General features: G+C 51.0%; 1 protein-coding gene across 2 annotated transcripts; it reads right to left on the reverse strand.

Moving 5' to 3' along the window:
- Positions 1–7865: 7865 nt before the first annotated feature.
- LOC132390018 (protein spinster homolog 1-like) lies at positions 7866–32919 on the reverse strand. 2 transcript variants are annotated; one of them, XM_059962597.1, is made up of 13 exons: positions 32705–32919; positions 30702–30767; positions 30123–30259; positions 27998–28149; positions 25831–25897; positions 24639–24781; positions 24339–24491; positions 23729–23918; positions 23407–23472; positions 21041–21139; positions 20632–20803; positions 20299–20353; positions 7866–8279 (listed from the first exon to the last, which is right to left on the reverse strand). In XM_059962597.1, the coding sequence occupies exons 1-12, from the start codon at positions 32883–32885 to the stop codon at positions 20340–20342; spliced, it is 1440 nt and encodes a 479-aa protein (XP_059818580.1). In that variant the 5' UTR covers positions 32886–32919; the 3' UTR covers positions 7866–8279; positions 20299–20339. The 2 variants fall into 2 exon arrangements, with proteins under 2 accessions (XP_059818580.1, XP_059818579.1); XM_059962596.1 differs by lacking the exon at positions 20299–20353 and having other exon boundaries at positions 32705–32916.
- Between the last annotated feature and the right edge of the window lie 36855 nt (positions 32920–69774).

Genomic DNA, 69774 nt, shown 5'->3' on the forward strand with positions numbered 1-69774 from the left:
CGGGTTGACAGGACAGAGGTTTATAAAGTCACAAGGAACATAGATAAGGAGTGTGGTCCTTATCACATGGTGCGAGCAGAATCATCTGCAGCTTGATGTGAAAAAGACTAAGGAGCTGGTGGTGGACCTGAGGAAGGCTAAGGCACCGGTGACCCCTGTTTCCATCCAAGGGGTCAGTGTGGACATGGTGGAGGATTACAGATACCTGGGGATACGAATAGACAATAAACTGGACTGGTCACTGAGGCTGTCTACAAGAAGGGTCAGAGCCATCTCTATTTCCTGAGGAGACTGAGGTCCTTTAACATCAGCCAGACGATGCTGAGGATGTTCTACGAGTCTGTGGTGGCCAGTGCTATCATGTTTGCTGTTGTGTGCTGGGGCAGCAGGCTGAGGGTAGCAGACACCAACAGAATCAACAAACTCATTCGTAAGGCCAGTGATGTTGTGGGGGGTGGAACTGGACTCTCTGACGGTGGTGTCTGAAAAGAGGATGCTGTCCAAGTTGCATGCCATCTTGGACAATATCTCCCATCCACTCCACAATGTACTGGTTAGGCACAGGAGTACATTCAGCCAGAGACTCATTCCACCGAGATGTAACACTGAGCGTCATAGGAAGTCATTCCTGCCTGTGGCCATCAAACTTTACAACTCCTCCCTCAGAGTGTCAGACCCCCTGAGCCAATAGGCTGGTCCTGGACTTATTTCCACTTGGCATGATTAACTTATTATTATTTAATTATTTATGATTTTATATTGCTATATTTCTTCACTATTCCTGGTTGGTGTGGCTGTAATGAAACCCAATTTCCCTCGGGATCAATAAAGTCTGTCTGTCTGTCTGTCACAGGCTCTCTCGCCCAGAGGAGGGGAGTCTAAAACTAGAGAGCATAGGGGAAAGGTTTAAAGGACTAGATACCACACACTTTCCCCATCCCTAATGCCTCCCCCTCCCCCTCCATGGGGATATGGAACAAGCTGCCAAAGGAAGAGGGAGAGGTACACTTGGATTGGTACACGTACAGGAAAGGTTTAGAGGGATACTAGCTAATCACAGACAAATGGGAGAAACTCAGGAAGGCACTTTGGAGGGGTTGGATGAGCTTGGCCTAACAGCCTGTTTCCGATACCAGAGCGCTTGGGGAAAAAATTATCTCTGTGAATACTTAAAGCCCCAAGAGTGTTTTGACAGTCAGCTGTGCGGCAGGGGTTCAAAGGATCCCAAAACTATTCTTGGTGGTTTCACACCAGTGCCTCACACCTCCAGCTGATGGGGAAATCAGAATAAATGTGTGGTCAAAGTCAAAGAACATTTATTATCAAAGTTAGTATACTACATGCAGTCTTGAAATTTGTCTTCTTACAGGCAGTCACAAAATAAAGAAGCCCACTTTGATGCTCAACACTGCTTCATCACAAACTTTGAGATGACAGGCCAGTTCCTCTCAAGTGCCACGTGCAAGATCTGCCAATTCATAACTTTCTACGCTATAAATTCACTGGTGACACACTGTGGTTGGCAGAATCTCAAAGAGGCATACAGAAGCAGATAGATCGGCTGGTTGAGTGGTGTCACAACAACAACCTTGCTCTCAACATCGGTAAGACCAAGGAAATGATCGTGGACTTCAGGAAGAGGTTGAGAGAAGCCTCATCACGGGGTCAGCATCGGAAAGGAGAGTGCTTGGATGTCAACATCTCAGAGGACCTATACCAGGCCCTAAACATTGATGGCATGCCAGCAACTATACCTCACTTGGAGCGTGTGGAGATTTGGTTTGTCACATTTCTACAAATGTACAGCAGGGAGCATTCTGACTGGTGGCATCACAGCCTATTATGGATGCTCCAATGCACAGGATTAAAAAAGTCTGCAGGTGTAGAATCATCCAGCTCCATTGTGGGCATTGGCCTCCCTACTATCAAGGGCACCTTTAAAAGGCAGAATCCTTCATTATGGAACCCCCCCTCCCCATTCTGGGATATGTCTGCTTCTCATTTCTCTTAATACAGAAGCCCCTCAGGCCTGTGTACTGAGTCCCCTCCTTTACTCCCTGTATACCCATGACTGTATCGCCACCCACAGCTCTAATCTGCTAATTAAATTTGTCGACAACACTACATTGATTGGCCTTATCTCAAACAATAATGAGGTGGCCGACAGGGAAGAAGTCATCTCTCTGACACAGTGGTGTCAAGGAAGCAACCTCTCCTTCAATGTTGCAAAAACAAAGGAGTTGGTTGTGGATTACTGGAGGAATGGAGACAGGCTAACCCCTATTAACATCAATGGATCTGAAGTTGAGAGTGTGAACAGCTTCAGGTTCCTCAGCATCCACATCACCAAGGACCTCACGTGGTCTGTACACACCATCTGTGTGGTGAAAAAAGCACAACAGTGTGTCTTTCATCTCAGACAGTTGAGGAAGTTTGGTATGGGCTCCCAAATCCTAAGAACTTTCTACACAATTGAGAGCATCCTGACTGGCTGCATCACTGCCTGGTATGGGAACTGTACCTCCCTTAATCGCAGGACTCTACAGAGAGTGGTGCAGACTGCCCAGCACATCTGTAGTTGTGAACTTCCCATGACTCATGACATCACGAGTCATGGACCAAAGCCATCCCAACCACAATCTATTCCAGCTGCTACTATCTGGGAAACAGTACCACAGATAAAAGTCAGGACCAACAGGCTCCGGGACAGCTTCTTCCACCAGGCCATCAGACTGATGAACTCACGCTGACCTGAATGTACTCTACATTATATTGACTGTTCTTTTTATTATAAATTATTATGATCGCACATTGCACATTTAAATGGAGGTGTGATGTAAAGATCATTACTCCTCATGTATGTGAAGGATGTAAGAAATAAAGTCAATTCAATTCAATTAGGAAGGAGGTACAGTAGCCCAAAGACACACAGTGTTTCAGGAACAGATTCTTCCCATCAGCAGATTTCTGAATGGTCCGTGAACGTGTGGTTATTGCTCTTGCATTGTACAAGCAAATCAGCAAATTTCGTGATGTATCAGTGATAATAAACCTGATTTTGAATCAACAGATGACGCAATAGCCACAGCTCTACACAACATCCTTACACATCTGAACAAGAAAGATGCTTGTGTGAGAACGCTGTTGGTGGACTACAGTTCAGGATTCAGCACCACAATTCCCTCTAGGCTCAACAAGAAGCTCAGAAACCTCAGCCTTCACACTTTACAGTGGCATGCAAAAGTTTGGGCACCCTGGTCCAAATTTCTGTTATTGTGAATAGCTAAGCGAGGAAAAGATGACCTGATTTCCAAAAGGCATAAAGTTAAAGATGACACATTTCTTTAATATTTTAAGCAAGATTACTTCTTTATTTCCATCTTTTACAGTTTCAAAATAACAAAATAGGAAAAGGGCCTGAAGCAAAAGTTTGGGCACCTTGCATAGTCAGTACTTAATAACACCTCCTTTGACAAGTGTCACAGCTTGTGAAAACTTTCTGTAGCCAGCTAAGAGTCTTTCATTTCCTGTTTGGTGAATTTTCACCCATTTTTCCTTGCAAAAGGCTTCTAGTTCTGTGAGATTCTTGGGCTGTCTTGCATGCACTGCTCATTTGAGGTCTATCCACAGATTTTCGATGTCAGGGACTGTGAGGGCCAAGGCAAAACCTTCAGCTTGCACCTCTCAAGGTAGTCCATTGTGGATTTTGAGGTGTTTGGGATCATTATCCTGTTGTAGAAGCCATCCTCTTTTCACCTTCAGCTTTTTTACAGACAGTGTGATGTTTCCTTCCAGAATTTGCTGGTATTTAATTGAATTCATTCTTCCCTCTACCGGTGTTCTTTTCATGAAATTCTGCACCCTTTTTTTCTCCAAACATACCTTTGCTCATTGCAGCCAAAACGTTCTATTTTAACTTCATCAGTCGACAAGACTTGTTTCCAAAATCCATCTGGCTTGTTTAGATGTTCCTTTGCAAACTCCTGATGCTGAATTTTGTGGTGAGGACGCAGGAAAGCTTTTCTTCTGATGACTCTTCCTCGAAAGTAACATTTGTGGCTTTCTCGCAATCTTTCTAGCAATCCTACAAGCAGTTCTCTTGGAAAGTTTTCTTGGTCTTCCAGACCTCAACTTGACCTCCACCATTCTTGTTAACTGTTTCTTAATTACATTACGAACTGAGGAAACAGCTACCTGAAAATGCTTTGCTATCTTCTTATAACCTTCTCCTGCTTTATGGGCATCATTTATTTTAATTTTCAGAGTGCTAGGCAGCTGATTGTTGGAACAAGGTTTGAAGAGTCAGGGTATTTACAAAACTTTGAAATTTGCATCACCTGGCCTTTCCTAACAATGACAAAGCCATAGCCTTAACAAGCTAATTAAGGTCTGAGACCTTGGTAAAAGTTATCTGAGAGCTCAAATCTTTTGGGGTGCCCAAACTTTTGCATGGCGCTCCTTTCCTTTTTTTCACTCTAAAATTGTACAAAACAAAAATAATACACTAATCTTGCTTAAAATGTTGTAAAGAATGTTTCATCTTTAACTTTATGACTTTTGGAGATCAGTTCATCTTCTACTCACTTAACTAGCCACAGTAACAGAAATTTTGACCAGGGGTGCCCAAACTTTTGCATGCCACTGTATATGTTAAAGATCAAAGGTAACAGTAGTACAATTCTATAGTTACAATGTACCTACAGTGCTTCCTTTGAATTATATATAGTTTTCAGATGCCTCCATCTTCACACCTACATTCCAACTGCCCAAAATGAATGTTAATTCCCACTGGCTGTGGGCTGTATTCATGCATATACAGGCAGCTGAGTTCAAATAGTGTTTATTTGTTTGCAGTCAATTCCAAACTGCAGCCCCAGGAATATCATTGTTCAGAGCTACACTTTAAATTCAATCTACAATCCACATTCAGGTCTGAAGCCTGGCTGCTGTTGAAATTAGTATTTGCAATATACCATAACTCCAGAAGCAGCTGGTACGTATCACAAGTCTTGGTTGACACCAGGCAGGCAATCCCTGAAGAGTATTGATGATGGCTGGTTACCCATCTTGTAAAGAACACTGCCCGGAAGAAAGCAATGGCACACGATTTCTGTAGAAAAATTTTCCCTAAACAATCACGGTCATAATTGCCCGTGTCATACAACATGGCGCATAATGATGATGTTGTAGGATTCCCTAAAGGTTATGGAAGACAGATGCAATGTTAACATTAATTTTGAGAGGACTAGAATACAAAAGTAAGATGAAACAGATTTTATAAAGCAATGGCCAGACTACATCTGGTGTACTGTGAGCACACGGCATAAAAACCTTTAGAAAACAAGCTCTGATTAAATTGATGATGAGAGGCATTGATTGTGTGGATAGTCAGAGGCTTTTTCCCAGGGCTGAAATGGCTAACACGAGAGGGAATCGTTTTAAGGTGTTTGGAAGTAGGTACAGAGATGTCAGGGGTAAGATTTTTACACAGTGATGAGTGAGTGGAATGGGCTGCCCGAGATGGTGGTGGAGGCAGATAGAGTCTTTAAGAGACTCCTGGATAGGTACGTGGAGCTTAGGAAAATAGAGGGCTATGGGTAATCTTAGGTAATTTCTAAGGTAAGGACATGTTCGGCACAGCTTTGTAGACTGAAGTGCCAGTATTGTGTGATAGGTTTCTCTATACCTTGTGTAGCTGGATCCTGGACTTCCTGTCAGATCACCAGCAGGTGGTAAGAGTGGGTTCTCTCACCTCTGCCCCTCTCTGTATACCTATGACTGTGTCAACACCCTCAGCTCCAATCTGCTAATTGAATTTGCTGAGACCACCACACTGATTGGCCTAATCTCATATAATAATGAGGCAGCCTACAGAGAGGAAGTCATCACCCTGACACAGTGGTGTCAAGAAAACAACCTCTCCATCAATGTCACAAAAACAAAGGAGCTGGTTGTGGATTACAGGAAAAATGGAGACTGGCTAACCCCTATTGACATCAATGGATCTGGGGTTGAGAGGGTGAACAGCTTCAAGTTCCTCGGCATCCACATCACTGAGGACCTCACGTGGTCTGTACACACCAGCTGTGTGGTGAGAAAAGCACAACAGCACCTCTTTCACCTCAGACAGTTGAGGAAATTTGGTACAGGCCCCAAATCCTAAGAACTTTCTACAGGGGCATAATTGAGAGCACCCTGACTGGCTGCATCACTGCCTGGTATGGGAAACTGTACTTCCCTCAATCACAGAACTCTGCAGAGAGTGGTGAGGACAGCCCAGCACATCTGTAGGTTGTGAAATTCCCACTACTCAAGATGTGTGTAAAAAGGGCCCAAAGGATCATTGGGGACCTGAGTCACCCCAACCACAAACTGTTCCAGCCGCTACAATCCGGGAAACGGTACCGCAGCAGAAAAGCCAGAACCAACAGGCTCCAGGACAGCTTCTTCCACCAGGCCATCACTGATTAATTCATGCTGACACAACTGTATTTCTATGTTATATTGACTGTCCTGTTGTACATACTGTTTATTATAAATTACACATAGCATATTTAGACAGAGATGTGGCGGAAGGAGTTGTACTCATGTCTATGTAGGACACAAGTAACAAAGTCAATTCAGTTAAACATAATTTTTTCTTGAACCCCAAGTGGGCTCTTGGCTGCAAGGGTGCCCTTGTAATCAAACAGAGGGTGGGTTGTGGCAGAGAACCTCTCTCAATGCCCAATGGCAAGGCATCTATCAGTGCTTGCAGTGTAGCTGCCCCAACATCAAGGACCCCTAATAGTTTATTTATTGAGATACAGCACAGACTAGGCCTTTCTGACAGTAGTATGGAGGGAGATTCATTCTGTGTCTGACCCCGGGAGTGTGTGATGGGATGGTGTGGAGTGAGCTTCACTCTGTCTCTGACCCCAGAAGTGTGCGATGGGACGGTGTGGAGGGAGATTCACTGTGTCTGACCCCGGGAGTGTGTGATGGGATGGTGTGGAGTGAGCTTCACTCTGTCTCTGACCCCAGAAGTGTGCGATGGGACGGTGTGGAGGGAGATTCACTCTGTGTCTGACCCCGGGAGTGTGTGATGGGACGGTGTGGAGGGAGCTTCACTCTGTGTCTGACCCCGGGAGTGTGTGATGGGACGGTGTGGAGGGAGATTCACTCTGTGTCTGACCCAGGGAGTGTGTGATGGGACGGTGTGGAGGGAGATTCACTCTGTGTTCGACCCCGGGAGTGTGTGATGGGACGGTGTGGAGGGAGATTCACTCTGTGTCTGACCCCGGGAGTGTGTGATGGGACGGTGTGGAGGGAGATTCACTCTGTTTCTGACCCTGGGAGTGTGTGATGGGACGGTGTGGAGGGAGATTCACTCTGTGTCTGACCCCGGGAGTGTGTGATGGGACGGTGTGGAGGGAGATTCACTCTGTGTCTGACCCCGGGAGTGTGTGATGGGACGGTGTGGAGGGAGCTTCACTCTGTGTCTGACCCCGGGAGTGTGTGATGGGACGGTGTGGAGGGAGATTCACTCTGTGTCTGACCCAGGGAGTGTGTGATGGGACGGTGTGGAGGGAGATTCACTCTGTGTTCGACCCCGGGAGTGTGTGATGGGACGGTGTGGAGGGAGATTCACTCTGTGTCTGACCCCGGGAGTGTGTGATGGGACGGTGTGGAGGGAGATTCACTCTGTGTCTGACCCCGGGAGTGTGTGATGGGACGGTGTGGGCGGGGGGAGTTTCATTCTGTGTCTGGCCCCAGAAGCGTGTGATGGCAGAGTGTGGAGGGAGATTCACTGTGTGTCAGACACCCAGGAGTGTGTTTTGAGATGGTGTGGGTGGAATGTTTCCTTTGGAGTTAACACACACAAGCCAGGAATAAGTAATTTATTATTCTTTGACAGAAAGTAGTCAAATTGTGCAAAGATCAATGAAAAAGTATCCGGGAGAGATTGTCACCCTCTCTCCGTTAACCACAATCATCACATGAACAATATCTGGGCCTCCCTCTGTAATCAAATCCATTTCTGCCTGCCCCAGCCGAGTCACAGACCCTGGGCCAAGAGGGCGAGATCCCCTTCTAGCTTGAGAAAGGAGGTGTGTTTGCCCCTTTCGCACATTCTCAACTCTCCCCGCACCAGTTCTCGCTCTTGCAGTGGGGAGGTGGAAGAGTCACCCAACCCCCTCTCCCTCTCCGATACTTTCAGATCAGGACACTGGCCACCGGCAGCTTGAGAGACCTTCCTTCCCTGGGCACCACGATCTCTTCCTCAGACTCAGGCGGAGCTGCATGGAGCAGGAAGGAGAGAGAAGAGTCAGTCCGTGCCATGGGAGTGATTTCTACCCCCACCTCCCCTGCTCCTATGGCTGAACTAGATTCCCCTTCCCCACATCTTCCAAAGACTAGTATATCCCAAATACTAACGAGCTGCTGAGTGACTCCAGGGAGAGGAAGGAGGTGAATGTGTGCCCGTCTACACTGGGGGGTCAGCGGTGCACAGAGTCAGCAGCTTTAAATCCCAGCTGAGCTGCCCTGGACCCAGCTCACTGATACAATCACACGGGAGATTTGCCAGTGTCTTTACTTCCTCAGGAGGTTCTGCCGGTCACCGAACACTCTGACAAACTGCTGCAGATGTACTGCTGGAAGTGTCCTGACTGGATGCACCACGGTCTGGTACGGCAATTCGAACGCACGGGAACACAGGAAGCTGCAGAGAGCAGTGGATACATCACAGACACATCTCCCCACCACCGGTGTATCTACGGGGGGTGGTGGGGGCTGCCTCAAGAAGGCAATGTCCATCAGCAAAGATCCCCACCATCCAGGCCGTGCCATCTTCTCACAGCTCCCACTGGGCTGGAGGTACAGAGACCTGAAGTCCCACACCACTGGGTTCAGGAACAGCGACTTCACTTCAATCGTTCAGTCCTTGTACCAACCAGCACAATCTGAATCACTACCACAGTACAGCACAACTGGGCACCACAGTGAAATTTGTTTATGGTCTAGTCAAGTTCTTTCTTATAAAAATTGTGTCTAATTTATGTTTAATTTCAATGCTGTTTCTTATCACTTAGGATCCTTTACCATCGAGGACATCCCTCTTCCTGTCACCAGGACACGGTCTCTTCTCATTACTGTCACCAGGACACGGTCTCTTCTCAGTACTGTCACCCAGGACACGGTCTCTTCTCATTATTGTCACCCAGGACACGGTCTCTTCTCATTACTGTCACCCAGGACACGGTCTCTTCTCATTACTGTCACCCAGGACACGGTCTCTTCTCATTACTGTCACCCAGGACACGGTCTCTTCTCATTATTGTCACCCAGGACACGGTCTCTTCTCATTATTGTCACCAGGACACGGTCTCTTCTCATTACTGTCACCCAGGACACGGTCTCTTCTCATTATTGTCACCCAGGACACGGTCTCTTCTCATTATTGTCACCCAGGACACGGTCTCTTCTCATTACTGTCACCCAGGACACGGTCTCTTCTCATTACTGTCACCCAGGACACGGTCTCTTCTCATTATTGTCACCCAGGACACGGTCTCTTCTCAGTATTGTCACCAGGACACGGTCTCTTCTCATTATTGTCACCAGGACACGGTCTCTTCTCAGTATTGTCACCCAGGACACGGTCTCTTCTCAGTATTGTCACCAGGACACGGTCTCTTCTCATTATTGTCACCAGGACACGGTCTCTTCTCAGTATTGTCACCCAGGACACGGTCTCTTCTCAGTATTGTCACCAGGACACGGTCTCTTCTCATTACTGTCACCCAGGACACGGTCTCTTCTCATTACTGTCACCCAGGACACGGTCTCTTCTCATTATTGTCACCCAGGACACGGTCTCTTCTCATTACTGTCACCCAGGACACGGTCTCTTCTCATTATTGTCACCAGGACACGGTCTCTTCTCATTACTGTCACCCAGGACACGGTCTCTTCTCATTACTGTCACCCAGGACACGGTCTCTTCTCATTATTGTCACCAGGACACGGTCTCTTCTCAGTATTGTCACCCAGGACACGGTCTCTTCTCATTACTGTCACCAGGACACGGTCTCTTCTCAGTATTGTCACCAGGACACGGTCTCTTCTCAGTATTGTCACCAGGACACGGTCTCTTCTCAGTATTGTCACCCAGGACACGGTCTCTTCTCATTACTGTCACCAGGACACGGTCTCTTCTCAGTATTGTCACCAGGACACGGTCTCTTCTCAGTATTGTCACCAGGACACGGTCTCTTCTCAGTATTGTCACCCAGGACACGGTCTCTTCTCATTATTGTCACCAGGACACGGTCTCTTCTCAGTATTGTCACCAGGACACGGTCTCTTCTCATTATTGTCACCCAGGACACGGTCTCTTCTCATTACTGTCACCCAGGACACGGTCTCTTCTCATTATTGTCACCCAGGACACGGTCTCTTCTCATTATTGTCACCCAGGACACGGTCTCTTCTCATTATTGTCACCCAGGACACGGTCTCTTCTCATTACTGTCACCCAGGACACGGTCTCTTCTCATTACTGTCACCCAGGACACGGTCTCTTCTCATTATTGTCACCAGGACACGGTCTCTTCTCAGTATTGTCACCAGGACACGGTCTCTTCTCATTATTGTCACCCAGGACACGGTCTCTTCTCATTACTGTCACCAGGACACGGTCTCTTCTCAGTATTGTCACCCAGGACACGGTCTCTTCTCATTACTGTCACCCAGGACACGGTCTCTTCTCATTACTGTCACCCAGGACACGGTCTCTTCTCATTACTGTCACCCAGGACACGGTCTCTTCTCATTATTGTCACCCAGGACACGGTCTCTTCTCATTATTGTCACCCAGGACACGGTCTCTTCTCATTACTGTCACCCAGGACACGGTCTCTTCTCATTACTGTCACCAGGACACGGTCTCTTCTCATTACTGTCACCCAGGACACGGTCTCTTCTCAGTATTGTCACCCAGGACACGGTCTCTTCTCATTACTGTCACCAGGACACGGTCTCTTCTCATTATTGTCACCAGGACACGGTCTCTTCTCATTACTGTCACCAGGACACGGTCTCTTCTCATTACTGTCACCAGGACACGGTCTCTTCTCAGTGTTGTCACCAGGACACGGTCTCTTCTCAGTATTGTCACCCAGGACACGGTCTCTTCTCATTATTGTCACCCAGGACACGGTCTCTTCTCATTATTGTCACCCAGGACACGGTCTCTTCTCAGTATTGTCACCCAGGACACGGTCTCTTCTCATTACTGTCACCAGGACACGGTCTCTTCTCATTACTGTCACCAGGACACGGTCTCTTCTCATTACTGTCACCCAGGACACGGTCTCTTCTCATTACTGTCACCCAGGACACGGTCTCTTCTCATTACTGTCACCCAGGACACGGTCTCTTCTCATTATTGTCACCAGGACACGGTCTCTTCTCATTATTGTCACCCAGGACACGGTCTCTTCTCAGTATTGTCACCAGGACACGGTCTCTTCTCATTATTGTCACCAGGACACGGTCTCTTCTCAGTATTGTCACCCAGGACACGGTCTCTTCTCATTATTGTCACCCAGGACACGGTCTCTTCTCATTATTGTCACCAGGACACGGTCTCTTCTCAGTATTGTCACCCAGGACACGGTCTCTTCTCAGTATTGTCACCCAGGACACGGTCTCTTCTCAGTATTGTCACCAGGACACGGTCTCTTCTCAGTATTGTCACCAGGACACGGTCTCTTCTCATTATTGTCACCCAGGACACGGTCTCTTCTCAGTATTGTCACCCAGGACACGGTCTCTTCTCATTATTGTCACCAGGACACGGTCTCTTCTCATTATTGTCACCCAGGACACGGTCTCTTCTCATTATTGTCACCAGGACACGGTCTCTTCTCATTATTGTCACCAGGACACGGTCTCTTCTCATTATTGTCACCAGGACACGGTCTCTTCTCATTATTGTCACCCAGGACACGGTCTCTTCTCAGTATTGTCACCCAGGACACGGTCTCTTCTCATTATTGTCACCAGGACACGGTCTCTTCTCATTATTGTCACCAGGACACGGTCTCTTCTCATTACTGTCACCCAGGACACGGTCTCTTCTCATTACTGTCACCAGGACACGGTCTCTTCTCATTATTGTCACCAGGACACGGTCTCTTCTCAGTATTGTCACCCAGGACACGGTCTCTTCTCATTATTGTCACCCAGGACACGGTCTCTTCTCATTATTGTCACCCAGGACACGGTCTCTTCTCAGTATTGTCACCAGGACACGGTCTCTTCTCATTACTGTCACCAGGACACGGTCTCTTCTCATTATTGTCACCCAGGACACGGTCTCTTCTCATTATTGTCACCAGGACACGGTCTCTTCTCATTATTGTCACCCAGGACACGGTCTCTTCTCATTATTGTCACCAGGACACGGTCTCTTCTCATTACTGTCACCCAGGACACGGTCTCTTCTCAGTATTGTCACCAGGACACGGTCTCTTCTCATTATTGTCACCAGGACACGGTCTCTTCTCATTACTGTCACCCAGGACACGGTCTCTTCTCATTATTGTCACCAGGACACGGTCTCTTCTCAGTATTGTCACCAGGACACGGTCTCTTCTCATTACTGTCACCAGGACACGGTCTCTTCTCAGTATTGTCACCCAGGACACGGTCTCTTCTCAGTATTGTCACCAGGACACGGTCTCTTCTCATTACTGTCACCAGGACACGGTCTCTTCTCAGTATTGTCACCAGGACACGGTCTCTTCTCATTACTGTCACCAGGACACGGTCTCTTCTCAGTATTGTCACCAGGACACGGTCTCTTCTCATTACTGTCACCCAGGACACGGTCTCTTCTCATTATTGTCACCAGGACACGGTCTCTTCTCATTATTGTCACCAGGACACGGTCTCTTCTCATTACTGTCACCCAGGACACGGTCTCTTCTCATTATTGTCACCCAGGACACGGTCTCTTCTCATTATTGTCACCCAGGACACGGTCTCTTCTCAGTATTGTCACCCAGGACACGGTCTCTTCTCATTATTGTCACCCAGGACACGGTCTCTTCTCATTATTGTCACCCAGGACACGGTCTCTTCTCAGTATTGTCACCAGGACACGGTCTCTTCTCATTACTGTCACCAGGACACGGTCTCTTCTCATTATTGTCACCCAGGACACGGTCTCTTCTCATTATTGTCACCAGGACACGGTCTCTTCTCATTATTGTCACCCAGGACACGGTCTCTTCTCATTATTGTCACCAGGACACGGTCTCTTCTCATTACTGTCACCCAGGACACGGTCTCTTCTCAGTATTGTCACCAGGACACGGTCTCTTCTCATTATTGTCACCAGGACACGGTCTCTTCTCATTACTGTCACCCAGGACACGGTCTCTTCTCATTATTGTCACCAGGACACGGTCTCTTCTCAGTATTGTCACCAGGACACGGTCTCTTCTCATTACTGTCACCAGGACACGGTCTCTTCTCAGTATTGTCACCCAGGACACGGTCTCTTCTCAGTATTGTCACCAGGACACGGTCTCTTCTCATTACTGTCACCAGGACACGGTCTCTTCTCAGTATTGTCACCAGGACACGGTCTCTTCTCATTACTGTCACCAGGACACGGTCTCTTCTCAGTATTGTCACCAGGACACGGTCTCTTCTCATTACTGTCACCCAGGACACGGTCTCTTCTCATTATTGTCACCAGGACACGGTCTCTTCTCATTACTGTCACCAGGACACGGTCTCTTCTCATTACTGTCACCCAGGACACGGTCTCTTCTCATTATTGTCACCAGGACACGGTCTCTTCTCATTATTGTCACCCAGGACACGGTCTCTTCTCATTACTGTCACCAGGACACGGTCTCTTCTCAGTATTGTCACCAGGACACGGTCTCTTCTCAGTATTGTCACCAGGACACGGTCTCTTCTCATTATTGTCACCAGGACACGGTCTCTTCTCAGTATTGTCACCCAGGACACGGTCTCTTCTCATTACTGTCAGCAGGACACGGTCTCTTCTCATTATTGTCACCCAGGACACGGTCTCTTCTCATTACTGTCACCCAGGACACGGTCTCTTCTCATTATTGTCACCCAGGACACGGTCTCTTCTCATTATTGTCACCCAGGACACGGTCTCTTCTCATTACTGTCACCAGGACACGGTCTCTTCTCATTATTGTCACCCAGGACACGGTCTCTTCTCATTACTGTCACCCAGGACACGGTCTCTTCTCATTACTGTCACCCAGGACACGGTCTCTTCTCATTATTGTCACCAGGACACGGTCTCTTCTCATTATTGTCACCAGGACACGGTCTCTTCTCATTACTGTCACCCAGGACACGGTCTCTTCTCATTATTGTCACCAGGACACGGTCTCTTCTCATTATTGTCACCCAGGACACGGTCTCTTCTCATTATTGTCACCAGGACACGGTCTCTTCTCATTATTGTCACCAGGACACGGTCTCTTCTCATTATTGTCACCAGGACACGGTCTCTTCTCATTATTGTCACCCAGGACACGGTCTCTTCTCATTACTGTCACCAGGACACGGTCTCTTCTCATTATTGTCACCCAGGACACGGTCTCTTCTCAGTATTGTCACCAGGACACGGTCTCTTCTCATTATTGTCACCAGGACACGGTCTCTTCTCATTATTGTCACCCAGGACACGGTCTCTTCTCATTATTGTCACCAGGACACGGTCTCTTCTCATTATTGTCACCCAGGACACGGTCTCTTCTCAGTATTGTCACCCAGGACACGGTCTCTTCTCATTATTGTCACCCAGGACACGGTCTCTTCTCATTATTGTCACCAGGACACGGTCTCTTCTCATTACTGTCACCCAGGACACGGTCTCTTCTCAGTATTGTCACCCAGGACACGGTCTCTTCTCATTACTGTCACCCAGGACACGGTCTCTTCTCATTACTGTCACCCAGGACACGGTCTCTTCTCAGTATTGTCACCCAGGACACGGTCTCTTCTCATTACTGTCACCCAGGACACGGTCTCTTCTCATTACTGTCACCAGGACACGGTCTCTTCTCAGTATTGTCACCCAGGACACGGTCTCTTCTCATTATTGTCACCAGGACACGGTCTCTTCTCATTACTGTCACCCAGGACACGGTCTCTTCTCAGTATTGTCACCCAGGACACGGTCTCTTCTCATTATTGTCACCAGGACACGGTCTCTTCTCAGTATTGTCACCCAGGACACGGTCTCTTCTCATTACTGTCACCAGGACACGGTCTCTTCTCATTACTGTCACCAGGACACGGTCTCTTCTCAGTATTGTCACCCAGGACACGGTCTCTTCTCAGTATTGTCACCCAGGACACGGTCTCTTCTCATTACTGTCACCCAGGACACGGTCTCTTCTCATTACTGTCACCCAGGACACGGTCTCTTCTCAGTATTGTCACCCAGGACACGGTCTCTTCTCATTACTGTCACCCAGGACACGGTCTCTTCTCAGTATTGTCACCCAGGACACGGTCTCTTCTCATTACTGTCACCCAGGACACGGTCTCTTCTCAGTATTGTCACCCAGGACACGGTCTCTTCTCATTACTGTCACCCAGGACACGGTCTCTTCTCATTATTGTCACCCAGGACACGGTCTCTTCTCAGTATTGTCACCCAGGACACGGTCTCTTCTCATTACTGTCACCCAGGACACGGTCTCTTCTCATTATTGTCACCCAGGACACGGTCTCTTCTCAGTATTGTCACCCAGGACACGGTCTCTTCTCATTATTGTCACCCAGGACACGGTCTCTTCTCAGTATTGTCACCCAGGACACGGTCTCTTCTCAGTATTGTCACCCAGGACACGGTCTCTTCTCAGTATTGTCACCCAGGACACGGTCTCTTCTCATTACTGTCACCAGGACACGGTCTCTTCTCAGTATTGTCACCCAGGACACGGTCTCTTCTCAGTATTGTCACCAGGACACGGTCTCTTCTCATTACTGTCACCAGGACACGGTCTCTTCTCAGTATTGTCACCCAGGACACGGTCTCTTCTCATTATTGTCACCCAGGACACGGTCTCTTCTCATTATTGTCACCCAGGACACGGTCTCTTCTCATTACTGTCACCCAGGACACGGTCTCTTCTCATTATTGTCACCCAGGACACGGTCTCTTCTCAGTATTGTCACCCAGGACACGGTCTCTTCTCAGTATTGTCACCAGGACACGGTCTCTTCTCATTACTGTCACCCAGGACACGGTCTCTTCTCATTATTGTCACCCAGGACACGGTCTCTTCTCAGTATTGTCACCCAGGACACGGTCTCTTCTCAGTATTGTCACCCAGGACACGGTCTCTTCTCAGTATTGTCACCCAGGACACGGTCTCTTCTCATTACTGTCACCAGGACACGGTCTCTTCTCAGTATTGTCACCCAGGACACGGTCTCTTCTCAGTATTGTCACCAGGACACGGTCTCTTCTCATTACTGTCACCAGGACACGGTCTCTTCTCATTACTGTCACCCAGGACACGGTCTCTTCTCATTATTGTCACCCAGGACACGGTCTCTTCTCAGTACCACTATTGTGGACAAGGTACAGAAGACTGGAGACCACAGTGAATGTTTCAGGAAAAGCTTCTTCCTGTCCACCATTGTATTTCTGGATGCTCCGTGAACGCTATACCTCATTGCCAGTACGTGTCTTTCCTTTCCAGGACATCAGAGATGCTCTTTCTTCAAAGAATGGGGTTTCCCTTCCTCCACCATTGATGCTGCCCTCACCTGCATCCCCTTTCCCCAGACATCTACGCTCATCCCATCTTCCCAGCACCTTAACAGTGATTGTTCCCCTCAACCTTACCCACCACCCCATCAGCCTCTGCATCCAAAGCATCTCCCTCCATAACCTGCACCATCTGCAAAGGGATCCTACCACTAGACACATCTTCATCTCCCGCCCTCTCTCCACATTCAGCTCCCTCCACCTTTCCCCTGTCCATTCGTCCCTCCCCACTCATCTCCCTCCTGCAAGCAGTCAAGGTGCCACCCTTGCCCTCACGCCTCCTCCTCCACCTCTATTCAGGGCCCCAAACAGACCTTCAGGCGAGGCAACGCTTCACCTGCGGATCTGCTGAGATTGTCCATTGCGTTCAGCTCCCTCCACGGCAACCTCCTGTACTTTGGTGAGACCCATTGTAAATTGGGGGAACTTCATGGAGCAACTCCACCCCATCTGCCAAAAGCAGAACTCACTGGTGGCCAAACATTAAATTTGATTCCCATTCCGACATGTCGGTCCATGGCCTCCTCTTTTGCCAAGAAATCAGGGTGGAGGAGCAATACCTCATATTCTGTATGCATAGCCTCCAACCTGATGGCATGAATATTGATATCTCCTTCGAATAAAAAAAATCCCTCCCCCTTCTTCTGTTCCCCACTCCAGCCTCCTAATCCTTCTCACCTGCCCATCACCTCCCCCGGGTCCCTCCCTCCTTCCCCTTCTACAAGTCTACCCTCTCCCCCAGAGCCCTTCTTCTCCAGCCCTTTACCATTTCCACCCAACACCTCCCAGCTTCGCACTTAATCACCTGGCCCTCCCACCTATCTGGTTTCACCTCTCTCCTTCTCACAATCCTCCTCCTACCCCTCCCACCATTTTATTCTGGCATCTTCCCTCTTCCTTTCCAGTCCTGAAGAGTCTCAGCCAGAAATGTTGACTTCATTTCCATCGCTGCTGCCTGACCCGCTGAGTTCCTCCAGTATTTTGTTTGTGTCACCTCTTCTTCACATTAGTTATTTTATTATTGTAGTGTACAATCATTTTATGCCTTGTACTGTACTGAACAACAAACTTCACAACACGTCAGCGATAATGAACGATTCTTACGCTCTGGAGGTCTCACTGCACCTGCTCACACACATACAGTGGCTTGTGGGTCAACCCCCGCAATTACTTTCACATTTTATAGTCTCATTCTCTAAACTTAAAATATTTAAAGTAGGAGTTAAATTTAAAAGTAAGATTCTGAGCTAATCTACAAAATATTGTACATCTTGTCAAATCAAAAGAAAACTTGCAAAATTTGTCAACAGTTTACTAAAAATTAAAAAGCAAAATTGTGAGGCTGAAGAAGTATTCATCCCCTTTGTAATTACAAAGTTTACTTCCCTCAGATGCCATACTGCTTATTACCTTACTAACACCCAAATTTATTCATGTAAAAAACTGGAGGATCACATTTTCAATCAATTCATAAGAATAAATACACCTTCTCTCTGCAAGGTCCAACAGTATGGTAGATTTTCAATAGACCAAATCAAAATGAAGAGTGCATTAATACAAGTCAGGAAAATGACAATAGGAAAGGACAAAGCTGGGAAGGGTACAAGACCATCTCAAAGGTAATGAACACATCCCGGAGCTTAGCGTAATTACCAAAAAGTGGAAAAAATCTGAAACCACAGCCACACTGCCCCGGTCAGGCCACCCCTCTAATGGCACTTGTAAGCAGGCACTCGGAGTGAGCTGCAGAAGCAGTGGGGGCAACTGGAGATGAAGTTCGTGGCTCTGCCATCTCTAAGGCCTTGCACAAAGAGAGTGTTTGTGGAAGAGTGGCAAGGAAGCAGCCCTGGCTTTTAAAAACAGCACAACCTTGTCCATAAAAACTTTGCAAAGTGTCAACACGCACAAAATGCTGAATGATCACATCAGGTAGCATCTATGGATGGGAATAAACAGTCGACGTTTCAGGCTGAGATTCTTCATCAGGACAGGAGAGGAAGGGGAAAGTCAGAAAAAAAGGTGGGGGAAAAGGAGCAAGTACAAGATGGGTGAAACTGAGAGTGGGGGACGGATGAAGTAAAAAGCTGGGAAATTGATTGGAGAAAGAGATAAAGGGCTGGAAGAGGTGGAAACTGTTAGGAGAGGACATAGAAGAATGGGAAGGAGCACCAGTGGAGGGTGATGGGCAGGTGAGAGGGAAACTGGAATGGTGAAGGAGAGAAGGGGGGCAATTACCAGAAGCTTGAGAAATCGAAGTTCATGCCATCAGGTTGGAGGCTACCCAGATGGAAAACCCTCTCTCACTGCTCCCCCTCTGTGATCTCTGCTGCTTCCTCCCCTACCCCCATTTACTTATTCTGACTTTCCCTTTCCTTTCCATTTCTGAAGAATTGTCTCGGCCAAGATGACAACTGTTTACTCTTTCCCTGACCTGCTGGGTTCCTCCAGCATTCTGAGAGTTGCTTTGTATTTCCAGTACTTGTTTGTCATTTGTAAAGCATCGCTTAGCAGGTCGCATAAAGATACGGAAGTAGGTCTCGAGTCGCATCAGACTAAAGTGGAACCTTTAGGCCTCAGGTGTGGTGTAAATCTGACACTGTGCATCAGCTGGGTGACCCATCCCCACTCTGTATTATGGTGGAGGTAGCATTGTGCTATGGGGATGCTTTTCAGCAAAAGGGACTGGAAATCTGGTCAGGATTGATGGGAAGATGAATGCTGCTAGATACAGAGAGATCCTGGATAAAAACCTGCTAGCCTCTGCCTGAAATCTTAAACTGAAGGAGAAATTAGACTTTCAGCAGGGCAGTGACAGGGCACACTGTCAGAGTGACAATGAAGAAAATTGATATCCTCGAGTGGCCCAGAGTCAGATCGAACCACTCTGGCAAGTCCGCAAGATTACCGCTGCTTCCCACCAACACTGCATAGTTTGAGCAATTTTAATTTTGCAAGAAGGAATGGGCAAATCTTGTTCCATCATGTTGTGCAAAGCTAATAAATATTTACCCAAAAAGTCTACTGGCTGTAATAGCAGCGAGAGTTGGTTCAACTAAGTACTGAGCAAAGGGGATGAATACTTTTCAACTGCTGACGTTTCAGCTTTTGAATTTTTAGTTCTCCATGCTTTACAATTTTTCCGTTCTTTGTGCTCTACTGTGAAAAAAAGGAGCATGTGATTCACAGATAAAAATTCTCAGTTAAATTGATCTGACTCCTGCTTGTAATACGCACTTATGTGAACAAGGTTAGGGACTGAAAACTTTTACAAGGAGAAAGGAGGAGGTGGGCAAGAGTTGGGGGGAAGGGGCAGGCAAGAGTGGGGAGAGGGGCGCCAAGAGCGGGGGTGGGGGGGGATGCGAGGGCAGGGGAAGGGGCAAGACGGTGAGAGGAGTATCCCAGGCTGTCTGCGTCCCCCCCCCCCGTTTGCCCTGCCTCCTGGCCCCCCCCCCCCCCCCCCCAGTCACCTGGGTTCTGGCTGAGCCTGACCGGCCCCTGTCTGGGGTCTTCACTCTGTCTCACCTACAGGAACAAATCAAATGCAGATGACTTCAGTGTGGGCACAGGGGGGCAGCCTCCCGCCCACAGTGGAAAGGGGAGGAAAGAGGTTAAATCTACGAAGAAATATTGGAGAGGGCCAGAAACGAGCCAAATCGGCAGGAAGCGCAGTGTGATTGTGCGTACGAATGTGGGAGGGGTGCAGGAATGATCCAACTTCGCAGGAGGGGCAGGGTAATGGTGTTGCAATGTTGGAGGGGCACGGGCAGGAACGAGACAAATTCAGCGCTGCAGTAACCCACCTTGTGTAAGCAGCTCAGCCTTACGCCGGTCCTGTTCGATGAAGATTGCAGTGGCAAGGAAGGCCGCTCCCCCCAGGACCCCGGCAAAACAGCAGAGCATCAACGAGTATTCCAGGCTGCGAAACTCCCAGAGGTACGAGTCCGGGTGATGGCGGCGGATGGCATCCGAGATCTGGGGGAGCAGGGGGGTCAGAGAGGGAGACAGTGAGAAGGGGCATGCCAAGAGAGGGGCGAGGGAGCTGGGTAAAGGGGGCAAGGGTGGGGTATAGGCCGGACAGGGGCTATAGTGGAGTTGGTAAGGCAGGGAGATGGGGGACGGTAGGAGACAGCAAGGAGTGGGGCTCATCGATCTGTCAGCGAGAGGCGGGGAGCGCAGATGCAGACCGTCTCTGCCACCCGACTGACTCACCACTCCAATGAGGTAAGGGCTGCTGGCGTCTCCTAGGAGGTGGGACATGGTGATCTGGAAAGCCTCAGCTGTTGATCGGCGCGTCGGTATCACCACGTACTGAGAGGGGAGACAAAGTGGCGGGAGGGAGAGAGGGGAAGGAGATTGTTAGACAGACTGCATCACTGCCCTTCCCTTGGCCTGTACCCCCGGACTGAGAAAACACCTGACAGCGTGCAGCACTGCAATATACCCTTCAACACACGATGATTCTGAAACTAAATCCCTTCTGCCAACACAATGTCCATACCCCTCCGTTCCCTGGACATTCACCTGTCTGTCTAAAAGCCTCTTAATGTGTATCTGCCAACCACATTCCAGGCACCCACCCACATCTCCGTCAAATTTACCCCCCTCATGCCCTCGGGTATCAGACATTTTGATCTTGGGGGGGTGGGGAGAGGTACCGGTGGCCTCTCACGATCTTGTAAACCTCTGTCAAGTCTCCCCTCACTCCACTGCTCCAGAGAAAACAACCCAAGATGTCCAGCCTCCCCTTACAGCTCATCCCTCAAGGGCAGACGGCATCCTGTGCTCTGTCTCCAAAGCCCCCACACCCCTCCCAGGACTGAATGAATTACTCCTGAGGTGGCCTGGCCAAATCTACAACACAAATACCTTTGGGAGAGAAGGGGGCAGGATCACAGTCCCCCACCCTCCCCTTTGGGACCATCTGGACTGACAGACGGGAGATATTACCTCCCGCCTCCTGTAATCAGTTCCCTGACTCACGGAGGCTAAGCGTTCAAAACACCTTCTTCACCACCCATCACTCCACTTCCAGGGAACCATGTACCTGAACCCCCCAGGCCCTTCTGCTCTACAACACTCCTCAGCGTCCTGCCGTTCACCATGAAAGTCCCATCCTCGGGTTAACAGTAGGTGAACGGCTACAATTTTAATAGTCTGGGAGCTAAATGCACCAATACAGGCCATTCAGCCCTACCAGTCCATGCCAACCAGTCCCCACTTCCCTTATCCCTCGAAACTGCACCCCCCCCCCCCCCCCCCATGTACCTGCCTGAACCACGTCCTCTGGCAGCTCATTTCATACATGGACCACGCTCTACCGAAGAAAGTTGCCTCTCTCTCCATACCCTTTCAAATCTTTCCCCTCTCACCTTCAAACTCATGGCCCTATCTTATGTTTTCCTCATCCCTGGTGAAAAGACCGTTTCATCCACTCATGTTGCGCCTCTCATGATCTTAAACCCTCGGCTGTCCCTCGATCTGTGTTCCAACAAATAAAGACTTTACCCGGGCAACCTCTCCCAATTTTTCACTTTATGAAGTGATTTTCTATTTTTCATTAACTTCTGTTCATTGCACGTGTGAAATCACTTTTCAGAAATGTCTGTGGTGTGTACAGACCAGCACATCGCCTGGAAATCATGTCAGCACTCAAACAAATTTCAGATTTTGGAGTTCTTCAGGTTTTCGGATAAAGAGTGCTCGTGCCCCTTGCCCCTTCTCATCGGCCTGCACTGCGCTGTCTCTGTAGCTGTTACACCTTATCTGCTTTTGCCTCGTTCTACCTCGATGCTCGCTAAATTTCCCGTTATGCTGCAGCAGTACCGTGCAAAGTATAATAGTAAAAACTGTAATCTACAATAAGTATGTAAAAAGAGCATAAAAAAAAGCAGTGAGGTGGTGTTCATGGGTTCAATGTCCATTCAGAAATCAGGTGGCAGAAGGGAAGCAGTTCCTGAATTGTTGAGAGTGTGCCTTAGGCTCCTGTACCTCCTCCCTGAGAAGAGGATGATGGGGGTCCTTAATGGTGGACGCCACCTCTTCCACTTTTTGAAGGTGCCCTGGATGCTGGGGAGGCTAGTACCCATGCCAAAGCTGGCTGAGTTTCCATGGACAAGCACAGCGTAATGATCTGCTCTGAATGAACAGCATGAAAGACCCATTTGTCATTGCACCTCGGAACATTTAGCAATAATCCGCCAATTACCAAATTTACAGAAGATGGTGAACGGGCTAGGAGCCTCTGGCACCACTCTGCCCACCTTACTGATTGATTGAACTGCACTTGGACAGCCGAGGGTAAATCAAAGACAATGAGCAGGAATTTCAAGTAAAGAAACATGAAGCAAATTGGAAACATGACACTGAAGGAACTGAGATCAAGAGCATAAAGACCCCTAGAGAGTTCCCCCCCCCATCCCGTTTCTTTCACTCTCCTGCCCTTCACCCCCACCCGCCTTCCTTAGTGATTCCACACTCCAGCCTCCCTCCCTGAGGCTCTTCCCACTTCCCCTACCCCCACTGCCTCTCCATCTACCACAATGAACGACCGGCAGACAGGGAGGGGAAACACTTACCAAGAGGATGTCAGCAACAATCGCCCAGTTCAAGGAGAGCAGCAACTCGCCGAAGAATATGAAGACCTGCAAAAGGGGGAAGAGGGTTGGGGAGGATTGGTGGGAGGGGGTGGGGGAGAGCGAAGTACGGAGGGATAGAGATAGCAAGGAGGAGGGGGGAGAGTTGTGAGAGTGGGGGTGAAGGGAGAGGGATGGGCCATGAGAAGGGGAGAGTCAGGTCTAGTTCTGAAGGGGTTGCCCAGCCACAGCCCACCAGTTGATGAGGTGAGCGCCCACACCCACCCATCACCCCCCCCTCCCTCCCCGTTCCTCCCACACTCACATAGGTGGCGACGGTGCTGGCCTCGGCCATAGCCACGGCCAAGAAGAGGAAGGGTGCCGAGGACAACATGCCGAAGGCACAGACGAGGGGGTCGGCCCGGGGATTCACCCGCCGGTAACGCCTGCTTACCTCCACCCCGGCTCCCACCCCAAGGAACCCCGTCACACAGGTGACCACCCCAAACAGCAGGCTGGGGGGGGGGGGGGCAGAAAACAGGAAAGAAGGGATGGAGTGAAGGCAAAGGGGAGGAAAGAGAGAGAGCGAGAGAAAGAGAAATCAGGCTAGCACATCTGACAGCGCTCCCCCCATCACGCTCCCTCCTCACTCCCATCGCACCCCTCCTTCCCATCATGCTCCCTCCCTCACTCCCATCATGCCCCCTTCCTCCCATCTCACTCCCCAAAACCACGCATTCTTCCTCACTTCAGCAGCCTCTCCACTATTGCTTCTCATTTTCAGCCCTTCTCTCCGATGGTGCTCTCTCCCACCTTGCCTCCCCCTGCCCCACTTCGGGCTGACTGCCTCGCTCCTCCCTCCCTGCCCTGCAAGCACTCCCATCCCTCCCCAGGGCTCATCCGCCTCCCTTGGACAGAGGCAGGGAGGTAGTTACCTGTCGGTGGAGTTGCAGGGTCTCTGGGTGCAGGGTTTCATGGTGCCCTGGACCACCTGAGCTCGGAACAGATAGGCCGGAGCCCAGAGGGCCAGACTCCCGGTTACAAATGCCACCGACGTGAAGCCGAGGGAGGACAGGATGAAGCTGTTACTGTGTGTGGGACAGAATGAGAGACAGTTGATCAGACACAATGTCCGCTTCGGCGCTTTGGAACTGAGAGTCAGACACACCGCTCTCCTCTCCCGCAATGACGTTGGACCCCCTCACCCACCCTGGTACTAAGCATCAGGAACTCACTTCGAAGACAGGGCTTTGATATCAGTGATCCATGAGGTGTTCACCAGCTCCCGATCTGACCGGCGTTCCACTGCTCCACGAGGAAGTTCCGGGATAACCAGAAGCAGCAGGACAACTGCCAAAAGCCCGAGGCCTGGGGTCACCTGTGGAATGTGAGTGAAACAAGTTACAGTCCCCCCCATACCCCCCATCTCTGTGACCACCCTCCTACATCCATCCTGTTACCCCTTCCCATCTCCTTGACCCTCTCCCTCCCCGTCTCTGTGACCCTCTCCCTCCACTATACCCCTCCCTCCCCTGCACCCCTCCATCTCCACGAACCCCTCCCTCTTCTACACCCCTCCGTGAACCTCTCCCCCATCTCCGTTCTCTCCCCCGCGTTCCTCTCCACCTGTATGTAAGGGGGTTTCTTATTGGTGTAAGGGGTTTCTTTGTTACAGCGTATGTTAATCAAAATGGCTTCTTTGTTTTGTTAAAAGTAGGAATGCTTCTTTGTTGTGACAAGTGCTTTCTCTCGCAGTTTGTTTGGGTTAAAATTACCGATAATGAGAATTGCATTCATTTGTTAACCAACTGGGAAGGATGTTATTCTCTCTTCTGGGTCTGTAAACTATTGTTGGCGGGCTTCTGGGGAGTTGGTGCGAGGGGGTAAGAGAGAGAGGATGCGATGCTGAAACTGGGCGACAGAACGGATCGCGTGCTGGGATCCGAGGCCAGGAGGTTCGGCGAGGAGATGAGGACAGATGTACTGGGCTGATCAGTTCGGGTGGTCCTGAGCAGCGAGTCCAGGAGTTCAGCGGGGATCGGATTCATTAATTGAGCCCCAAAGGTTGTGCACGAAGGGGTTTGGGCGCCTTTTCTCGATTTTCTTTTCCTTCATATATACTTTATCGTTATTAATCACTTAGTTCTAGTAAGATCTATAAAGAGTAATCATTTAATCCCACTGACTGTTATTTGGCGGGGTGGGATATCACACAGCATCAACACAAGCTGATTATCCAGTCTGGTGGGGCCGAAGGCTGACCCCCCCAGATGGAAGCAAGTTGAGCGAGCCAGGGGGCTATGTACCCTACGCACTCCTCTACACCCCTCCCAGACTGTTACCCTCTCCTGCCATTACCCACTCCCAGTACCCATTCTGGCCCATCCCATTATCTCCAGCCATCTCAAACTCTGGGACCCAGCTCACCCTGAGGGCCCAGTGCCAATCCCCTGCGGCGTCGTTCACCTTCGATCCCACAATGTAGCCCAAGCCACTGGGAAGAGGGGAGAAGGGATGAGGGGAACGAGAGAAACAGGTACAGTGTCAGACAGAGCGAAGTTCCTTCCACACGATCCCATCACACACTCCCGGGGTCAGACACAGAGTGAAACTCCCTCCACACCGTCCCATCACACACTCCCGGGGTCAGACACAGAGTGAATCTCCCTCCACACCGTCCCATCACACACTCCCTGGGTCAGACACAGAGTGAATCTCCCTCCACACCGTCCCATCACACACTCCCGGGGTCAGACACAGAGTGAATCTCCCTCCACATCGTTCCATCACACACTCCCGGGGTCAGACACAGAGTGAAACTCCCTCCACACCATCCCATCACACACTCCCGGGGTCAACCGCAGAGTGAATCTCCCTCCACACTGTCCCATCACACACTCTCAGGGTCAGACACAGAGTGAATCTCCCTCCACACTGTCCCATCACACACTCCTGGGGTCAGACACAGAGTGAGGCTCCCTCCACTCCGTCCCATCACACACTCCCGGGGTCAGACACAGAGTGAATCTCCCTCCACACCGTCCCATCACACACTCCCGGGGTCAGACACAGAGTGAATCTCCCTCCACACCGTCCCATCACACACTCCCCGGGTCAGACACAGAGTGAATCTCCCTCCACACTGTCCCATCACACACTCCCGGGGTCAGACACAGAGTGAATCAATCTCCACACCGTCCCATCACACACTCCCGGGGTCAGACACAGAGTGAAACTCCCTCCACACCATCCCATCACACACTCCCGGGGTCAACCGCAGAGTGAAGCTCCCTCCACACTGTCCCATCACACACTCCCAGGGTCAGACACAGAGTGAATCTCCCTTCACACCATCCCATCACACACTCCTGGGGTCAGACACAGAGTGAGGCTCCCTCCACTCCGTCCCATCACACACTCCCGGGGTCAGACACAGAGTGAATCTCCCTCCACACCGTCCCATCACACACTCCCGGGGTCAGACACAGAGTGAATCTCCCTCCACACCGTCCCATCACACACTCCCCGGGTCAGACACAGAGTGAATCTCCCTCCACACTGTCCCATCACAGATTCCTGGGGTCAGACACAGAGTGAATCTCCCTCCACACCGTCCCATCACACACTCCCGGGGTCAGACAAAGAGTGAATCTCCCTCCACACCGTCCCATCACATACTCCCAGGGTCAGACACAGTGAATCTCCCTCCACACCATCCCATCACACACTCCCGGGGTCAGACAAAGAGTGAATCTTCCTCCACACCATCCCATCACACACTCCCGGGATCAGACACAGAGTGAACCTCCCTCCACACCGTCCCATCACACACTCCCGGGGTCAGACACAGAGCCCTCCACACGGTCCCATCACACACTCCTGGGGTCAGACACAGAGTGAATCTCCCTCCACACCATCCCATCACATACTCCCGGGGTCAGACACAGAGTGAATCTCCCTCCACACCATCCCATCACACACTCCCGGGGTCAGACAAAGAGTGAATCTCCCTCCACACCATCCCATCACACACTCCCGGGATCAGACACAGTGTGAATCTCCCTCCACACGGTCCCATCACACACTCCTGGGGTCAGACACAGAGTGAATCTCCCTCCACATCGTCCCATCACACACTCCTGGGGTCAGACACAGAGTGAATCTATCTCCACACCATCCCATCACACACTCCCGGGGTCAGACAAAGAGTGAATCTCCCTCCACATCGTCCCATCACACACTCCTGGGGTCAGACACAGAGTGAATCTATCTCCACACCATCCCATCACACACTCCCGGGGTCAGACACAGAGTGAATCTCCCTCCACATCGTCCCATCACACACTCCCGGGGTCAGACACAGAGTGAATATCCCTCCACACCGTCCCATCACACACTCCCGGGGTCAGACACAGAGTGAATCTCCCTCCACTCCGTCCCATCACACACTCCCGGGGTCAGACACAGAGTGAATCTATCTCCACACCGTCCCATCACACACTCCTGGGGTCAGACACAGAGTGAATCTATCTCCACACCATCCCATCACACATTCCCAGGGTCAGACACAGAGTGAGGCTCTGTCCATACCCACCTGCCCACAGGGATGGCGAAGTAGAAGATGGAGAGCATGCGTGTACGTTTGTCTCCCACAAAGAGGTCGGCGATGACAGTGGGGGCAATGGTAGAGTAACTCGCCTCCCCCACTCCAACCAGTCCACGCGTCAGCAGCAGCGCCCAAAAGTACTGAGGGAGGGAAAAGGAGAGAGTCACCTTGGGATATCAGAGCTGATGTTAGAGGGCAGGAAATTGGAGGGGGAAGTGGCAGGGAATGGAAAAGGAGGGGGAGAGGGGCAAGGGGCTGGAGCAGGGGGTGAGCAGCTGCAGTGGGAGGATGCGGGTGTGATGGTGAGGGGCTGGAACCTGTGGTGGAAAGGGGAAAGTGGAGTATGGGGCCAAAGGCCTGGAGCAGGCAGAGGGGTTTGGAACTGAGAGGCTATCCCAGGGTTGGGGCCAAGGGTTTAGCCCTGGTGACTGGTGGGGATGAGGGGTTAGTGGTTGGGCTGTGAAGGCATGAAGGGTTAGCGGTCGGGCTGTGAAGGGGTGAGGGGTTGTGGAGGTGAGGGGTTGTGGAGGTGAGGGGTTGAGTTGAGCTGTGAAGGGGTGAAGGGTTAGCGGACGGGCTGTGAAGGGGTGAGGGGTTGTGGGGGTGAAGGGTTAGCAGTCGTGCTGTGAAGGGGTGAGAGGTTAGGGGTTGGGCTGTGAAGGGGTGAGGGGTTGTGGGGTGAGGGGTTAGGAGTTGGGCTATGAAGGGGTGAGATGTTAGCAGGGGCTATGAAGGGGTGAGGGGTTGAGTGGTTAGCAGTTGGGCTATGAAGGGGTGAGGGGTTGTGGGAGTGTGGGTTTAGGGGTTGGGCTGTGAAGGGGTGAGGGGTTAGGGGTTGGGCTGTGAAAGGGTATGGGGTTGTGGGGGTGAGGGGTTAGCAGTCAGGCTATGAAGGGGTGAGGGGTTGAGGGGTTAGCGGTTGGGCTGTGAAGGGGTGAGGGGTTGTGGGGGTGAGGGGTTAGCAGTCAGGCTATGAAGGGGTGAGGGGTTGTGGGGGTGAGGGGTTAGGGGTTGGGCTGTGAAGGGGTGAGGAGTTGTGGGGGTGAGGGGTTAGGGGTTGGGCTGTGAAGTGGTGAGGGGTTAGGGGTTAGGCTGTGAAGCGGTGAGGGGTTAGGGGTTAGTGGTTGGGCTGTGAAGGGGTGAGGGGTTGGGGATGGTCTGTGAAGGGTTGAGGGGTTGTGGGGGTGAGGGGTTAGCAGTCAGGCAATGAAGGGGTGAGGGGTTGAGGGGTTAGCGGTTGGGCTGTGAAGGGGTGAGGGGTTGTGGGGGTGAGGGGTTAGCAGTCAGGCTATGAAGGGGTGAGGGGTTGTGGGGGTGAGGGGTTAGGGGTTGGGCTGTGAAGGGGTGAGGAGTTGTGGGGGTGAGGGGTTAGGGGTTGGGCTGTGAAGTGGTGAGGGGTTAGGGGTTAGGCTGTGAAGCGGTGAGGGGTTAGGGGTTAGTGGTTGGGCTGTGAAGGGGTGAGGGGTTGGGGATGGTCTGTGAAGGGTTGAGGGGTTGTGGGGGTGAGGGGTTAGGGATTGGGCTGTGAAGTGGTGAGGGGTTAGGGGTTGGGCTGTGAAGGGGTGAGGGGTTGGGGATGGTCTGTGAAGGGTTGAGGGGTTGTGGGGGTGAGGGGTTAGGGATTGGGCTGTGAAGTGGTGAGGGGTTAGGGGTTGGGCTGTGAAGGGGTGAGGGGTTGGGGATGGTCTGTGAAGGGTTGAGGGGTTGTGGGGGTGAGGGGTTAGGGATTGGGCTGTGAAGTGGTGAGGGGTTAGGGGTTAGGCTGTGAAGCGGTGAGGGGTTAGTGGTTGGGCTGTGAAGGGGTGAGGGGTTGGGGATGGGCTGTGAAGTGGTGAGGGGTTAGGGGTTAGTGGTTGGGCTGTGAAGGGGTGAGGGGTTGGGGATGGTCTGTGAAGGGTTGAGGGGTTGTGGGGGTGAGGGGTTAGGGATTGGGCTGTGAAGCGGTGAGGGGTTAGTGGTTGGGCTGTGAAGGGGTGAGGGGTTGGGGATGGGCTGTGAAGGGGATGGGGGTTGGGCTGTGAAGAGGGGAGGGGTTGAGTGGGTGGTGGTGTGGGGGTGAAGGGTTAGGCGGGAGAGCAACGGGGAGTTGCGAATATTATTTTCCAGCACTCACCGCCCGAGGAACAAAGGAGCTGAGCAGTGTCACTGCCGACCAGAAGAAGATGCCACAGCTCATGATGATCTTTCGGTTGTAACGGTCACCCAGATAACCAAAGATGGGCGCGAAGATCATGTATGAGCAGATGAAAACTGTGGAAAAAGCCGGTCACACTCAGTGACCCAAATGGCTTCAGTCTGACAGTTTATATAAAGAGGGAGAGAGCAGGAGAGAAGGCAAGTCGACAGTGGGAGCGCGGCAGGAAAAATCCCCCCCAGAATGAGAGAGGAATGAGTGGCTTGGGGCATTTCTATGTAGGAAGCCTTGGAGTAGGTTAAAGACTGGGGTCTAATCCAGGGGTTCAGGGAGATTATATATGGAATGACAGATCCCCAGGAGTGGGTTACAGACTGGGATCTAATCCAGGGGTTTGAGAGGTTTATACATAGAGTATCAGATCCCCAGGAGTGGGTGGTAGATTCGGACCTAATCCAGGGGTTCAGGGAGTTTATAGAGCACCAGCCTCGTAGGAATGGTGAACAGGAGGGGTATGGGGAGGGGGTAGGTGGAGGGGTATGAGGAGGGGTATGTTACCTGTCTGCAGTAATCCTGAACTACCATCATTAATATGGAAATATTCCTCGATGTCAGGTAGAACTCCTGTGAAGAGATTGAGAGACACACGGAAGTAACATTTCTGTCTTTCCCCCAATCCCTTGGAAAAATCACAGCTGTCCCATGTACAACATTTTTCCAAATTAGCTAAACTAATCTCTTCTGAAAACTCTTCTCAGGCTTCCAGCCGGCTACAAGTATCAGTTTTAACCAACATTTCAATGACAAACTCGATCATCTTCAACAGGCACGACTAATCTGGTGGGATTTATAACTCCGTTGTCCCTCCCTCCCGATTGGTTAGTCCCCATCCACTCTCACTCCTTGTTTACAATTAAATTCCAGTTCTTACTTGGAGCAAGACCTTTCATCTTTGTTAAAATTCTTTTCCTCTAGTTTTATTTCAATTACTTCCTTCACCAGGCAGTCCCAAAAGGCACGGGCACAACACAGTATTTTTGTGTCAATCCTATGGCCATTACGAATGCAGTGTTCAGCTACCACCGATTTCTCTAGGTAACCCAAGTGGAAACACCTCCTGTGCTCCTTGATGCAAGTTTCAACCGTCTGGCCAATAGACTCTGCTTCCCATTCATAGGGAATCCTGTAAATGCCACTGTTCTGGGTCCCAGGGCAAGTTTGACCTGCGTAAATTGTGATTTGAGCATTCTCAATGGCCATAGGATTGACTCAGATGGCACAAAACTGCTGTGCCACGCCAGTGGCTTTTGTGACCGCCTAGAAGCCATTGAAATAAAACTCGAGGAAAAGAATTTTAACGAAGACCAAGGTCTTGCTCTAAGTAAGAACTGGAATTTGATTGTAAACCAGGTGGTATAGCAGAAACCTGATTGGATGAGGACTAACCAATCAGGAGGGACAGATGCCGGACTAGACATGCCCAGGCATAATCCCTGATGAAGATGGCAGAGCTTGTCATTGAAATATTGATTAAAATCGATATCTGTGCCTGGCTGGACGCCCGTGAAGAATATATTCTTCATATACGCTGGGAAGGCACTAGATCCTTAATCCCTTCTGCTTGCACAATGTAATTATCCATCCCTTCCCTGCTCACCCATTGCCACTCCCTCGAAAACCCAAGTTTGTCCAACCTCTGTTAATAATACATACTCTAGGACCATCTGGACTAAGAGAGGGGAGATATTTCCCCAGGTATGATATCACCCCCCACTCCTGTAGTCAGTTCCCTGACTGATGTAGGCCAACGTACAAAACACCACCTTCACCACCTGGTCTACCTGTGACTCCACTTTCAGGGAACCATGTACCTGTACCCCCAGGTCCTTCAACACTTCCCAGGGTTGGTACCAGAAGCCTGTGCCCCCAGCACATCAGGGAGTTGTCACAAGTGCTACATTTTCCTGTGTATGTTTGGATGTACAGGTGACAAATAAATCTTATTCAATCTCATCTGTGCGGCCACTTTCAGGGAGCTGGGGACTTGGATCCCAAACTCCCTCTGTACATCAGTACTGTTCAAGGTCTTGCCATGAGCTGTGTGCTGTCCATTCATTGTTGAGCTGTCAAGCCCCCACCCCCGCTTGCCCGGATTAAACTCCATCCCCATTCCTTTGCCGGTATCTGCAACTGATCAGTATCGCACTGTATCCTCTGGCTCTCTTCTACACTGTCCACACCATCACCGATCTCTGTATCGTCTACGAACTCACTACGTTTTCATCCAGTTCATTCATACGTAACAAAACAGTGTTATGAATCCTTGTGGAACACCGCTGGTCACGGATCTCCACTGAGGCCAACCCTCTACCTTTGGGGGCAAGCCATTTCCAATCCGAACAGCCAGTTCACTGTGGATCCCACCTCATCAGCTTCCCTATGAAAGTCCACATAGAAAACATTCACAGTTCCACTTTCATCGACCACCTTTGTCACTTCCTCAGGAAACTCAAGCGGCTCAGTCCCCTCCCCACACAACACTCCCCGCTCTCTTGACCCACCGGCCACCGTGAACCGGTCCATGTAGTTCAGCAGGTTGATGTAACAGAGGACGCAGACGGTGCTGACGGCGCGACCCCGCCCGACCCCCGGCGGGCTCGGCGTCGGGACTTGCCCTTCCTCTGGTCCCTCCCCATCCCGATCGCCTTCCCCAACTCCGGACACCGACGCCTCCTCCATCATCGCCGCCCTCCGCCGGCCTGCATCTTCCCCTCACGTGATCAGCCTCCCCACGCACGTGATCCTGTTCCGTCGCTGGCGGGACACGTCACAGCGATCCCAGTATTGAGAGGGACGACCCGCAGCGACCCTGGTGACGGGAGGACTGGCCTGCAGTGACGAGGTCCTTCCGGCAGCAATCCTGGTGGTGGGAGGACTAAACTGCAGGAAGACCCTCCATATCTGGAAGACTGAATGGTAGTGGGACGATCGAGCAGCATCGGTGTGCTCCGATCCAGGCGCTGGGAGAGCCTGACTACAGGAATTCTGGGTTATTGGGAGTACTGAAATTCAGAGTTCTCTGTGATGGGACGACCCTGTCGCAGCGTTTCCGCTCGCAGTGATCTTGGTGGACTGACTACCGCGATCCGAGTGGTGGGAGGACCAAACTGTGGGAGAAAGCCACCAAAGACGCTGCCTCATCTGCTGAGTTCCTCCAGCATTTTGTGTGTGATGTGCTGGAGTACGTCTGATCTACTCGTTGCCAGTGCTGGGAGGGCTATAATACAGCGAAACTGATGTTGGGAAAACTGAACTGGACGGCTCCTGGTGGTGACAAGGGCCGATCAACAGCAGATTCTAGTGCTGGGAGGGCTGAACTGCAGCGCTCTCGGTGCTGGGAGGACTGAACTGCAGCGCTCTCGGTGCTGGGAGGACTGAACTGCAGCGCTCTCGGTGCTGGGAGGACTGAACTGCAGCGCTCTCGGTGCTGGGAGGACTGAACTGCAGCGCTCTCGGTGCTGGGAGGACTGAACTGCAGCGCTCTCGGTGCTGGGAGGACTGACCTGAGGACGAAAGCGCTGCGGTCCTGCGGGCTTCGGTTTCCTCCCACATTCCCCCCAGAGACGTCCGGGGTCCATGGATTAATGAGGAGTTGTAAATGATACCCCCAGTTGTGTGGATTAGGGGTAAAAACTGGGGGTGGGTGTTTGAGGGGAAGGTGGGTGGAACGAAACGGGATCAGTGTAAATGAAGAGGTTGGTGGTTAGTATTGGGGATTGGGCCGAAGGGTCAGTTGTGCTTTTTGTTTAAAAATTATTGGAAATATAACACAGAATGTGAGTGTGTGCTTTGGAAAAAGTCAGTGAGGGAGGAGAGAACAGAGAGTGGTGGAGGGAGGGCAGAAGGAGGGTGAGAGGAAGAGAGAAGGAGAGAACAGATGGAGAGTGAAGGAGGGGAAGGGAGGGAAGGGAAGGGACAGCGTTAGAGGGAGCGCAAAAAGCAGAACGAGGGATAGAGAGAGGTGGGAGGTGTTGGTATTAGTATTGGCCTATTGTTAAAAAAACACTAGAGATTCTGCAGATGCTGGAAATCCTGAGCAACACACACAAAATGCTGCAGGAACTCAACAGGTCAGACAGCATCTATGCAGGAAAATAAACAGGCCGAAATTCTTTCAGGCTGAGATCCTTCATCAGGACGGTTTACTGTTGTCACATGTACTGAGGATGAATGACAAGCTTGCATACTGTTTGGACAAATCAATTCATTACACTGTTCTTTGAGGTAGAGCACAGTATGAAATGTTATGGAGAGGGCACAGTGCAGGCAGACAATAAGGTGCACAGGCATAACAACATAGAAAGCACAAGGTCCTTTCAATTATCTGATAACAGCTGGGTAGAAGCTGTTGAGCCTGGTGGGACATGCTATCAGGCTGTTGTATCTTCTGCCTGATGGGAGGGGGGCAGAAGGGAGAATGTCCAGGGTGGGAGGGGCATTTGGTTTCCATTGTCAGGGATCTCCACCAGGGAAAGGATGTTGTCATGACAACACGTCACTATGCTCTCTACCTCCTCCTGTGCTCTGACTCATCGTTATTTGAGATGAGGCCTGCTCTGGAAGTGTCATATGCAAACTTGTAGGAGAGCACAATCTGCCCACACCATTGTCAATCAGAATCAGCATTGTTATCACCAGCAAATGTCATGAAGTTTGTTGTTTTGCAGCAGACGTACAGGGCAAGACATCAAAAAAAATCCTAGCAGTCACAATGAGAAATCCCAAAATAAGGAAGCGTTGTACGAAGAGAGCAAGATTGTGTGGTAGTGTTTGCAGATTCATGGACCGTTCGGGGATCTGACGGTGGATGGGAAGAAGCTGTACCTGAAATGTTGAGTGTGCTCAGGTTCCTGCACCTCCTCCCGGACGGTAGTAATGAGAAGAGGGCTTGTCCCGGAGGGTAGTAATGAGAAGAGGGCTTGTCCTGGACGGTAGTAATGAGAAGAGGGCTTGTCCCGGACGGTAGTAATGAGAAGATGGCTTGTCCTGGAGGGTAGTAATGAGAAGAGGGCTTGTCCTGGAGGGTAGTAATCAGAAGAGGGCTTGTCCTGGGTGGTAGTAATGAGAAGAGGGCTTGTCCTGGACGGTCGTAATGAGAACAGGGCTTGTCCTGGACGGTAGTAATGAGAAGAGGGCTTGTCCAGGACGGTAGTAATGAGAAGAGGGCTGGTCCTGGACGGCCGTAATGAGAAGAGGGCCTGTCCCGGGTGGTAGTAATGACAAGAGGGCTTGCCTTGGACGGTAGTAATGAGAAGAGGGCTGGTCCTGCACGGCCGTAATGAGAAGAGGGCTTGTCCCGGAGGGTAGTAATGAGAAGAGGGCTTGTCCCGGACGGTAGTAATGAGAAGAGGGCTTGTCCTGGGTGGTAGTAATGAGAAGAGGGCTTGTCCTGGGTGGTAGTAATGAGAAGAGGGCTTGTCCTGGAGGGTAGTAATGAGAAGAGGGCTTGTCCCGGACGGTAGTAATGAGAAGAGGGCTTGTCCTGGGTGGTAGTAATGAGAAGAGGGCTTGTCCTGGGTGGTAGTAATGAGAAGAGGGCTTGTCCTGCAGGGTAGTAATGAGAAGAGGGCTTGTCCCGGACGGTAGTAATGACAAGAGGGCTTGTCCTGGACGGTCGTAATGAGAACAGGGCTTGTCCCGGACGGTAGTAATGAGAAGAGGGCTTGTCCCGGACGGTAGTAATGAGAAGAGGGCTTGTCCTGGGTGGTAGTAATGAGAAGAGGGCTTGTCCCGGACGGTAGTAATGAGAAGAGGGCTTGTCCTGGAGGGTTGTAATGAGAAGAGGGCTTGTCCTGGAGGGTAGTAATGAGAAGAGGGCTTGTCCTGGAGGGTAGTAATGAGAAGAGGGCTTGTCCCGGACGGTAGTAATGAGAAGAGGGCTTGTCCTGGGTGGTAGTAATGAGAAGAGGGCTTGTCCTGGGTGGTAGTAATGAGAAGAGGGCTTGTCCTGCAGGGTAGTAATGAGAAGAGGGCTTGTCCCGGACGGTAGTAATGACAAGAGGGCTTGTCCTGGACGGTAGTAATGACAAGAGGGCTTGTCCTGGAGGGTAGTAATGACAAGAGGGCTTGTCCTGGATGGTAGTAATGAGAAGAGGGCTTGTCCTGCAGGGTAGTAATGAGAAGAGGGCTTGTCCCGGATGGCAGTAATGAGAAGAGGGCTTGTCCCGGACTGTAGTAATGAGAAGAAGGCTTGTACTGGAGGGTTGTAATGAGAAGAGGGCTTGTCCTGGACGGTAATAATGAGAAGAGGGTTGTCCTGGACGGTAGTAATGAGAAGAGGGCTTGTCCTGGAGGGTAGTAATGAGAAGAGGGCTTGTCCTGGAGGGTATTAATGAGAAGAGGGCTTGTCCTGGAGGGTAGTAATGAGAAGAGGGCTTGTCCTGGGTGGTAGTAATGAGAAGAGGGCTTGTCCCGGAGGGTAGTATTGAGAAGAGGGCTTCTCCTGGACGGTAGGAATGAGAAGAGGGCTTGTACCGGATGGTAGTAATGAGAAGAGGGCTTGTCCCGGATGGTAGTAATGAGAAAAGGGCTTGTCCCGGACGGTAGTAATGACAAGAGGGCTTGTCCTGGACGGTGGTAATGAGAAGAGGGCTTGTCCTGGAGGGTAGTAATGAGAAGAGGGCTTGTCCTGGACGGTAGTAATGAGAAGAAGGCTTGTCCTGCAGGGTAGTAATGAGAAGAGGGCTTGTCCCGGACTGTAGTAATGAGAAGAGGGCTTGTCCCAGACGGTAGTAATGAGAAGAGGGCTTGTCCTGGACGGTCGTAATGAGAAGAGGGCTTGTCCTGGATGGTAGTAATGAGAAGAGGGCTTGTCCTGGGTGGTAGTAATGAGAAGAGGGCTTGTCCTGGAGGGTAGTAATGAGAAGAGGGCTTGTCCTGGACAGTAGTAATGAGAAGTGGGCTGGTCCTGCACGGCCGTAATGAGAAGAGGGCTTGTCCCGGGTGGTAGTAATGAGAAGAGGGCTTGTCCCGGAGGGTAGGAATGAGAAGAGGGCTTCTCCCGGACGGTAGTAATGAGAAGAGGGCTGGTCCTGCACGGCCGTAATGAGAAGAGGGCTTGTCCCGGGTGGTAGTAATGAGAAGAGGGCTTGTCCCGGAGGGTAGGAATGAGAAGAGGGCTTGTCCCGGAGGGTAGGAATGAGAAGAGGGCTTGTCCTGGACGTTAGTAATGAGAAGAGGGCTTGTCCCGGACGGTAGTAATGAGAAGAGGGCTTGTCCTGGAGGGTAGTAATGAGAAGAGGGCTTGTCCCGGACGGTAGTAATGAGAAGAGGGCTTGTCCCGGACGGTAGTAATGAGAAGAGGGCTTGTCCTGGAGGGTAGTAATGAGAAGAGGGCTTGTCCCGGATGGTAGTAATGAGAAGAGGGCTTGTCCCGGACGGTAGTAATGAGAAGAGGGCTTGTCCTGGAGGGTAGTAATGAGAAGAGGGCTTGTCCTGGAGGGTAGTAATGAGAAGAGGGCTTGTCCTGGAGGGTAGTAATGAGAAGAGGGCTTGTCCTGGGTGGTAGTAATGAGAAGAGGGCTTGTCCTGGGTGGTAGTAATGAGAAGAGGGCTTGTCCTGGGTGGTAGTAATGAGAAGAGGGCTTGTCCTGGACAGTAGTAATGAGAAGAGGGCTGGTCCTGCACGGCCGTAATGAGAAGAGGGCTTGTCCCGGGTGGTAGTAATGAGAAGAGGGCTTGTCCCGGAGGGTAGGAATGAGAAGAGGGGTTGTCCTGGAGGGTAGTAATGAGAAGAGAGCTTGTCCCGGACGGTAGTAATGAGAAGAGGGCTTGTCCTGGACGGTAGTACTAAGAAGAGGGCTGGTCCTGGACAGTAGTAATGAGAAGAGGGCTTGTCCTGGAGGGTAGTAATGAGAAGAGGGCTTGTCCTGGAGGGTAGTAATGAGAAGAGAGCTTGTCCCGGACGGTAGTAATGAGAAGAGGGCTTGTCCTGGGTGGTAGTAATGAGAAGAGGGCTTGTCCTGGGTGGTAGTAATGAGAAGAGGGCTTGTCCCGGACGGTAGTAATGAGAAGAGGGCTTGTCCTGGAGGGTAGTAATGAGAAGAGGGCTTGTCCTGGAGGGTAGTAATGAGAAGAGGGCTTGTCCTGGAGGGTAGTAATGAGAAGAGGGCTTGTCCCGGAAGGTAGTAATGAGAAGAGGGCTTGTCCTGGGTGGTAGTAATGAGAAGAGGGCTTGTCCTGCAGGGCAGTAATGAGAAGAGGGCTTGTCCCGGACGGTAGTAATGACAAGAGGGCTTGTCCTGGAAGGTAGTAATGACAAGAGGGCTTGTCCTGGAGGGTAGTAATGACAAGAGGGCTTGTCCTGGATGGTAGTAATGAGAAGAGGGCTTGTCCTGCAGGGTAGTAATGAGAAGAGGGCTTGACCCGGATGGTAGTAATGAGAAGAGGGCTTGTCCCGGACTGTAGTAATGAGAAGAAGGCTTGTACTGGAGGGTTGTAATGAGAAGAGGGCTTGTCCTGGACGGTAATAATGAGAAGAGGGTTGTCCTGGACGGTAGTAATGAGAAGAGGGCTTGTCCTGGAGGGTAGTAATGAGAAGAGGGCTTGTCCTGGAGGGTATTAATGAGAAGAGGGCTTGTCCTGGAGGGTAGTAATGAGAAGAGGGCTGGTCCTGGACGGCCGTAATGAGAAGAGGGCCTGTCCCGGGTGGTAGTAATGACAAGAGGGCTTGCCCTGGACGTTAGTAAAGAGAAGAGGGCTGGTCCTGCACGGCCGTAATGAGAAGAGGGCTTGTCCCGGGTGGTAGTAATGAGAAGAGGGCTTGTCCCGGAGGGTAGTAATGAGAAGAGGGCTTGTCCTGGACGGTAGTAATGAGAAGAGGGCTGGTCCTGGACAGTAGTAATGAGAAGAGGGCTTGTCCTGGAGGGTAGTAATGAGAAGAGGGCTTGTCCTGGAGGGTAGTAATGAGAAGAGGGCTTGTCCCGGACGGTAGTAATGAGAAGAGGGCTTGTCCTGGAGGGTAGTAATGAGAAGAGAGCTTGTCCCGGACGGTAGTAATGAGAAGAGGGCTTGTCCTGGGTGGTAGTAATGAGAAGAGGGCTTGTCCTGGGTGGTAGTAATGAGAAGAGGGCTTGTCCCGGACGGTAGTAATGAGAAGAGGGCTTGTCCTGGAGGGTAGTAATGAGAAGAGGGCTTGTCCTGGAGGGTAGTAATGAGAAGAGGGCTTGTCCTGGACGGTAGTAATGAGAAGAAGGCTTGTCCTGCAGGGTAGTAATGAGAAGAGGGCTTGTCCTGGATGGTAGTAATGAGAAGAGGGCTTGTCCCGGACGGTAGTAATGAGTAGAGGGCTGGTCCTGGAGGGTAGTAATGAGAAGAGGGCTTGTCCTGGAGGGTAGTAATGAGAAGAGGGCTTGTCCTGGACAGTAGTAATGAGTAGAGGGCTGGTCCTGGACGGCCGTAATGAGAAGAGGGCCTGTCCCGGGTGGTAGTAATGACAAGAGGGCTTGCCCTGGACGGTAGTAATGAGAAGAGGGGTTGTCCCGGACGGTAGTAATGAGAAGAGGTCTTATCCTGGACGGTCGTAATCAGAAGAGGGCTTGTCCCGGGTGGTAGTAATGAGAAGAGGGCTTGTCCCGGAGGGTAGGAATGAGAAGAGGGCTTGTCCTGGACGGTAGGAATGAGAAGAGGGCTGGTCCTGGACAGTAGTAATGAGAAGAGGGCTTGTCCTGGAGGGTAGTAATGAGAAGAGGGCTTGTCCTGCAGGGCAGTAATGAGAAGAGGTCTTGTCCTGGACGGTCGTAATCAGAAGAGGGCTTGTCCCGGGTGGTAGTAATGAGAAGAGGGCTTGTCCCGGAGGGTAGGAATGAGAAGAGGGCTTGTCCTGGACGGTAGTAATGAGAAGAGGGCTGGTCCTGGACAGTAGTAATGAGAAGAGGGCTTGTCCTGGAGGGTAGTAATGAGAAGAGGGCTTGTCCTGCAGGGCAGTAATGAGAAGAGGGCTTGTCCCGGACGGTAGTAATGACAAGAGGGCTTGTCCTGGAAGGTAGTAATGACAAGAGGGCTTGTCCTGGAGGGTAGTAATGACAAGAGGGCTTGTCCTGGATGGTAGTAATGAGAAGAGGGCTTGTCCTGCAGGGTAGTAATGAGAAGAGGGCTTGACCCGGATGGTAGTAATGAGAAGAGGGCTTGTCCCGGACTGTAGTAATGAGAAGAAGGCTTGTACTGGAGGGTTGTAATGAGAAGAGGGCTTGTCCTGGACGGTAATAATGAGAAGAGGGTTGTCCTGGACGGTAGTAATGAGAAGAGGGCTTGTCCTGGAGGGTAGTAATGAGAAGAGGGCTTGTCCTGGAGGGTATTAATGAGAAGAGGGCTTGTCCTGGAGGGTAGTAATGAGAAGAGGGCTGGTCCTGGACGGCCGTAATGAGAAGAGGGCCTGTCCCGGGTGGTAGTAATGACAAGAGGGCTTGCCCTGGACGTTAGTAAAGAGAAGAGGGCTGGTCCTGCACGGCCGTAATGAGAAGAGGGCTTGTCCCGGGTGGTAGTAATGAGAAGAGGGCTTGTCCCGGAGGGTAGTAATGAGAAGAGGGCTTGTCCTGGACGGTAGTAATGAGAAGAGGGCTGGTCCTGGACAGTAGTAATGAGAAGAGGGCTTGTCCTGGAGGGTAGTAATGAGAAGAGGGCTTGTCCTGGAGGGTAGTAATGAGAAGAGGGCTTGTCCCGGACGGTAGTAATGAGAAGAGGGCTTGTCCTGGAGGGTAGTAATGAGAAGAGAGCTTGTCCCGGACGGTAGTAATGAGAAGAGGGCTTGTCCTGGGTGGTAGTAATGAGAAGAGGGCTTGTCCTGGGTGGTAGTAATGAGAAGAGGGCTTGTCCCGGACGGTAGTAATGAGAAGAGGGCTTGTCCTGGAGGGTAGTAATGAGAAGAGGGCTTGTCCTGGAGGGTAGTAATGAGAAGAGGGCTTGTCCTGGACGGTAGTAATGAGAAGAGGGCTTGTCCCGGACGGTAGTAATGAGTAGAGGGCTGGTCCTGGAGGGTAGTAATGAGAAGAGGGCTTGTCCTGGAGGGTAGTAATGAGAAGAGGGCTTGTCCTGGACAGTAGTAATGAGTAGAGGGCTGGTCCTGGACGGCCGTAATGAGAAGAGGGCCTGTCCCGGGTGGTAGTAATGACAAGAGGGCTTGCCCTGGACGGTAGTAATGAGAAGAGGGGTTGTCCCGGACGGTAGTAATGAGAAGAGGGCTGGTCCTGCACGGCCGTAATGAGAAGAGGTCTTATCCTGGACGGTCGTAATCAGAAGAGGGCTTGTCCCGGGTGGTAGTAATGAGAAGAGGGCTTGTCCCGGAGGGTAGGAATGAGAAGAGGGCTTGTCCTGGACGGTAGGAATGAGAAGAGGGCTGGTCCTGGACAGTAGTAATGAGAAGAGGGCTTGTCCTGGAGGGTAGTAATGAGAAGAGGGCTTGTCCTGCAGGGCAGTAATGAGAAGAGGTCTTGTCCTGGACGGTCGTAATCAGAAGAGGGCTTGTCCCGGGTGGTAGTAATGAGAAGAGGGCTTGTCCCGGAGGGTAGGAATGAGAAGAGGGCTTGTCCTGGACGGTAGTAATGAGAAGAGGGCTGGTCCTGGACAGTAGTAATGAGAAGAGGGCTTGTCCTGGAGGGTAGTAATGAGAAGAGGGCTTGTCCTGCAGGGCAGTAATGAGAAGAGGGCTTGTCCCGGACGGTAGTAATGACAAGAGGGCTTGTCCTGGAAGGTAGTAATGACAAGAGGGCTTGTCCTGGAGGGTAGTAATGACAAGAGGGCTTGTCCTGGATGGTAGTAATGAGAAGAGGGCTTGTCCTGCAGGGTAGTAATGAGAAGAGGGCTTGACCCGGATGGTAGTAATGAGAAGAGGGCTTGTCCCGGACTGTAGTAATGAGAAGAAGGCTTGTACTGGAGGGTTGTAATGAGAAGAGGGCTTGTCCTGGACGGTAATAATGAGAAGAGGGTTGTCCTGGACGGTAGTAATGAGAAGAGGGCTTGTCCTGGAGGGTAGTAATGAGAAGAGGGCTTGTCCTGGAGGGTATTAATGAGAAGAGGGCTTGTCCTGGAGGGTAGTAATGAGAAGAGGGCTGGTCCTGGACGGCCGTAATGAGAAGAGGGCCTGTCCCGGGTGGTAGTAATGACAAGAGGGCTTGCCCTGGACGTTAGTAAAGAGAAGAGGGCTGGTCCTGCACGGCCGTAATGAGAAGAGGGCTTGTCCCGGGTGGTAGTAATGAGAAGAGGGCTTGTCCCGGAGGGTAGTAATGAGAAGAGGGCTTGTCCTGGACGGTAGTAATGAGAAGAGGGCTGGTCCTGGACAGTAGTAATGAGAAGAGGGCTTGTCCTGGAGGGTAGTAATGAGAAGAGGGCTTGTCCTGGAGGGTAGTAATGAGAAGAGGGCTTGTCCCGGACGGTAGTAATGAGAAGAGGGCTTGTCCTGGAGGGTAGTAATGAGAAGAGAGCTTGTCCCGGACGGTAGTAATGAGAAGAGGGCTTGTCCTGGGTGGTAGTAATGAGAAGAGGGCTTGTCCTGGGTGGTAGTAATGAGAAGAGGGCTTGTCCCGGACGGTAGTAATGAGAAGAGGGCTTGTCCTGGAGGGTAGTAATGAGAAGAGGGCTTGTCCTGGAGGGTAGTAATGAGAAGAGGGCTTGTCCTGGACGGTAGTAATGAGAAGAAGGCTTGTCCTGCAGGGTAGTAATGAGAAGAGGGCTTGTCCCGGACGGTAGTAATGAGAAGATGGCTTGTCCTGGAGGGTAGTAATGAGAAGAGGGCTTGTCCTGGGTGGTAGTAATGAGAAGAGGGCTTGTCCTGGACGGTCGTAATGAGAAGAGGGCTTGTCCTGGACGGTAGTAATGAGAAGAGGTCTTGTCCTGGACGGTCGTAATGAGAAGTGGGCTTGTCCTGGGTGGTAGTAATGAGAAGAGGGCTTGTCCTGGAGGGTAGTAATGAGAAGAGGGCTTGTCCTGGACAGTAGTAATGAGTAGAGGGCTGGTCCTGGACGGCCGTAATGAGAAGAGGGCCTGTCCCGGGTGGTAGTAATGACAAGAGGGCTTGCCCTGGACGGTAGTAATGAGAAGAGGGCTGGTCCTGCACGGCCGTAATGAGAAGAGGTCTTGTCCTGGACGGTCGTAATCAGAAGAGGGCTTGTCCCGGGTGGTAGTAATGAGAAGAGGGCTTGTCCCGGAGGGTAGGAATGAGAAGAGGGCTTGTCCTGGACGGTAGTAATGAGAAGAGGGCTGGTCCTGGACAGTAGTAATGAGAAGAGGGCTTGTCCTGGAGGGTAGTAATGAGAAGAGGGCTTGTCCTGGAGGGTAGTAATGAGAAGAGAGCTTGTCCCGGATGGTAGTAATGAGAAGAGGGCTTGTCCTGGGTGGTAGTAATGAGAAGAGGGCTTGTCCCGGACGGTAGTAATCAGAAGAGGGCTTGTCCTGGAGGGTAGTAATGAGAAGAGGGCTTGTCCTGGAGGGTAGTAATGAGAAGAGGGCTTGTCCTGGAGGGTAGTAATGAGAAGAGGGCTTGTCCCGGACGGTAGTAATGAGAAGAGGGCTTGTCCTGGGTGGTAGTAATGAGAAGAGGGCTTGTCCTGGGTGGTAGTAATGAGAAGAGGGCTTGTGCTGCAGGGTAGTAATGAGAAGAGGGCTTGACCCGGATGGTAGTAATGAGAAGAGGGCTTGTCCCGGACTGTAGTAATGAGAAGAAGGCTTGTACTGGAGGGTTGTAATGAGAAGAGGGCTTGTCCTGGACGGTAATAATGAGAAGAGGGTTGTCCTGGACGGTAGTAATGAGAAGAGGGCTTGTCCTGGAGGGTAGTAATGAGAAGAGGGCTTGTCCTGGAGGGTATTAATGAGAAGAGGGCTTGTCCTGGAGGGTAGTAATGAGAAGAGGGCTTGTCCCGGGTGGTAGTAATGAGAAGAGGGCTTGTCCCGGAGGGTAGTAATGAGAAGAGGGCTTGTCCTGGACGGTAGTAATGAGAAGAGGGCTGGTCCTGGACAGTAGTAATGAGAAGAGGGCTTGTCCTGGAGGGTAGTAATGAGAAGAGGGCTTGTCCTGGAGGGTAGTAATGAGAAGAGAGCTTGTCCCGGACGGAAGTAATGAGAAGAGGGCTTGTCCTGGGTGGTAGTAATGAGAAGAGGGCTTGTCCCGGACGGTAGTAATGAGAAGAGGGCTTGTCCTGGAGGGTAGTAATGAGAAGAGGGCTTGTCCTGGAGGGTAGTAATGAGAAGAGGGCTTGTCCTGGAGGGTAGTAATGAGAAGAGGGCTTGTCCCGGACGGTAGTAATGAGAAGAGGGCTTGTCCTGGGTGGTAGTAATGAGAAGAGGGCTTGTCCTGGGTGGTAGTAATGAGAAGAGGGCTTGTCCTGCAGGGCAGTAATGAGAAGAGGGCTTGTCCCGGACGGTAGTAATGACAAGAGGGCTTGTCCTGGACGGTAGTAATGACAAGAGGGCTTGTCCTGGAGGGTAGTAATGACAAGAGGGCTTGTCCTGGATGGTAGTAATGAGAAGAGGGCTTGTCCTGCAGGGTAGTAATGAGAAGAGGGCTTGACCCGGATGGTAGTAATGAGAAGAGGGCTTGTCCCGGACTGTAGTAATGAGAAGAAGGCTTGTACTGGAGGGTTGTAATGAGAAGAGGGCTTGTCCTGGACGGTAATAATGAGAAGAGGGTTGTCCTGGACGGTAGTAATGAGAAGAGGGCTTGTCCTGGAGGGTAGTAATGAGAAGAGGGCTTGTCCTGGAGGGTAGTAATGAGAAGAGGGCTTGTACTGGACGGTAGTGATGAGAAGAGGGCGAGTGCTGGAGGGTAGTAATGAGAAGAGGGCTTGTCCTGCAGGGTAGTAATGAGAAGAGGGCTTGTCCTGGAGGGTAGTAATGAGAAGAGGGCTTGTCCTGGAGGGTAGTAATGAGAAGAGGGCTTGTCCCGGACGGTAGTAATGAGAAGAGGGCTTGTCCTGGGTGGTAGTAATGAGAAGAGGGCTTGTCCTGGGTGGTAGTAATGAGAAGAGGGCTTGTCCTGCAGGGTAGTAATGAGAAGAGGGCTTGTCCCGGACGGTAGTAATGACAAGAGGGCTTGTCCTGGACGGTAGTAATGACAAGAGGGCTTGTCCTGGAGGGTAGTAATGACAAGAGGGCTTGTCCTGGATGGTAGTAATGAGAAGAGGGCTTGTCCTGCAGGGTAGTAATGAGAAGAGGGCTTGTCCCGGATGGTAGTAATGAGAAGAGGGCTTGTCCCGGACTGTAGTAATGAGAAGAAGGCTTGTACTGGAGGGTTGTAATGACAGGAGGGCTTGTCCTGGACGGTAATAATGAGAAGAGGGTTGTCCTGGACGGTAGTAATGAGAAGAGGGCTTGTCCTGGAGGGTAGTAATGAGAAGAGGGCTTGTCCTGGAGGGTAGTAATGAGAAGAGGGCTTGTCCTGGAGGGTAGTAATGAGAAGAGGGCTTGTCCTGGGTGGTAGTAATGAGAAGAGGGCTTGTCCCGGAGGGTAGTATTGAGAAGAGGGCTTCTCCTGGACGGTAGGAATGAGAAGAGGGCTTGTCCCGGATGGTAGTAATGAGAAGAGGGCTTGTCCCGGATGGTAGTAATGAGAAAAGGGCTTGTCCCGGACGGTAGTAATGAGAAGAGGGCTTGTCCTGGACGGTAGTAATGAGAAGAGGGCTTGTCCTGGAGGTTAGTAATGAGAAGAGGGCTTGTCCTGGACGGTAGTAATGAGAAGAAGGCTTGTCCTGCAGGGTAGTAATGAGAAGAGGGCTTGTCCCGGATGGTAGTAATGAGAAGAGGGCTTGTCCCGGACTGTAGTAATGAGAAGAGGGCTTCTCCTGGAGGGTAGTAATGAGAAGAGGGCTTGTCCTGGAGGGTAGTAATGAGAAGAGGGCTTGTCCTGGACGGTAATAATGAGAAGAGAGCTTGTCCTGGACGGTAGTAATGAGAAGAGGGCTTGTCCTGGACGGTAATAATGAGAAGAGAGCTTGTCCTGGACGGTAGTAATGAGAAGAGGGCTTGTACTGGATGGTAGTAATGAGAAGAGGGCGAGTCCTGGAGGGTAGTAATGAGAAGAGGGCTTGTCCTGGACAGTAGTAATGAGAAGAAGGTTTGTCCTGCAGGGTAGTAATGAGAAGAGGGCTTGTCCCGGATGGTAGTAATGAGAAGAGGGCTTGTCCTGGACGGTAGTAATGAGAAGTGGGCTTGTCCTGGGTGGTAGTAATGAGAAGAGGGGTTGTCCTGGACGGTCGTAATGAGAAGAGGGCTTGTCCTGGACGGTAGTAATGACAAGAGGGCTTGTCCTGGACGGTAGTAATGAGAAGAGGGCTTGTCCTGGAGGGTAGTAATGAGAAGAGGGCTTGTCCTGGACAGTAGTAATGAGAAGAAGGTTTGTCCTGCAGGGTAGTAATGAGAAGAGGGCTTGTCCCGGATGGTAGTAATGAGAAGAGGGCTTGTCCTGGACGGTAGTAATGAGAAGTGGGCTTGTCCTGGGTGGTAGTAATGAGAAGAGGGGTTGTCCTGGACGGTCGTAATGAGAAGAGGGCTTGTCCTGGACGGTAGTAATGACAAGAGGGCTTGTCCTGGACGGTCGTAATGAGAAGTGGGCTTGTCCTGGGTGGTAGTAATGAGAAGAGGGCTTGTCCTGGAGGGTAGTAATGCGAAGAGGGCTTGTCCTGGACAGTAGTAATGAGAAGAGGGCTTGTCCAGGACGGTAGTAATGAGAAGAGGGCAAGTCCTGGAGGGTAATAATGACAAGAGGGCTTGTCCTGGACGGTAGTAATGAGAAGAGGGCTTGTCCTGGAGGGTAGTAATGAGAAGAGGGCTTGTCCTGGACAGTAGTAATGAGAAGAAGGCTTGTCCTGCAGGTTAGTAATGAGAAGAGGGCTTGTCCCGGATGGTAGTAATGAGAAGAGGGCTTCTCCTGGACGGTAGTAATGAGAAGAGGGCGAGTGCTGGAGGGTAGTAATGAGAAGAGGGCTTGTCCTGGGTGGTAGTAATGAGAAGAGGGCTTGTCCTGGGTGGTAGTAATGAGAAGAGGGCTTGTCCTGGAGGGTAGTAATGACAAGAGGGCTTGTCCTGGAGGGTAGTAATGAGAAGAGGGCGAGTCCTGGAGGGTAGTAATGACAAGAGGGCTTGTCCTGGAGGGTAGTAATGAGAAGAGGGCTTGTCCTGGACAGTAGTAATGAGAAGAAGGTTTGTCCTGCAGGGTAGTAATGAGAAGAGGGCTTGTCCCGGATGGTAGTAATGAGAAGAGGGCTTGTCCTGGACGGTAGTAATGAGAAGTGGGCTTGTCCTGGGTGGTAGTAATGAGAAGAGGGGTTGTCCTGGACGGTCGTAATGAGATGAGGGCTTGTCCTGGACGGTAGTAATGACAAGAGGGCTTGTCCTGGACGGTCGTAATGAGAAGTGGGCTTGTCCTGGGTGGTAGTAATGAGAAGAGGGCTTGTCCTGGAGGGTAGTAATGAGAAGAGGGCTTGTCCTGGACAGTAGTAATGAGAAGAGGGCTTGTCCAGGACGGTAGTAATGAGAAGAGGGCGAGTCCTGGAGGGTAGTAATGACAAGAGGGCTTGTCCTGGACGGTAGTAATGAGAAGAGGGCTTGTCCTGGAGGGTAGTAATGAGAAGAGGGCTTGTCCTGGACAGTAGTAATGAGAAGAAGGCTTGTCCTGCAGGTTAGTAATGAGTAGAGGGCTTGTCCCGGATGGTAGTAATGAGAAGAGGGCTTGTCCTGGACGTTCGTAATGAGAAGAGGGCTTGTCCTGGACGGTAGTAATGAGAAGAGGGCTTGTCCTGGACGGTCGTAATGAGAAGTGGGCTTGACCTGGGTGGTAGTAATGAGAAGAGGGCTTGTCCTGGAGGGTAGTAATGAGAAGAAGGCTTGTCCTGGAGAGTAGTAATGAGAAGAGGGCTTGTCCAGGACGGTAGTAATGAGAAGAGGGCTGGTCCTGGACGGCCGTAATGAGAAGAGGGCCTGTCCCGGGTGGTAGTAATGACAAGAGGGCTTACCCTGGACAGTAGTAATGAGAAGAGGGCTGGTCCTGCACGGCCGTAATGAGAAGAGGGCTTGTCCCGGGTGGTAGTAATGAGAAGAGGGCTTGTCCCGGAGGGTAGTAATGAGAAGAGGGTTTGTCCTGGACGGTAGTAATGAGAAGAGGGCTGGTCCTGGACAGTAGTAATGAGCAGAGGGCTTGTCCTGGAGGGTAGTAATGAGAAGTGGGCTTGTCCTGGAGGGTAGTAATGAGAAGAGAGCTTGTCCCGGACGGTAGTAATGAGAAGAGGGCTTGTCCTGGGTGGTAGTAATGAGAAGAGGGCTTGTCCCGGACGGTAGTAATGTGAAGAGGGCTTGTCCTGGAGGGTAGTAATGAGAAGAGGGCTTGTCCTGGAGGGTAGTAATGAGAAGAGGGCTTGTCCTGGAGGGTAGTAATGAGAAGAGGGCTTGTCCCGGACGGTAGTAATGAGAAGAGGGGTTGTCCTGGGTGGTAGTAATGAGAAGAGGGCTTGTCCTGCAGGGTAGTAATGAGAAGAGGGCTTGTCCCGGACGGTAGTAATGACAAGAGGGCTTGTCCTGGACGGTAGTAATGACAAGAGGGCTTGTCCTGGAGGGTAGTAATGACAAGAGGGCTTGTCCTGGATGGTAGTAATGAGAAGAGGGCGTGTCCTGCAGGGTAGTAATGAGAAGAGGGCTTGTCCCGGATGGTAGTAATGAGAAGAGGGCTTGTCCCGGACTGTAGTAATGAGAAGAAGGCTTGTACTGGAGGGTTGTAATGAGAAGAGGGCTTGTCCTGGACGGTAATAATGAGAAGAGGGTTGTCCTGGACGGTAGTAATGAGAAGAGGGCTTGTCCTGGAGGGTAGTAATGAGAAGAGGGCTTGTCCTGGAGGGTATGAATGAGAAGAGGGCTTGTCCTGGAGGGTAGTAATGAGAAGAGGGCTTGTCCTGGTTGGTAGTAATGAGAAGAGGGCTTGTCCCGGGTGGTAGTAATGAGAAGAGGGCTTCTCCTGGACGGTAGGAATGAGAAGAGGGCTTCTCCTGGACGGTAGGAATGAGAAGAGGGCTTGTCCCGGATGGTAGTAATGAGAAGAGGGCTTGTCCCGGACGGTAGTAATGAGAAAAGGGCTTGTCCTGGACGGTAGTAATGACAAGAGGGCTTGTCCTGGAGGGTAGTAATGAGAAGAGGGCTTGTCCTGGACGGTAGTAATGAGAAGAAGGCTTGTCCTGCAGGGTAGTAATGAGAAGAGGGCTTGTCCCGGATGGTAGTAATGAGAAGAGGGCTTGTCCCGGACTGTAGTAATGAGAAGAGGGCTTGTCCTGGAGGGTAGTAATGAGAAGAGGGCTTGTCCTGGACGGTAATAATGAGAAGAGAGCTTGTCCTGGACTGTAGTAATGAGAAGAGGGCTTGTCCTGGAGGGTTGTAATGAGAAGAGGGTTGTCCTGGAGGGTATTAATGAGAAGAGGGCTTGTTCTGGAGGTTAGCAATGAGAAGAGGGCTTGTCCTGGAGGGTAGTAATGAGAAGATGGCTTGTCCTGGATGGTAGAAATGAGAAGAGGGCTTGTCCTGGAGGGTAGTAATGAGAAGAGGGCTTGTCCTGGACGGTAGTAATGAGAAGAGGGCTTGTACTGGACGGTAGTGATGAGACGATGGCTTGTCCTGGATGGTAGTAATGAGAAGAGGGCTTGTACTGGACAGTAGTGATGAGAAGAGGGCGAGTGCTGGAGGGTAGTAATGAGAAGAGGGCTTGTCCTGGGTGGTAGTAATGAGAAGAGGGCGAGTCCTGGAGGGTAGTAATGAGAAGATGGCTTGTCCTGGACTGTAGTAATGAGAAGATGGCTTGTCCTGGAGGGTAGTAATGATAAGAGGGCTTCTCCTGGGTGGTAGTAATGAGAAGAGGGCTTGTACTGGATGGTAGTAATGAGAAGAGGGCGAGTCCTGGAGGGTAGTAATGAGAAGATGGCTTGTCCTGGACTGTAGTAATGAGAAGATGGCTTGTCCTGGAGGGTAGTAATGATAAGAGGGCTTCTCCTGGGTGGTAGTAATGAGAAGAGGGCTAGTCCTAGACGATAGTAATGAGAAGAGGGCTTGTCCTGGACTGTAGTAATGAGAAGATGGCTTGTCCTGGAGGGTAGTAATGAGAAGAGGGCTTGTCCCGGATGGTAGTAATGAGAAGAGGGCTTCTCCCGGACGGTAGTAATGAGAAGAGGGCTTGTCCTGGGTGGTAGTAATGACAAGAGGGCTTGTCCTGGACTGTAGTAATGAGAAGATGGCTTGTCCTGGAGGGTAGTAATGAGAAGAGGGCTTGTCCTGGGTGGTAGTAATGAGAAGAGGGCTTCTCCCGGACGGTAGTAATGAGAAGAGGGCTTGTCCTGGGTGGTAGTAATGACAAGAGGGCTTGTCCTGGATGATAGTAATGAGAAGATGGCTTGTCCTGGAGGGTAGTAATGAGAAGAGGGCTTGTCCTTGGTGGTAGTAATGAGAAGAGGGCTAGTCCTGGAGGGTAGTAATGAGAAGATGGCTTGTCCGGGAGGGTAGTAATGAGAAGAGGGCTTGTCCTGGATGATAGTAATGAGAAGAGGGCTAGTCCTGGTCGATAGTAATGAGAAGAGGGCTTCTCCTGGGTGGTAGTAATGAGAAGAGGGCATATCCTGCAGGGTATTAATGAGAAGAGGGCTTGTCCTGGGTGGTAGTAATGAGAAGAGGGCTTGTCCTGGGTGGTAGTAATGAGAAGAGGGCATGTCCTGCAGGGTAGTAATGAGAAGAGGGCATGTCCTGGGTGGTGGTAATGAGAAGAGAGCTTGTCCTGGAGGGTGGTAATGAGAAGAGGGCCTGTCCCGGAGGGTATTAATGAGAAGAGGGCTTGTCCCGGACGGTAGTAATGAGAAGAGGGCTTGTCCCGGACGGTAGTAATGAGAAGAGGGCTTGTCCTGGGTGGTAGTAATGAGAAGAGGGCTTGTCCTGGGTGGTAGTTATGAGAAGAGGGCTTGTCCTGGAGGGTAGTAATGAGAAGAGGGCATGTCCCGGATGGTACTAATGAGAAGAGGGCTTGTCCCGGATGATAGTAATGAGAAGAGGGCTTGTCCTGGACGGTAGTAATGAGAAGAGGGCTTGTACTGGACGGTAGTGATGAGAAGAGGGCGAGTGCTGGAGGGTAGTAATGAGAAGAGGGCTTGTCCTGGAGGGTAGTAATGAGAAGAGGGCTTGTCACGGATGTAGTAATGAGTAGAGGGCCTGTCCTGGAGGGTAGCAATGAGAAGAGGGCTTGTCCTGGAGGGTAGTACTGAGAAGTGGGCTTGTCCTGGAGGGTAGCAATGAGAAGAGGGCTTGTCCTGGAGGGTAGTAATGAGAAGAGGGCCTGTCCTGGAGGGTAGTACTGAGAAGTGGGCTTGTCCTGGAGGGTAGCAATGAGAAGAGGGCTTGTCCCGGATGGTAGTAATGAGAAGAGGGCCTGTCCTGGAGGGTAGCAATGAGAAGAGGGCTTGTCCTGGAGGGTAGTACTGAGAAGTGGGCTTGTCCTGGAGGGTAGTAATGAGTAGAGGGCATGTCCCGGATTGTAGTAATGAGAAGAGGGCTTGTCCTGGAGGGTAGTAATGAGAAAAGGGCTTGTCCTGGAGGGTAGTAATGAGTAGAGGGCATGTCCCGGATGGTAGTAATGAGAAGAGGGCTTGTCCTGGAGGGTAGTAATGAGTAGAGGGCATGTCCCGGATGGTAATAATGAGAAGAGGGCTTGTCCTGGAGGGTAGTAATGAGAAGAGGGCTTGTCCTGGGTGATAGTAATGAGAAGAGGGCTTGTCCTGGAGGGTAGTAATGAGAAGAGGGCTTGTCCTGGATGGTAGAAATGAGAAGAGGGCTTGTCCTGGAGGGTAGTAATGAGAAGAGGGCTTGTCCTGGACGGTAGTAATGAGAAGAGGGCTTGTACTGGACGGTAGTGATGAGAAGATGGCTTGTCCTGGATGGTAGTAATGAGAAGAGGGCTTGTACTGGACGGTAGTGATGAGAAGAGGGCGAGTGCTGGAGGGTAGTAATGAGAAGAGGGCTTGTCCTGGACGGTAATAATGAGAAGAGGGTTGTCCTGGACGGTAGTAATGAGAAGAGGGCTTGTCCTGGAGGGTAGTAATCAGAAGAGGGCTTGTCCTGGAGGGTAGTAATGAGAAGAGGGCTTGTCCTGGAGGGTAGTAATGAGAAGAGGGCTTGTCCTGGGTGGTAGTAATGAGAAGAGGGCTTGTCCTGGGTGGTAGTAATGAGAAGAGGGCTTGTCCTGGGTGGTAGTAATGAGAAGAGGGCTTGTCCTGCAGGGCAGTAATGAGAAGAGGGCTTGTCCCGGACGGTAGTAATGACAAGAGGGCTTGTCCTGGACGGTAGTAATGACAAGAGGGCTTGTCCTGGAGGGTAGTAATGACAAAAGGGCTTGTCCTGGATGGTAGTAATGAGAAGAGGGCTTGTCCTGCAGGGTAGTAATGAGAAGAGGGCTTGACCCGGATGGTAGTAATGAGAAGAGGGCTTGTCCCGGACTGTAGTAATGAGAAGAAGGCTTTTACTGGAGGGTTGTAATGAGAAGAGGGCTTGTCCTGGACGGTAATAATGAGAAGAGGGTTGTCCTGGACGGTAGTAATGAGAAGAGGGCTTGTCCTGGAGGGTAGTAATGAGAAGAGGGCTTGTCCTGGAGGGTATTAATGAGAAGAGGGCTTGTCCTGGAGGGTAGTAATGAGAAGAGGGCTTGTCCTGGGTGGTAGTAATGAGAAGAGGGCTTGTCCCGGAGGGTAGTAATGAGAAGAGGGCTTCTCCTGGACGGTAGTAATGAGAAGAAGGCTTGTCCTGCAGGGTAGTAATGAGAAGAGGGCTTGTCCCGGATGGTAGTAATGAGAAGAGGGCTTGCTCTGGACGGTAGTAATGAGAAGAGGGCTGGTCCTGCACGGCCGTAATGAGAAGAGGGCTGGTCCTGCACGGCCGTAATGAGAAGAGGGCTTGTCCCGGAGGGTAGTAATGAGAAGAGGGCTTGTCCTGGAGGGTAGTAATGAGAAGAGAGCTTGTCCCGGACGGTAGTAATGAGAAGAGGGCTTGTCCTGGGTGGTAGTAATGAGAAGAGGGCTTGTCCCGGACGGTAGTAATGAGAAGAGGGCTTGTCCTGGAGGGTAGTAATGAGAAGAGGGCTTGTCCTGGAGGGTAGTAATGAGAAGAGGGCTTGTCCTGGAGGGTAGTAATGAGAAGAGGGCTTGTCCCGGACGGTAGTAATGAGAAGAGGGCTTGTCCTGGGTGGTAGTAATGATAAGAGGGCTTGTCCTGGGTGGTAGTAATGAGAAGAGGGCTTGTCCTGCAGGGTAGTAATGAGAAGAGGGCTTGTCCTGGAGGGTAGTAATGAGAAGAGGGCTTGTCCTGGAGGGTTGTAATGAGAAGAGGGCTTGTCCCGGACGGTAGTAATGAGAAGAGGGCTTGTCCTGGGTGGTAGTAATGAGAAGAGGGCTTGTCCTGCAGGGTAGTAATGAGAAGAGGGCTTGTCCCGGACGGTAGTAATGACAAGAGGGCTTGTCCTGGACGGTAGTAATGACAAGAGGGCTTGTCCTGGAGGGTAGTAATGACAAGAGGGCTTGTCCTGGATGGTAGTAATGAGAAGAGGGCTTGTCCTGCAGGGTAGTAATGAGAAGAGGGCTTGTCCCGGATGGTAGTAATGAGAAGAGGGCTTGTCCCGGACTGTAGTAATGAGAAGAAGGCTTGTACTGGAGGGTTGTAATGAGAAGAGGGCTTGTCCTGGACGGTAATAATGAGAAGAGGGTTGTCCTGGACGGTAGTAATGAGAAGAGGGCTTGTCCTGGAGGGTAGTAATGAGAAGAGGGCTTGTCCTGGAGGGTATTAATGAGAAGAGGGCTTGTCCTGGAGGGTAGTAATGAGAAGAGGGCTTGTCCTGGGTGGTAGTAATGAGAAGAGGGCTTGTACCGGAGGGTAGTATTGAGAAGAGGGCTTCTCCTGGACGGTAGGAATGAGAAGAGGGCTTGTCCCGGATGGTAGTAATGAGAAGAAGGCTTGTCCCGGTTGGTAGTAATGAGAAAAGGGCTTGTCCCGGACGGTAGTAATGACAAGAGGGCTTGTCCTGGACGGTAGTAATGAGAAGAGGGCTTGTCCTGGAGGTTAGTAATGAGAAGAGGGCTTGTCCTGGACGGTAGTAATGAGAAGAAGGCTTGTCCTGCAGGGTAGTAATGAGAAGAGGGCTTGTCCCGGATGGTAGTAATGAGAAGAGGGCTTCTCCCGGACTGTAGTAATGAGTAGAGGGCTTGTCCTGGAGGGTAGTAATGAGAAGAGGGCTTGTCCTGGAGGGTAGTAATGAGAATAGGGCTTGTCCTGGACGGTAATAATGAGAACAGAGCTTGTCCTGGACGGTAGTAATGAGAAGAGGGCTTGTCCTGGAGGGTTGTAATGAGAAGAGGGCTTGTCCTGGAGGGTTGTAATGAGAAGAGGGTTTGTACTGGACGGTAGTGATGAGAAGAGGGCGAGTGCTGGAGGGTAGTAATGAGAAGAGGGCTTGTCCTGGGTGGTAGTAATGAGAAGAGGGCTTGTCCTGGAGGGTAGTAATGAGAAGAGGGCTTGTCCTGGACGGTAGTAATGAGAAGAAGGCTTGTCCTGGAGGGTAGTAATGAGAAGAGGGCTTGTCCTGGACGGTAGTAATGAGAAGAAGGCTTGTCCTGCAGGGTAGTAATGAGAAGAGGGCTTGTCCCGGATGGTAGTAATGAGAAGAGGGCTTGTCCTGGGTGGTAGTAATGAGAAGAGGGCTTGTCCTGGAGGGTAGTAATGAGAAGAGGGCTTGTCCTGGAGGGTAGTAATGAGAAGAGGGCTTGTCCCGGAGGGTAGTAATGAGAAGAGGGCTTGTCCCGGACGGTAGTAATGAGAAGAGGGCTTGTCCTGGGTGGTAGTAATGAGAAGAGGGCTTGTCCTGGGTGGTAGTAATGAGAAGAGGGCTTGTCCTGCAGGGTAGTAATGAGAAGAGGGCTTGTCCTGGAGGGTAGTAATGAGAAGAGGGCTTGTCCCGGAGGGTAGTAATGAGAAGAGGGCTTGTCCCGGACGGTAGTAATGAGAAGAGGGCTTGTCCTGGGTGGTAGTAATGAGAAGAGGGCTTGTCCTGGGTGGTAGTAATGAGAAGAGGGCTTGTCCTGCAGGGTAGTAATGAGAAGAGGGCTTGTCCCGGACGGTAGTAATGACAAGAGGGCTTGTCCTGGACGGTAGTAATGACAAGAGGGCTTGTCCTGGAGGGTAGTAATGACAAGAGGGCTTGTCCTGGATGGTAGTAATGAGAAGAGGGCTTGTCCTGCAGGGTAGTAATGAGAAGAGGGCTTGTCCCGGATGGTAGTAATGAGAAGAGGGCTTGTCCCGGACTGTAGTAATGAGAAGAAGGCTTGTACTGGAGGGTTGTAATGACAGGAGGGCTTGTCCTGGACGGTAACAATGAGAAGAGGGTTGTCCTGGACGGTAGTAATGAGAAGAGGGTTTGTCCTGGAGGGTAGTAATGAGAAGAGGGCTTGTCCTGGAGGGTAGTAATGAGAAGAGGGCTTGTCCTGGAGGGTAGTAATGAGAAGAGGGCTTGTCTTGGGTGGTAGTAATGAGAAGAGGGCTTGTCCCGGAGGGTAGTATTGAGAAGAGGGCTTCTCCTGGACGGTAGGAATGAGAAGAGGGCTTGTCCCGGATGGTAGTAATGAGAAGAGGGCTTGTCCCGGATGGTAGTAATGAGAAAAGGGCTTGTCCCGGACGGTAGTAATGACAAGAGGGCTTGTCCTGGACGGTAGTAATGAGAAGAGGGCTTGTCCTGGAGGTTAGTAATGAGAAGAGGGCTTGTCCTGGACGGTAGTAATGAGAAGAAGGCTTGTCCTGCAGGGTAGTAATGAGAAGAGGGCTTGTCCCGGATGGTAGTAATGAGAAGAGGGCTTGTCCCGGACTGTAGTAATGAGAAGAGGGCTTGTCCTGGAGGGTAGTAATGAGAAGAGGGCTTGTCCTGGAGGGTAGTAATGAGAAGAGGGCTTGTCCTGGACTGTAATAATGAGAAGAGAGCTTGTCCTGGACGGTAGTAATGAGAAGAGGGCTTGTCCTGGAGGGTTGTAATGAGAAGAGGGCTTGTCCTGGAGGGTTGTAATGAGAAGAGGGCTTGTACTGGACGGTAGTGATGAGAAGAGGGCGATTGCTGGAGGGTAGTAATGAGAAGAGGGCTTGTCCTGGGTGGTAGTAATGAGAAGAGGGCTAGTCCTGGACATAGTAATGAGAAGAGGGCTTGTCCTGGAGGGTAGTAATGAGAAGAGGGCTTGTCCTGGAGGGTAGTAATGAGAAGAGGGCTTGTCCTGGAGGGTAGTAATGAGAAGAGGGCTTGTCCTGGACTGTAATAATGAGAAGAGAGCTTGTCCTGGACGGTAGTAATGAGAAGAGGGCTTGTCCTGGAGGGTTGTAATGAGAAGAGGGCTTGTCCTGGAGGGTTGTAATGAGAAGAGGGCTTGTACTGGACGGTAGTGATGAGAAGAGGGCGAGTGCTGGAGGGTAGTAATGAGAAGAGGGCTTGTCCTGGTTGGTAGTAATGAGAAGAGGGCTAGTCCTGGACATAGTAATGAGAAGAGGGCTTGTCCTGGAGGGTAGTAATGAGAAGAGGGCTTGTCCTGGAGGGTAGTAATGAGAAGAGGGCTTGTCCTGGAGGGTAGTAATGAGAAGAGGGCTTGTCCTGGACTGTAATAATGAGAAGAGAGCTTGTCCTGGACGGTAGTAATGAGAAGAGGGCTTGACCTGGAGGGTTGTAATGAGAAGAGGGCTTGTCCTGGAGGGTTGTAATGAGAAGAGGGCTTGTACTGGACGGTAGTGATGAGAAGAGGGCGAGTGCTGGAGGGTAGTAATGAGAAGAGGGCTTGTCCTGGGTGGTAGTAATGAGAAGAGGGCTAGTCCTGGACATAGTAATGAGAAGAGGGCTTGTCCTGGATGGTAGTAATGAGAAGAGGGCGAGTCCTGGAGGGTAGTAATGACAAGAGGGCTTGTCCTGGACGGTAGTAATGAGAAGAGGGCTTGTCCTGGAGGGTAGTAATGAGAAGAGGGCTTGTCCTGGACAGTAGTAATGAGAAGAAGATTTGTCCTGCAGGGTAGTAATGAGAAGAGGGCTTGTCCCGGATGGTAGTAATGAGAAGAGGGCTTGTCCTGGACGGTAGTAATGAGAAGTGGGCTTGTCCTCGGCGGTAGTAATGAGAAGAGGGGTTGTCCTGGACGGTCGTAATGAGAAGAGGGCTTGTCCTGGACGGTAGTAATGACAAGAGGGCTTGTCCTGGACGGTCGTAATGAGAAGTGGGCTTGTCCTGGGTGGTAGTAATGAGAAGAGGGCTTGTCCTGGAGGGTAGTAATGAGAAGAGGGCTTGTCCTGGACAGTAGTAATGAGAAGAGGGCTTGTCCAGGACGGTAGTAATGAGAAGAGGGCAAGTCCTGGAGGGTAGTAATGACAAGAGGGCTTGTCCTGGACGGTAGTAATGAGAAGAGGGCTTGTCCTGGAGGGTAGTAATGAGAAGAGGGCTTGTCCTGGACAGTAGTAATGAGAAGAAGGCTTGTCCTGCAGGTTAGTAATGAGAAGAGGGCTTGTCCCGGATGGTAGTAATGAGAAGAGGGCTTCTCCTGGACGGTAGTAATGAGAAGAGGGCGAGTGCTGGAGGGTAGTAATGAGAAGAGGGCTTGTCCTGCAGGGTAGTAATGAGAAGAGGGCTTGTCCCGGATGGTAGTAATGAGAAGAGGGCTTCTCCTGGACGGTAGTAATGAGAAGAGGGCGAGTGCTGGAGGGTAGTAATGAGAAGAGGGCTTGTCCTGGGTGGTAGTAATGAGAAGAGGGCTTCTCCTGGACGGTAGTAATGAGAAGAGGGCGAGTGCTGGAGGGTAGTAATGAGAAGAGGGCTTGTCCTGGATGGTAGTAATGAGAAGAGGGCTTGTCCTGGACGGTAGTAATGAGAAGAGGGCTTGTCCTGGAGGGTAGTAATGAGAAGAGGTCTTGTCCTGGACAGTAGTAATGAGAAGAAGGTTTGTCCTGCAGGGTAGTAATGAGAAGAGGGCTTGTCCCGGATGGTAGTAATGAGAAGAGGGCTTGTCCTGGACGGTAGTAATGAGAAGTGGGCTTGTCCTGGGTGGTAGTAATGAGAAGAGGGGTTGTCCTGGACGGTCGTAATGAGAAGAGGGCTTGTCCTGGACGGTAGTAATGACAAGAGGGCTTGTCCTGGACGGTCGTAATGAGAAGTGGGCTTGTCCTGGGTGGTAGTAATGAGAAGAGGGCTTGTCCTGGAGGGTAGTAATGAGAAGAGGGCTTGTCCTGGACAGTAGTAATGAGAAGAGGGCTTGTCCAGGACGGTCGTAATGAGAAGAGGGCGAGTCCTGGAGGGTAGTAATGACAAGAGGGCTTGTCCTGGACGGTAGTAATGAGAAGAGGGCTTGTCCTGGAGGGTAGTAATGAGAAGAGGGCTTGTCCTGGACAGTAGTAATGAGAAGAAGGCTTGTCCTGCAGGTTAGTAATGAGTAGAGGGCTTGTCACGGATGTAGTAATGAGTAGAGGGCATGTCCCGGATGGTAGTAATGAGAAGAGGGCCTGTCCTGGAGGGTAGCAATGAGAAGTGGGCTTGTCCTGGAGGGTAGTAATGAGAAGAGGGCGAGTGCTGGAGGGTAGTAATGAGAAGAGGGCTTGTCCTGGGTGGTAGTAATGAGAAGAGGGCTAGTCCTGGATGATAGTAATGAGAAGAGGGCTAGTCCTGGACGATAGTAATGAGAAGAGGGCTTGTCCCGGATGGTAGTAATGAGAAGAGGGCTTGTACTGGATGGTAGTAATGAGAACAGGGCGAGTCCTGGAGGGTAGTAATGAGAAGCTGGCTTGTCCTGGACTGTAGTAATGAGACGATGGCTTGTCCTGGAGGGTAGTAATGATAAGAGGGCTTGACCTGGGTGGTAGTAATGAGAAGAGGGCTAGTCCTTGACGATAGTAATGAGAAGAGGGCTTGTCCTGGACTGTAGTAATGAGAAGATGGCTTGTCCTGGAGGGTAGTAATGAGAAGAGGGCTTGTCCCGGATGGTAGTAATGAGAAGAGGGCTTCTCCCGGACGGTAGTAATGAGAAGAGGGCTTGTCCTGGGTGGTAGTAATGACAAGAGGGCTTGTCCTGGACTGTAGTAATGAGAAGATGGCTTGTCCTGGAGGGTAGTAATGAGAAGAGGGCTTGTCCTGGGTGGTAGTAATGAGAAGAGGGCTAGTCCTGGATGATAGTAATGAGAAGAGGGCTAGTCCTGGTCGATAGTAATGAGAAGAGGACTTGTCCCGGACGGTAGTAATGAGAAGAGGGCTTCTCCTGGGTGGTAGTAATGAGAAGAGGGCATGTCCTGCAGGGTAGTAATGAGAAGAGGGCTTGTCCTGGGTGGTAGTAATGAGAAGAGGGCTTGTCCTGGGTGGTAGTAATGAGAAGAGGGCATGTCCTGCAGGGTAGTAATGAGAAGAGGGCATGTCCTGGAGGGCAGTAATGAGAAGAGGGCTTGTCCTGGGTGGTGGTAATGAGAAGAGAGCTTGTCCTGGAGGGTGGTAATGAGAAGAGGGCCTGTCCCGGACGGTAGTAATGAGAAGAGGGCTTGTCCCGGACGGTAGTAATGAGAAGAGGGTTTGTCCTGGGTGGTAGTAATGAGAAGAGGGCTTGTCCTGGGTGGTAGTAATGAGAAGAGGGCTTGTCCTGGAGGGTAGTAATGAGAAGAGGGCTTGTCCTGGATGGTAGTAATGAGCAGAGGGCTTGTCCTGGAGGGTAGTAATGAGAAGAGGGCTTGTCCTGGACGGTAGTAATGAGAAGAGGGCATGTCCCGGATGATAGTAATGAGAAGAGGGCTTGTCCTGGACGGTAGTAATGAGAAGAGGGCTTGTCCTGGATGGTAGTAATGAGAAGATGGCTTGTCCTGGACGGTAGAAATGAGAAGAGGGCATGTCCCGGATGATAGTAATGAGAAGAGGGCTTGTCCTGGACGGTAGTAATCAGAAGAGGGCATGTCCCGGAGGGTAGTAATGAGAAGAGGGCTTGTCCTGGAAGGTAGTAATGAGAAGAGGGCTTGTCCTGGACGGTAGTAATGAGAAGTGGGCTTGTCCCGGACGATAGTAATGACAAGAGGGCTTGTCCCGGATGGTAGTAATGACAAGAGGGCTTCTCCTGGACGGTAGTAATGAGAAGAGGGCTTGTCCCGGACGGTAGTAATGAGAAGAGGGCTTGTCCTGGAGGGTAGTAATGAGAAGAGGGCTTGTCCCGGACGGTAGTAATGAGTAGAGGGCATGTCCCGGAGGGTAGTAATGAGAAGAGGGCTTGTCCTGGAGGGTAGTAATGAGAAGACTGCTTGTCCCGGATGGTAGTAATGAGAAGAGGGCTTGTCCCGGATGTTAGTAATGAGAAGAGGGCCTGTCCTGGAGGGTAGCAATGAGAAGAGGGCTTGTCCTGGAGGGTAGTAATGAGAAGAGGGCTTGACCTGGGTGGTGGTAATGAGAAGAGAGCTTGTCCTGGAGGGTGGTAATGAGAAGAGAGCCTGTCCCGGAGGGTATTAATGAGAAGAGGGCTTGTCCCGGACGGTAGTAATGAGAAGAGGGCTTGTCCCGGACGGTAGTAATGAGAAGAGGGCTTGTCCTGGGTGGTAGTAATGAGAAGAGGGCTTGTCCTGGGTGGTAGTAATGAGAAGAGGGCTTGTCCTGGAGGGTAGTAATGAGAAGAGGGCTTGTCCTGGATGGTAGTAATGAGCAGAGGGCTTGTCCTGGATGGTAGTAATGAGCAGAGGGCTTGTCCTGGAGGGTAGTAATGAGAAGAGGGTTTGTCCTGGACGGTAGTAATGAGAAGAGGGCATGTCCCGGATGATAGTAATGAGAAGAGGGCTTGTCCTGGACGGTAGTAATGAGAAGAGGGCTTGTCAAGAATGGTAGTAATGAGAAGATGGCTTGTCCTGGACGGTAGAAATGAGAAGAGGGCATGTCCCGGATGATGGTAATGAGAAGAGGGCTTGTCCTGGAAGGTAGTAATGAGAAGAGGGCTTGTCCTGGACGGTAGTAATGAGAAGTGGGCTTGTCCCGGACGATAGTAATGACAAGAGGGCTTGTCCCGGATGGTAGTAATGAGAAGAGGGCTTCTCCTGGACGGTAGTAATGAGAAGAGGGCTTGTCCCGGACGGTAGTAATGAGAAGAGGGCTTGTCCTGGAGGGTAGTAATGAGAAGAGGGCTTGTCCCGGACGGTAGTAATGAGTAGAGGGCATATCCCGGAGGGTAGTAATGAGAAGAGGGCTTGTCCTGGAGGGTAGTAATGATAAGAGGGCTTGTCCCGGATGGTAGTAATGAGAAGAGGGCTTGTCCCGGATGGTAGTAATGAGAAGAGGGCCTGTCCTGGAGGGTAGCAATGAGAAGAGGGCTTGTCCTGGAGGGTAGTAATGAGAAGAGGGCTTGTCCTGGAGGGTAGTAATGAGAAGAGGGCTTGTCACGGATGTAGTAATGAGTAGAGGGCATGTCCCGGATGGTAGTAATGAGAAGAGGGCCTGTCCTGGAGGGTATCAATGAGACGAGGGCTTGTCCTGGAGGGTAGTAATGAGAAGTGGGCTTGTCCTGGAGGGTAGTAATGAGTAGAGGGCATGTCCCTGATTGTAGTAATGAGAAGAGGGCTTGTCCTGGAGGGTAGTAATGAGAAGAGGGCTTGTCCTGGAGGGTAGTAATGAGTAGAGGGCATGTCCCGGATGGTAGTATTGAGAAGAGGGCTTGTCCTGGAGGGTAGTAATGAGTAGAGGGCATGTCCCGGATGGTAGTATTGAGAAGAGGGCTTGTCCTGGAGGGTAGTAATGAGAAGAGGGCTTGTCCTGGGTGATAGTAATGAGAAGAGGGCTTGTCCTGGAGGGTAGTCATGAGAAGAGGGCTTGTCCCGGATGGTAGTAATGAGAAGAGGGCTTGTCCTGGATGGTAGAAATGAGAAGAGGGCTTGTCCTGGAGGGTAGTAATGAGAAGAGGGCTTCTCCTGGGTGGTAGTAATGAGAAGAGGGCATGTCCTGCAGGGTAGTAATGAGAAGAGGGCTTGTCCTGGGTGGTAGTAATGAGAAGAGGGCTAGTCCTGGATGATAGTAATGAGAAGAGGGCTAGTCCTGGACGATAGTAATGAGAAGAGGGCTTGTACTGGATGGTAGTAATGAGAAGAGGGCGAGTCCTGGAGGGTAGTAATGAGAAGATGGCTTGTCCTGGACTGTAGTAATGAGAAGATGGCTTGTCCTGGAGGGTAGTAATGATAAGAGGGCTTGTCCTGGGTGGTAGTAATGAGAAGAGGGCTAGTCCTAGACGATAGTAATGAGAAGAGGGCTTGTCCTGGACTGTAGTAATGAGAAGATGGCTTGTCCTGGAGGGTAGTAATGAGAAGAGGGCTTGTCCCGGATGGTAGTAATGAGAAGAGGGCTTCTCCCGGACGGTAGTAATGAGAAGAGGGCTTGTCCTGGGTGGTAGTAATGACAAGAGGGCTTGTCCTGGACTGTAGTAATGAGAAGATGGCTTGTCCTGGAGGGTAGTAATGAGAAGAGGGCTAGACCTGGATGATAGTAATGAGAAGAGGGCTAGTCCTGGTCGATAGTAATGAGAAGAGGACTTGTCCCGGACGGTAGTAATGAGAAGAGGGCTTCTCCTGGGTGGTAGTAATGAGAAGAGGGCATGTCCTGCAGGGTAGTAATGAGAAGAGGGCTTGTCCTGGGTGGTAGTAATGAGAAGAGGGCTTGTCCTGGGTGGTAGTAATGAGAAGAGGGCATGTCCTGCAGGGTAGTAATCAGAAGAGGGCATGTCCTGGAGGGCAGTAATGAGAAGAGGGCTTGTCCCGGATGGTAGTAATGAGAAGAGGGCTTCTCCCGGACGGTAGTAATGAGAAGAGGGCTTGTCCCAGACGGTAGTAATGAGAAGAGGGCTTGTCCTGGACGGTAGTAATGAGAAGAGTTGCTTGTCCTGGAGGGTAGTAATGAGAAGAGGGCTTGTCCTGGGTGGTAGTAATGAGAAGAGGGCTTGTCCTGGACGGTAGTAATGAGAAGAGGGCTTGTCCCGGACGGTAGTAATGAGTAGAGGGCATGTCCCGGAGGGTAGTAATGAGAAGAGGGCTTGTCCTGGAGGGTAGTAATGATAAGACTGCTTGTCCCGGATGGTAGTAATGAGAAGAGGGCTTGTCCCGGATGGTAGTAATGAGAAGAGGGCCTGTCCTGGAGGGTAGCAATGAGAAGAGGGCTTGTCCTTGAGGGTAGTAATGAGAAGAGGGCTTGACCTGGAGGGTAGTAATGAGAAGAGGGCTTGTCACGGATGTAGTAATGAGTAGAGGGCATGTCCCGGATGGTAGTAATGAGAAGAGGGCCTGTCCTGGAGGGTAGCAATGAGAAGTGGGCTTGTCCTGGAGGGTAGTAATGAGTAGAGGGCATGTCCCGGATTGTAGTAATGAGAAGAGGGCTTGTCCTGGAGGGTAGTAATGACAAGAGGGCTTGTCCTGGAGGGTAGTAATGAGTAGAGGGCATGTCCCGGATGGTAGTAATGAGAAGAGGGCTTGTCCTGGAGGGTAGTAATGAGTAGAGGGCATGTCCCGGATGGTAGTAATGAGAAGAGGGCTTGTCCTGGAGGGTAGTAATGAGAAGAGGGCTTGTCCTGGGTGATAGTAATGAGAAGAGGGCTTGTCCTGGAGGGTAGTAATGAGAAGAGGGCTTGTCCTGGATGGTAGAAATGAGAAGAGGGCTTGTCCTGGAGGGTAGTAATGAGAAGAGGGCTTGTCCTGGACGGTAGTGATGAGAAGATGGCTTGTCCTGGATGGTAGTAATGAGAAGAGGGCTTGTACTGGACGGTAGTGATGCGAAGAGGGCGACTGCTGGAGGGTAGTAATGAGAAGAGGGCTTGTCCTGGGTGGTAGTAATGAGAAGATGGCTAGTCCTGGATGATAGTAATCAGAAGAGGGCTAGTCCTGGACGATAGTAATGAGAAGAGGGCTTGTACTGGACTGTAGTAATGAGAAGATGGCTTGTCCTGGAAGGTAGTAATGATAAGAGGGCTTGTCCTGGGTGGTAGTAATGAGAAGAGGGCTAGTCCTAGACGATAGTAATCAGAAGAGGGCTTGTCCTGGACTGTAGTAATGAGAAGATGGCTTGTCCTGGAGGGTAGTAATGAGAAGAGGGCTTGTCCCGGATGGTAGTAATGAGAAGAGGGCTTCTCCCGGACGGTTGTAATGAGAAGAGGGCTTGTTCTGGGTGGTAGTAATGACAAGAGGGCTTGTCCTGGACTGTAGTAATGAGAAGATGGCTTGTCCTGCAGGGTAGTAATGAGAAGAGGGCTTGTCCTGGGTGGTAGTAATGAGAAGAGGGCTAGTCCTGGATGATAGTAATGAGAAGAGGGCTAGTCCTGGTCGATAGTAATGAGAAGAGGACTTGTCCCGGACGGTAGTAATGAGAAGAGGGCTTCTCCTGGGTGGTAGTAATGAGAAGAGGGCATGTCCTGCAGGGTAATAATGAGAAGAGGGCTTGTCCTGGGTGGTAGTAATGAGAAGAGGGCGTGTCCTGGGTGGTAGTAATGAGAAGAGGGCATGTCCTGCAGGGTAGTAATGAGAAAAGGGCATGTCATGGAGGGCAGTAATGAGAAGAGGGCTTGTCCTGGGTGGTGGTAATGAGAAGAGAGCTTGTCCTGGAGTGTAGTACTGACAAGAGGGCTTGTCCCGGACGGTAGTAATGAGAAGAGGGCTTGTCCCGGACGGTAGTAATGAGAAGAGGGCTTGTCCTGGGTGGTAGTAATGAGAAGAGGGCTTGTCCTGGGTGGTAGTAATGAGAAGAGGGCTTCTCCTGGAGGGTAGTAATGAGAAGAGGGCTTGTCCTGGATGGTAGTAATGAGCAGAGGGCTTGTCCTGGAGGGTAGTAATGAGAAGAGGGTTTGTCCTGGAGGGTAGTAATGAGAAGAGGGCTTGTCCTGGAGGGTAGTAATGAGAAGAGGGCTTGTCAAGAATGGTAGTAATGAGAAGATGGCTTGTCCTGGACGGTAGAAATGAGAAGAGGGCATGTCCCGGATGATGGTAATGAGAAGAGGGCTTGTCCTGGAAGGTAGTAATGAGAAGAGGGCTTGTCCTGGACGGTAGTAATGAGAAGTGGGCTTGTCCCGGACGATAGTAATGACAAGAGGGCTTGTCCCGGATGGTAGTAATGAGAAGAGGGCTTCTCCTGGACGGTAGTAATGAGAAGAGGGCTTGTCCCGGACGGTAGTAATGAGAAGAGGGCTTGTCCTGGAGGGTAGTAATGAGAAGAGGGCTTGTCCCGGACGGTAGTAATGAGTAGAGGGCATATCCCGGAGGGTAGTAATGAGAAGAGGGCTTGTCCTGGAGGGTAGTAATGATAAGAGGGCTTGTCCCAGATGGTAGTAATGAGAAGAGGGCTTGTCCCGGATGGTAGTAATGAGAAGAGGGCCTGTCCTGGAGGGTAGCAATGAGAAGAGGGCTTGTCCTGGAGGGTAGTAATGAGAAGAGGGCTTGTCCTGGAGGGTAGTAATGAGAAGAGGGCTTGTCACGGATGTAGTAATGAGTAGAGGGCATGTCCCGGATGGTAGTAATGAGAAGAGGGCCTGTCCTGGAGGGTAGCAATGAGACGAGGGCTTGTCCTGGAGGGTAGTAATGAGAAGTGGGCTTGTCCTGGAGGGTAGTAATGAGTAGAGGGCATGTCCCTGATTGTAGTAATGAGAAGAGGGCTTGTCCTGGAGGGTAGTAATGAGAAGAGGGCTTGTCCTGGAGGGTAGTAATGAGTAGAGGGCATGTCCCGGATGGTAGTATTGAGAAGAGGGCTTGTCCTGGAGGGTAGTAATGAGTAGAGGGCATGTCCCGGATGGTAGTATTGAGAAGAGGGCTTGTCCTGGAGGGTAGTAATGAGAAGAGGGCTTGTCCTGGGTGATAGTAATGAGAAGAGGGCTTGTCCTGGAGGGTAGTAATGAGAAGAGGGCTTGTCCCGGATGGTAGTAATGAGAAGAGGGCTTGTCCCAGATGGTAGTAATGAGAAGAGGGCTTGTCCCGGACGGTAGTAATGAGAAGAGGGCTTGTCCTGGGTGGTAGTAATGAGAAGAGGGCTTGTCCCGGATGGTAGTAATGAGAAGAGGGCTTGTCCTGGACGGTAGTAATGAGAAGAGGGCTTGTCCTGGAGGGTAGTAATGAGAAGAGGGCTTGTCCTGGACGGTAATAATGAGAAGAGAGCTTGTCCTGGACGGTAGTAATGAGAAGAGGACTTGTCCTGTAGTAATGAGAAGAGGGCTTGTCCTGGAGGGTATTAATGCGAAGAGGGCTTGTTCTGGAGGGTAGTAATGAGAAGAGGGCTTGTCGTGGACGGTAGTAATGAGAAGAGGGCATGTCCTGGACAGTAGTAATGAGAAGAGGGCTTGTCCTGGAGGGTAGTAATGAGAAGAGGGCTTGTCCTGGATGGTAGTAATGAGAAGAGGGCTTGTCCTGGAGGGTAGTAATGATCAGAGGGCTTGTCCCGGATGGTAGTAATGAGAAGAGGGCTTGTCCCGGATGGTAGTAATGAGAAGAGGGCTTGTCCTGGAGGGTAGTAATGAGAAGAGGGCTTGTCCTGGATGGTAGTAATGAGAAGAGGGCTTGTCCTGGAGGGTAGTAATGATAAGAGGGCTTGTCCCGGAGGGTAGTAATGAGAAGAGGGCTTGTCCCGGATGGTAGTAATGAGAAGAGGGCCTGTCCTGGAGGGTAGCAATGAGAAGAGGGCTTGTCCTGGAGGGTTGTAATGAGAAGAGGGCTTGTCCTGGAGGGTAGTAATGAGAAGAGGGATTGTCACGGATGTAGTAATGAGTAGAGGGCATGTCCCGGATGGTAGTAATGAGAAGAGGGCCTGTCCTGGAGGGTAGCAATGAGAAGAGGGCTTGTCCTGGAGGGTTGTAATGACAAGTGGTCCTGTCCTGGAGGGTAGTAATGAGAAGAGGGCTTGTCCTGGAGGGTAGTAATGAGAAGAGGGCTTGTCCTGGACGGTAATAATGAGAAGAGGGCTTGTCCTGGACGGTAGTAATGAGAAGATGGCTTGTCCTGGAGGGTAGTAATGATAAGAGGGCTTGTCCTGGGTGTTAGTAATGAGAAGAGGGCTAGTCCTAGACGATAGTAATGAGAAGAGGGCTTGTCCTGGACTGTAGTAATGAGAAGATGGCTTGTCCTGGAGGGTAGTAATGAGAAGAGGGCTTGTCCCGGATGGTAGTAATGAGAAGAGGGCTTCTCCCGGACGGTAGTAATGAGAAGAGGGCTTGTCCTGGGTGGTAGTAATGACAAGATGGCTTGTCCTGGACTGTAGTAATGAGAAGATGGCTTGTCCTGGAGGGTAGTAATGAGAAGAGGGCTTGTCCTGGGTGGTAGTAATGAGAAGAGGGCTAGTCCTGGTCGATAGTAATGAGAAGAGGACTTGTCCCGGACGGTAGTAATGAGAAGAGGGCTTCTCCTGGGTGGTAGTAATGAGAAGAGGGCATGTCCTGCAGGGTAGTAATGAGAAGAGGGCTTGTCCTGGGTGGTAGTAATGAGAAGAGGGCTTGTCCTGGGTGGTAGTAATGAGAAGAGGGCATGTCCTGCAGGGTAGTAATGAGAAGAGGGCATGTCCTGGAGGGCAGTAATGAGAAGAGGGCTTGTCCCGGATGGGAGTAATGAGAAGAGGGCTTCTCCCGGACGGTAGTAATGAGAAGAGGGCTTGTCCCAGACGGTAGTAATGAGAAGAGGGCTTGTCCTGGACGGTAGTAATGAGAAGAGTTGCTTGTCCTGGAGGGCAGTAATGAGAAGAGGGCTTGTCCTGGGTGGTAGTAATGAGAAGAGGGCTTGTCCTGGAGGGTAGTAATGAGAAGAGGGCTTCTCCTGGATGGTAGTAATGAGCAGAGGGCTTGTCCTGGAGGGTAGTAATGAGAAGAGGGCTTGTCCTGGACGGTAGTAATGAGAAGAGGGCATGTCCCGGATGATAGTAATGAGAAGAGGGCTTGTCCTGGACGGTAGTAATGAGAAGAGGGCTTGTCCTGGACGGTAGTAATGAGAAGATGGCTTGTCCTGGACGGTAGAAATGAGAAGAGGGCATGTCCCGGATGATAGTAATGAGAAGAGGGCTTGTCCTGGACGGTAGTAATGAGAAGAGGGCATGTCCCGGAGGGTAGTAATGAGAAGTGTGCTTGTCCTGGAAGGTAGTAATGAGAAGAGGGCTTGTCCTGGACGGTAGTAATGAGAAGTGGGCTTGTCCCGGACGATAGTAATGACAAGAGGGCTTGTCCCGGATGGTAGTAATGAGAAGAGGGCTTCTCCTGGACGGTAGTAATGAGAAGAGGGCTTGTCCCGGACGGTAGTAATGAGAAGAGGGCTTGTCCTGGAGGGTAGTAATGAGAAGAGGGCTTGTCCCGGACGGTAGTAATGAGTAGAGGGCATGTCCTGGAGGGTAGTAATGAGAAGAGGGCTTGTCCTGGAGGGTAGTAATGATAAGACTGCTTGTCCCGGATGGTAGTAATGAGAAGAGGGCTTGTCCCGGATCGTAGTAATGAGAAGAGGGCCTGTCCTGGAGGGTAGCAATGAGAAGAGGGCTTGTCCTGGAGGGTAGTAATGAGAAGAGGGCTTGACCTGGAGGGTAGTAATGAGAAGAGGGCTTGTCACGGATGTAGTAATGAGTAGAGGGCATGTCCCGGATGGTAGTAATGAGAAGAGGGCCTGTCCTGGAGGGTAGCAATGAGAAGTGGGCTTGTCCTGGAGGGTAGTAATGAGTAGAGGGCATGTCCCGGATTGTAGTAATGAGAAGAAGGCTTGTCCTGGAGGGTAGTAATGAGAAGAGGGCTAGTCCTAGACGATAGTAATGAGAAGAGGGCTTGTCCTGGACTGTAGTAATGAGAAGATGGCTTGTCCTGGAGGGTAGTAATGAGAAGAGGGCTTGTCCCGGATGGTAGTAATGAGAAGAGGGCTTCTCCCGGACGGTAGTAATGAGAAGAGGGCTTGTCCTGGGTGGTAGTAATGACAAGAGGGCTTGTCCTGGACTGTAGTAATGAGAAGATGGCTTGTCCTGGAGGGTAGTAATGAGAAGAGGGCTTGTCCTGGGTGGTAGTAATGAGAAGAGGGCTAGTCCTGGATGATAGTAATGAGAAGAGGGCTAGTCCTGGTCGATAGTAATGAGAAGAGGACTTGTCCCGGACGGTAGTAATGAGAAGAGGGCTTCTCCTGGGTGGTAGTAATGAGAAGAGGGCATGTCCTGCAGGGTAGTAATGAGAAGAGGGCTTGTCCTGGGTGGTAGTAATGAGAAGAGGGCTTGTCCTGGGTGGTAGTAATGAGAAGAGGGCATGTCCTGCAGGGTAGTAATGAGAAGAGGGCATGTCCTGGAGGGCAGTAATGAGAAGAGGGCTTGTCCCGGATGGGAGTAATGAGAAGAGGGCTTCTCCCGGACGGTAGTAATGAGAAGAGGGCTTGTCCCAGACGGTAGTAATGAGAAGAGGGCTTGTCCTGGACGGTAGTAATGAGAAGAGTTGCTTGTCCTGGAGGGCAGTAATGAGAAGAGGGCTTGTCCTGGGTGGTAGTAATGAGAAGAGGGCTTCTCCTGGAGGGTAGTAATGAGAAGAGGGCTTCTCCTGGATGGTAGTAATGAGCAGAGGGCTTGTCCTGGAGGGTAGTAATGAGAAGAGGGCTTGTCCTGGACGGTAGTAA

The sequence above is a fragment of the Hypanus sabinus genome, unplaced genomic scaffold (assembly GCF_030144855.1).
Source record: "Hypanus sabinus isolate sHypSab1 unplaced genomic scaffold, sHypSab1.hap1 scaffold_739, whole genome shotgun sequence".
In the NCBI taxonomy this organism is placed as follows: domain Eukaryota; kingdom Metazoa; phylum Chordata; class Chondrichthyes; order Myliobatiformes; family Dasyatidae; genus Hypanus; species Hypanus sabinus.

Bases quoted from the DNA above. Each gene is read 5' to 3' on its own strand.
- LOC132390018 (XM_059962596.1), bottom strand. From the start codon at position 32,885: ATGATGGAGGAGGCGTCGGTGTCCGGAGTTGGGGAAGGCGATCGGGAT. The intron at 24,492-24,638 runs GTGAGTTCCTGA...TCCCACACACAG, and splicing joins ATCAAAGCCCTGTCTTCGAA to TAACAGCTTCATCCTGTCCT. The intron at 21,140-23,406 runs GTAAGTGTTTCC...CTCCCCTCTCAG, and splicing joins TTGTTGCTGACATCCTCTTG to TACGTGGTGATACCGACGCG.